At 31.7% G+C, this 54363-nt stretch overlaps 2 protein-coding genes across 2 annotated transcripts; one reads left to right on the top strand and one right to left on the bottom strand.

Annotated features, from left to right (window-relative positions):
• Positions 1 to 16268: 16268 nt before the first annotated feature.
• LOC132283769 (DNA mismatch repair protein MSH2) lies at positions 16269 to 30197 on the bottom strand. Its single transcript, XM_059785780.1, has 13 exons — positions 29934 to 30197; positions 29746 to 29795; positions 29596 to 29628; positions 26524 to 27597; positions 25680 to 26234; positions 25496 to 25606; positions 25297 to 25386; positions 25129 to 25200; positions 24632 to 24742; positions 23432 to 23558; positions 20884 to 21086; positions 17374 to 17526; positions 16269 to 16809 (listed from the first exon to the last, which is right to left on the bottom strand). The coding sequence occupies exons 1-13, from the start codon at positions 29980 to 29982 to the stop codon at positions 16609 to 16611; spliced, it is 2829 nt and encodes a 942-aa protein (XP_059641763.1). The 5' UTR covers positions 29983 to 30197; the 3' UTR covers positions 16269 to 16608.
• A 17350-nt stretch (positions 30198 to 47547) lies between these two features.
• Positions 47548 to 49943, top strand: LOC132286919 (transcription factor DICHOTOMA). The gene is made up of 2 exons (XM_059789353.1): positions 47548 to 48928; positions 49082 to 49943. Exons 1-2 carry the CDS (start codon positions 47840 to 47842, stop codon positions 49148 to 49150), a joined length of 1158 nt encoding a protein of 385 aa, XP_059645336.1. The 5' UTR covers positions 47548 to 47839; the 3' UTR covers positions 49151 to 49943.
• Positions 49944 to 54363: the final 4420 nt, after the last annotated feature.

Here is a 54363-nt window from a genome sequence, read left to right as displayed (position 1 = left end):
TAGATATGCATATATAATTAATCAAAATTTATGAATCAGACAATTCACTTTAAATAACAAGTCTAAGAATATCATTTTTTCAATTAAAATTACTTGCAAAAGAGCACGTGCACGTGGTGTAAATCCAAGTTATTAATAAGATTATAATAAATTTTTAAAAAAATTATTTGATCAGTGATTATTGAGCCAAAGGGTCCTATTAAGCTAGTTTCTTGATATGAACGAACTTTAAAAAAATAAATACAATAGAAAAAGAAAAAATAAATAAATAGCAATCCAAAACTCACATTAACAAGTTCATATACAAACACCATCTAAATTTTTTCGAGAAACCGGACCAAAGAATATTAAGCAAATATGTTTTAAAAATTGAATTAATAAATACAAATCAAATGAAAACCAAAATAATTGAAGGCTTTGGATAACATAAACAATCAAACCCAAGTCCTCATTAAAAAAAAAAAAAAAAAAAAATGTACATGTAATCCAAAGCAAGAATAAAACAAAATACTCCTATTCAAATAAGTACTTTAACATAAGTACAAGAAAACTCAATAATTGTTAATTTGTTGAACGAAACCTAATAATTATTTTATCATCACTACGCCTAATATTAAAACAGTTTAATATAAATTCATCACTATGAATTAAACTGAGTAGAGGATTCAAAACGAACAAATAACTTAACCGAGCTAATTGATGCTCCTAATTTATCGCACATGAATTCTCATACTCGCTACCAAAGCTAATTGATGAAATACGCTCATTGATACTTCTTCTTTTTGTGATCCCTACTTGCAATGCTCTTGTTGACATCTAATCTTGCTGCTCCCTCAATATTGGGGCTTGATCTTGTAATTTTTACCTCTATTTATATAATAGACTTTTATGTTAGTGTTCAAAATTTTAAGAGACATCAAATGCTATTAAAGTTTGGAAATTTCAAGAATTACAAAAGTTTTACATTAAACATAAAAATAATAAACTTTTAATGAAATTTAAGGTTAAAAATTCCAAGAGGTTGTACACGTTTTGTAGTCTACTTTTAATGACATTTTTTTAGGTTGAAAATTCCAAAGGTTATCGACCATTAAAAACATGAAATGAAATTCAAGTAATTAATGTCCACTTAATGAAATTGTATTTAATTTAAAGTGAAAAAAAAAAAAAAAAAAAAGAGTTAAGAAATACTTGGTTGGAGATTTTAAGTATCAAAATAAAAATAATACATTTTTAATAAAATTTAAGGTTGAAAATTCCAAGGGTACCATTTCACTTTTAATCGGATTAAAAACATGTTTTTTTGGTTTTCCTCAACTTTTTTCATAAAATATTAGGTCGTATATAATATATACATTTATAATCTATATTATTAATTAGGCATGTTTCATTATGCTTTAATCAACTTTTTTTGTTTTAACCTTTCTGGAGGCATTTAAAACCATTATATATAGTTGATATATACGTTAATCAAATTTTTTAATTTAAAATATTTGGAAATAGAGAAAATGTCTAAAGTTGGGTAGACGTGTGTTTTAAAAACTGAAAATGGTACATTTTTTCCTTTCCCTTTTACGTTTTATTTTTTTTGTTTGTTGTGCGTTTTTTTTTTATTTTTTTTAAACAAAGTTTTTTTGGGAGGAAATTTTTGAAAAGGAACGGGTTTGCTTTTAAATACGATTAATCTCTGAATTCCAATAGTCACATATGATTAATGATTGTATATATATTTTTATTATTTCTTATCATTTTTAACGAGTATTTATTTAATGGTTAAAATAAATAGTTAATAAAAGTACTTTTTATAACTAAATACACATATACCGAAATCAATATTCAGAAAAAAGGAAAAAAAAAAAACATTTTTCATCCCACTTCTTTAAAAGCAACCAATTTTCCTTCCCCAAAAATTCCATGCCCTAATCCACAATATTTAAAAAAAAAAAAAAGAAGAAAAAATTACTAAAAGTGTAAAGAATTTCTTAACATTTTTTAATTTCAAATTTTTATGTGTAAAGCACTTTCTCTATTTCTTAATATTTTTTAATTTGTTTTTCATAAAAATGTCTCATTAAATTACTTAATTATTCATACCATAATGATACATTTTTTTGGTTGTTGCAATTCTTGAACTTCTAACACAATAAGTATGAAGATATTCAGGTTCTCATTAAATCATGTGATAATTCATACCATAATAAGACTTTTTTTTTTTTTTTTTGTTGAAATGTATTTTTTGGTTACATATATTTATACCTAAAATAATTTATTTTTATTCTAAAAATATAAAGAATTTTTTGAATTTCTAAACTTTTTTCATATTTGTTAAATAAAATAATTTTGTTAAATGTATCTTTTTGGTTATATATCTATACCTAGAATAATATATTTTTAATTCTAAAGGTGTAATGAATTTTTGAATTTTAAAACTTTTTTCACATCTTTTTGTTGGAATAATTTTTTTTTCCCTTTTAAGTTTTTTTCCTTTTTTATATTTGAAAATATGAAAAATAAAAAGTATAATTAATTTGATTTAAAAATACTTTTAATATAAAAATTATGGTTTAAATATATACATATATAAAAAGAGTTAAAGAATATGAACAATCAAATAATTTTGGCCTTCCTCAACTTTTTTCATAAAATATTAGGTCATATATAATATACACATTTATAATCTATACTATTAATGAAGCATAAATTATTATACAATCATTAATCATATGTGGACTATTGGAATTCAGAGATGACTCATTTAATCAAATGTGGCTATTGAAATTCTAAATAGTATATAAGTATATATTAGAATGTAAAGTATTTAATGAGAACTATTTTGTATTTTTATAAAGTCTAAAAATGTTAAGAAATTCTATACACTTTTATAATAGTATATAGATATAGATATAGAAATAGTATATATATATATAGAGATTCCTAAAAACTTATACAACATCAATTGTAATTATTATGGGATTTTCTCAGGAGTTTACACATCATAAATCAAATGTCAAATTTAATTCCTATAATTTTTTAATCTTTTACAAAAATTCTAGATATGAAATGACTTTGTTTAAGATTTTAAATCTTTCAAGTTGAGGAGGACAATTTAGATCCCATGTATGTATTAAATTCATAATCATTCCATTAACAGGTTCTATGGCTTTCACGCAAGCCATAATTCATGCAAAACCATAAAAAGGGACTAAGAAAAAGAAAATAAATAAATAGTCAAGTGCAAACAAGAGATTAGTTAAAAGATTTACATGGAAAAAAAGCTTAAAATGCTAATATTTGATTATAAATTTATCATGATTAAAAAGCATGCACTACCCGTTAATACTCATTATCCACTTTCCTTCCAAAATTCCAATAAAAACCTTGAGGGTTGGTCAACGAGGACTATATTCATTTGGTGAAGCAATGTCTCCTGAAAGTTAAAGGCAGAAATGTTATAATATATTGTTACCATGTATAAGAAAGAATATGCAAGTCTCACAACAATAAAGAATTGGTAATGAACAATTGGATAAAAACATCATAGCTATAAAACATCAAAGAGTGAAGCAAATAAAATTTATTTTTGGCCAATCAAAAGATATAGATAATTCTCCATTAATGCTACCCCAGAGAATCTCTCAAATTCAGAAACAATTTTGTGCCATTCAAGCTAGCAGACTATTTATAACTTCTTTGGTTCAGTGTAGGAAATGAAGCAAGAAATGAAAATGATATACTACCACTTTTCGGTTAAAGCAGTGAAAAAAATATCAAAATGCACAAATGTTAAATCGTTATTAAAAACAATTGAATTGAAATTATTATGATTAAAATCTATAGTTAATCAAATAATAAATTGTATTAGAAAATATTTTGTACATTTTGAATCAAACCAAACAACCTTATTTTTTAATTTTAAAAAATATGAAAAAAGTTTAGAAATTCAAAAAATTCTTTACATTTTTAGAATAAAAAATTTATTATTTTATGTATAGATATATAACCAAAAAGATACATTTAACAAAATTATTTTATTTAACAAATATGAAAAACATTTAGAAATTCAAAAAATTCTTTACCTTTTTAGAATAAAAAATAAATTATTTTAGGTGTAAATATATGTAACAAAAAAATACATTTAAAAAAAAAAAAAAAAAGTCTCAGTATGGTATGAATTATTACATGATTTAATGAGAACTTGAATATCTTCATACTATTGTGTTATGATACAACTATGTATCATTATGGTATGAACTTGAATATCTCCACAGGATACAACTATGTATCATTATGGTATGAATAATTACATAATTTAATGAGACATTTTTTATGAAAAAAAAATTAAGAAGTAAAGAAAGTGCTTTACACATTAAAATTTGAAATTAAAAAATGTTAAGAAATTCTTTACACTTTTTTTTTTTTTTGAATATGTGGATTAGGGCATGGAATTTTTGGGGAAGGAAAATGGGTTGCTTTTTAAGAAGTGGGATGAAAAATGTTTTTCTTTTCTTTTTTTTCCCTTTTTTTTGAATATTGATTTCGGTATGTGTGTATTTAGTTACAAAAAGTACTTTTATTACTCTTTATTTTAACCATTAAATAAATACTCTAATTCAAAATTGTTTAAAATGTATAGAAATAATAAAAATATATATACACTCATTAATCATATTTGACTATTGGAATTCAGAAATGAGTCATATTGAAATTATAAATAGTATATAAGTATATATTATAATGTAAGTATTTAATGAAAATTATTTTGTATTTTTACAAAATCTAAAAATGTTAAGAAATTCTATACACTTTTATAATCCTATAAATAGATAGATTTTTGCTAGACAAAGAGTCAATTTATTACCATACCCAAAAAGATAAACTGAACTTATAATAGTTGTATCCTTATTAAAATAATAATAATAATAATAATAAAAATAATGCTTAGTTACTTACCGGTGAGTAGTTTCACCCTATTCACCCCTTGTGTGTTTCAATAACAAAATACCACATCAGTTTTGATAATCAAATAACCCACATTCTCTTATATTTTCTTAGATTAATCATTGAATAAATGCAGAGAACTTTTTTATTAAAGTTAATGTAGTATTTTGTTATTGGAACATATGAGGGGTGAGTAAGGTGAAACTACTCACCGGTAAATAACTTAGCAGTACCCAAAAAAAATAAATAAATAAATAAAACCTTAGAATAGTTAAATTAGGTAGGTAATTTGATACCATAAAAATTGCAGTGGTTTAAAATATGAATAAAAACACTTGGAATGTTTAAAAATTAGGTAGGTGATTTGATACCTTAATTTGCAGTTGTTTAAAATAGCTCCGCCCAATGCAGGGTAGATAGCTTGTCATTGGGATTTTTGAGTCTTGAGTCTTGACTGGATTCTAAAAAAGTTGGGATTTTTTAAATCAATCTTATATACAAAATTAAAAATAAATGAGAACACAATTTTCAAATAAGTGAGGTTTAGAAGACCAATTTATTAACTAATATTTTGTTTTCTAAAATAATAATAACATTGGTAAAGTATGCAAATTATTCAATATATAAAATTTAAACAATATTTCTTGTTAATTACCCTGAGTTTTTGAAATTAAAGTGACCAAAAAATTAAGTTCCAAATTCATCAACAATTTTAATTACATAAAATCTTGTGCCTACTGCCTACACGAGGAATGGGATTTCCTTGATATGAAGTTACTTTGAAATTTAGATAAACATTATAGTTATTTCTTAATGTTCAGTTTGGCAGGTGAAATGGAAAAATGAGTGAATAGGAGAGAGGGATGAGACATTTTTAGAGTTTGTCTTTGGTTGGTGGAATGGAGTAATACAAAGTTTTGTTTGTTTGAGCGTAAAATATTTTCTAGTGGAATGGTGTAATACAAAGTTTTGTTTGTTTGAACGTAAAATATTTATTGATATTTAGTTATCGTAAAGAAGAAAAAAAAAATTAAAATATAATAAAAATAACTTATTAATCAATTTTCGACAAGTTATTTTACACCCTACTCGATGGGCTAGACCTCAACCTAGATCTAGACATTTGTCAAATATTGAAAAATAAAAATAAAATAAAATAAAATATTTTACCTATAAAAAGATAATATTTTCTAAAAAACATATTTTACGTTGAAACAAATGGTCTTACTCTTTCTTTCTTTTTTCTTTTTTGGTTAGAAGAAAGGGAATTAATTTTTTTAACCATATATATTTAATATTTTTAACCTAAAGGCAAGTATGAAGAATAGTATTGTCAAATTATCATTTACTCCATACATAATAGTTTTACTTCTTTTCCTTTTTCGCTTCTGTCCCCTTTTGGAGGGATTAAATTTTTTGGGTTAGGAAGGATGATTAGTCCATCATCTCTTTCAATATTTCCTCCACTCTATCAAACGAAAAAAAGTATCTTCACCCAGGGCGGAGCTAGAGGGGGAAGCAAGGCATGGGTCCCCCAAAATTTTCAAAATCTTTTTTATACAACACATAAATTGTTATTTTATATAAATACTTCTACTTTTGAACCCAAAAAATCAAAAAAAATATTCATTGGCCCTCCAAAATTTTTCCAAAGCACTTATTTATTTGCCCCAATAATTATGAATTTACAAATAAAAATAATTTGTGTCATCTCAAAACTCATTCAAAATTTTAATTTGAACTCAAATCTTGTCCAGCAAAAATACAAATTAATTGTTTTTAATTTTTTCTACAATATCATTGTTTTATTTACATTTACACTTACATATACACAACTATAAAGTCCATTATATGAATTCAAGATATAGAGAAAAAAATCCATTAATGTCTTCTCATGTTTAATAAAAATACATAAATCTTCCTCATCAGTTATTTTCGTGTGAAGTAGTAAAAATTAAAATATTGTCCTACCAATGTAACAATAATGCCCATAAAGATAATATTATTATATATACTAATATTTTTAGTTGTCACTTGTTTGATGACATATTTTATAACTATTTATTGTATAAGTAATTAAAGCACTTCTATATTTTGTTCTTGCTAGCTAATTATGTTTTTCTTAGCTAAAATATTATATTTTCTCTTAGCACTTCTCTATTTAGTTCATACGAATTGTGTTTTATTTAGTTAAAAAATTATATATTTTTCTTAGTATTTATTTAATTTATTCATACTAATTGTGTTTTGTTTTGTTAAAATGTTACATTTTTCTCTTAATATGTCATTAAGGTAACGATGACATATTTTCACAAAGTGAATCAAAGTAATTAATTAATTTTTTTTATTTTCAAAAAGTCAAATAATTATTAAATGAAATTTAATCTTGAGCAATGTTTTTTCTTTACAACTTCTTCTTTTATATGTTACTTGTCATTCCGTCTTCTCTATTATTATTATTATTATTATTATTATTATTTTCATTTCATTTTTCATTACTAACTATTTAGGTAGGTTATTAATTTTATCATTTGTTGAATTGTATTTTGCTCAATATATTAACTAATAAGAATAATTTTGTTACAAAAAATTATATTGTGTTTGATTAATAAATTTCTAATTTTTAATTACATAGTACTACTTTACCTCAATTCTGTCATATTTGAAGTTACAAATGGCATTATTTGTGTTCTATTGAAAATCTAGTTTTCTTCTATAAATATCATGATGATTGAGAATCAATATCTTGCAAAATATTGTGCAATGAAAAAATTGATATACTTTTGACGTTGAACATGTATTTTTTTTTATTTATTTATTTTTTCACAGTTTTGACAAATCTATTTCGACTCGCGGAGTACCATTCTTGATAGCTATAAGATTTATTTGTGACCGTGTCATTTTTTTGGTCAAATTTTATGCCTTTTTCAATGCTTGTTAAAAAAACTGTTGAATATTTTGGATATATATATATATATATATCCGTAATTTCCACATTAAAAACTCGAAGTTTATTAATGGGAAAAAAGTTCACCAACTTAAGGATTTTATCTAATTCAAAATAACTTCTCAAATTGTTTTTATGAGAGATTTATCTATTGTAATTTATCTATAGTAATTTTTCTAATTTGTCCATATTTATATATATATATATTATTTTTAACGCACTACAAATAATATGATGAGAATAAGAAGAAAGTGGGTATTAGACAGGGAAATGACATCTGATAGAAAATGTGCTAAAGTTATTTAAAACTTTTAAAAAACATTTGAGATATATTTTCTGGATTTTCTGATTGTGAGTGGCTGTGATTGAATGGTCATTTTTGAATCATATGATGAGACAATACAGTAGAATGTTACCATAATTATTAGTTCATACACGTGCTGCACACGATGCGTTTATAATATTTTTGTTTTGCTTTTTACATCATTATCTCAAACACAACACAAGTGTGTTTGTGTGTGACAGTTTATTTATTTACGGAGTATTTATTAACACATGTTTAGATATTTATTTGTTTGTTAGTATTGTTTGGTGATTATTTACGTGTGTGTGGGATATACGTATATTATCTAGCAATATGATGTTTTTGAAATTTTAATTATTTAAATGACAAACTATTCTCCCTGAAAAATGAAGTGTATTAATAACTTTTGGATTAACATTGAAGCATATGTGTTTTGTAAAGCTAAATATGTCATTTCTGTTGTGTTCGGTAGGAAGGAAGATGTGGAGAGAAAATAAGAAGAAATGAACAAACTTCCTTTATTCGGTAGAGATGATACAAGTAAGGAGAATAGAAAGGATGAACCATATTTTGTTATTTACAAATTTTTATCCGTCCAAAATAAATTGAAGAAAAGAGAGAAGACAAGTAAATTATTATAGAAGTTTTAAATTAAATATTATCATAAATTATAAGTTTTAAATTCTAGTACTATAAATCACAATATAATAAATATAATTGGATATGGTAAAAACAATTAAAACTTACTTTATCTTTATTTTTCTCTTAACGAAAAGAGTAAATTATGAGTTTATTTTCTTATTTTCTATCTAACCAAATAAAATGAAGAAAATATACAATCTTTTTCCGATGAGTGTCTCATACATTCCTTCTTCTCTCTTTTCCATCCAAATTTTTTTCTTTCCTATCGAACAAGAGCATTCATGTTGTAAAGGGTAAGTGTAGAAAATACTCCCAAAACATGCTAACAGTGTATATTACACCTTCCACGTACCAAAAACACCCATAAAATTTTAAATTGGTGCAAAATAAGTTCATTTGACAAATTTAAACCATAAGTTGACTAAATTACTCTTACTGAATCATTTTATAAAATATATACAAATAATAATAATTTTGTAAAATGACCTAAAAGGACACTATTGGAGAACGCCCCTCATGTGCAAAAAAACACTCATAAAGTTTCAATTTGGTACAAATAGGTCCCTCTAACAAATTTAAACCCTAAGTTGACTAAATTACCTTTACTGGACCATTTTATAAAATATATAAAAATAAATAATTTTATAAAATAACTAAAAAGGACACTGTTGGAGGACGCCGGCAATGGACAAATAAAGATAAATATAGAAATAAATAAATAAAAATAAAAGTATAAATGAAAAGTAAAAAAAAAAAATGAAAATAAAGTGCAAACTAAATTAAAAAATTTGCTCCAAACTCCGAAAACCAGTGACACTGATATTAGAATTTTTATTTATTTTTTATTTAACAGTGTTGGTACCAAAAAAAATAAATAAAGAAAAAAAATTAGTAGAAAACAGTAAACTAAAATCTCAAAAAATTCAAATCCTTGTTGTACAAATTCTCAAAGTTTTTTTTTTTATTTAAAAAAATAGATATATATATAGAGAAAAAAGTTTTTTTTTTTTAAAAGGTAATGTGCACATAACACCCCTATACTATGAGATTAGTTGCATATATATCCCTTAGACATTTTCGGAAGAGTAAAAAGACAAAACTGGTATTCCAATATTAATTTATGTCAGATTTATGATTGAGGGGTATTTTTGCACAATATGAAAAGATTAAGGGTTTTTTTTTGCCCACTTTTTCAAATATGGAGAAAAATGTTACGTGGAGTATATTTTATGAGTATTTTCTGCACTTATCACTTAATAAAAAAATTATATATTTGTAAATGTAGTTAGTTTTAATAACGAACTCCATTCAAGAGTCTTAATAACAAACTATTTTGTGACACTAAAATACTTTGAAGTGGGAGTTGTGTTAAAATCTTGATCTTTATCAAGTAATTTTAACAATTCTACACACAAAATTATTATTCATGTTAAATTCGGCATGGATTTGGCGGCTTGTATTTGAGATTGAAAAAAATTGAGTATAAATTTTTAATTAAATTTTTTTCAATTCAAAATTCAATTTTGATGCTCCGAACATAACATGATAATCAATATTAATCATCTCATACTCTAGTATTGATTAAACTTGTTTGCTTTAAGAAAGTGCCCCTTGTTTCAAAGAAAGGAGGACAGATTATTCATATTTCATTTGATGGTTAGCGACGTATTAAAAGTTAGATATCTTCTATATTAGGCATGATATGTGGAAGTATCAACTAATTTTACAGTCATTTGGTGTGAATGCTGCAAGAAGAACACAAGACCGGATAACCAAAGGAAAAAACATATATATATTTTATAATTTTTATATAACAATTAATGTCTATCAATGGGAGCCTCCGTAAATGTATGTACCGAAAAAATAGCAAATTTATAGGAATCTTCGACATTTCACATCAGATTAATTTAATAGCCTAGCCCATTACGTCAGTTTTATTTATTTTCATAGTTTTCGATTTCGTTGCACACCAGTATATAAGAACCGACCGATTTGATACGAATCATCCGGTTTGCTGCCGATTTAGCCCCTTTTTTGAGAACGGGTCGGGTCGTGATAATCAATTGATTTTTTTTGGTGAAGGGCAGGTTCAATTTATTGGGGGAAATTTATCGCAGAGGGGAAGAAGAGGCAACTAAAAAGGAATTTATGACAAAGGGATTTCTTAGAGAGAGAAACTGAATTGAAAAAAGAAATAAATAGAAGAAATTAGGACTTCTTAGAGAGAGAAGAAGAGGAAGAATGAAAGAAAAAAACTGAGAAAAAAAAAAGAAAATGACAAAAAAAATCAAACATACCTCATTTCATCTCTGCTAATGATTTAAAGCCTGAAAAATCTCATTGAAATAGTCGGCCATGGCGCTGGGTATTGGAAACCACAGCGTCTTTCCCTTTTCCCAAATCTGACTTGAGTTGGGATTCTCTCTCTTTCATTAAACATCGTCCAAATTAATTAAAAATTTATTTTTATTGAATTATGTTATAAAAATCTCCCATGATCCATTTTAATTGTCCACAACTAATACTACCACTACAAACTATGATATATATATATATATTTAATCCCATCAAATCAAACTTCTTTTATAATAATATATATATACAAACACATACACACACGCAAGAGAGATTGGATTCCCGTCACTCTTTGTACAGTGTACACTTATAAATAATTATGTATATGTATATGTATATCTAATGTATAAAATATCTGTGCACCAATAATATTGGACACACGATCACTATCATCGTGATTTTTTTCTGTAATGAACAGATAAAAATCAATAAATATCACAAGGTATACTTGAACAATTATAAAATCTGGCTAGATTTTGGTTGAGTAGCTTTCATAATCTTGTATCTTCTCTCTCTATAATTGATTATTCCATGGCCATTACTTCACCTATGCATATTATATATATATATATATCACTCAAAATTTGTCGGTGCCTTTGGTTCCTTTCTTGCCAACCAAAAAGTAATTTAAAATTTGGGTGAAGATCTAAAAAAAAAATTAAAAAAATAAAAAATAAAAACTTGGAGTTCAGAGCACATTAAAGTCAGTGTAAAATTGAGTGAAAGGTATGTTTTGATGCGACCAAGTATATATATTTGCTGGGGTTGAATTGACCTAGTATAAATTTGCTTGGGTCACATCTACAGATGCTACCAGGAACAAAAATGATTGGATATTGCAATCACCCAGATTGTACCAAGTTATGTCAAAATTTGACATAACAAAGCTAGGTTATTTGGACAAAAATCTGGTTGAGATGAAATTACTTCCGTTTCGTTTGTCACATTATTATTTAATTAGCTTCAACTTAGCGTTCAATCAGCAACTTAGTTAATAAAGTTATTGATGTATTCCTATTTTTATTACATGTACAAATATTCCATACAACATATACTTATACATTATATATATACAAAAATATACCAGTTCAATATCTAAATATACGTATAACAATATATTATATATAAAAATATTTTATTTAATTCTTTTTTTTTTAGTAAAATTACAAATTTTCATACAACATACACTTATACATTATATATATACAAAAATATATATACAAATCTAATATACAAAAATATATCGGTATAGTAGACTTATACATTATATATATACAAATCTCTGTCTGACTCTCTCTCTCTCTCCGTCTCTCTCTGCAACTGCAAACTACAAAATCTACAAGAATCAAAAGTTCAAAACCCATATATTTTAGATTTGTCTGCAAGAAGTTCAAAAAATCAAAACCCATATTTTTCAATTTCCATTGCCTGCTGTTCCAACAGCCGCCTTTTGCAAGCTTCAGCTGTTGTCTCTCAACTCTCGAGCTTGCCCCCCTCTCTCTCTGAGACTGCTAACTTGTATGTATGGGTTTTGTTTTATTTTATTTTTCTAAATCAACTAATCAAGGTCTGTAATTCTTGATTTTGTGTATTCTTGTTTTGTATATCAAGGTCTGTAATTATTATGGCCAGAGATTTGCGAAGTTGATACAGTCAACAGTTCCTTGGAATCGAACCGTGAATGCTGGTTCGGTCCGGTTCTAGATCTCAACGGTTCGGTTCCGGTTCCATTTTAAAAGAACCGTTAAGATCGGTTCCGGTTCCGTCAGGAACCGTACCGAACTGTGTGCACCCCTAGTACAGTTCAATATTCAAATATACGTATAATAATATATTATATACAAAAATATTTGGTATATATCAGTATCCAAATATAAAATTATTTGAGATTTAGCGTTTTGAAATAATTGCCTAATTATATAGATTTTAGGGTTGGGAATTGTGAAATTAAGTTGTGGAAGTTAATTTTTTTAACGTGTTAGGAAAATATATTGATGCTATATGCAATTCATACATGATACATGTTTTAAAAAGTTGTGATAATAATAATTTGATCTCTTCAATTTTTGTATTGTATGCTATTACAAAAAGTAGGTGATGGAATATACAAATCTTCCTACATATATGTTGAAAGTATTTGTGGTTTTTATTATTAATTACGGAATTGTGAAATTGAGTTGTGGAAATTAATTTTTTTTAACGTGCTAGGAAAATATATTAATGTTATATGCAATTCATACATGATACATGTTTAAAAAAGTTGTGATAATAATAATTTGATCTTTCCAACTTTTGTATTGTAAGCTGTTAAAAAAAGTAGGTGATGAAATATGCAAATCTTCCAACATATATGTTGAAAGTATTTGTAATTCTTATTATTAATTTAGGAATTGTGAAATTGAATTGTGGAAGTTAATTTTTTTAATGTGTTAGGAAAATATGTTGATACTATATGTAATTCATACATGGTACATGTTTAAAAAAATTGTGATCATAATAATTTGATCTCTCCAACTTTTGTATTGTATGCTGTTACAAAAAGTAGGTGATGGAATATGCAAATCTTCCTACATATATATTGAAAGTATTTGTGATTCTTATTGTTAATTTAGAAATTGTGAAATTGAGCAGTGGAAGTTAATTTTTTAAATATGTTGATGCAATATGCAATTCATACAAAATACATGTTTAAATAAGTCGTGAACATAATAAATTGATCTATCTAACTTTTGAAGTAGGTGATGAACCCAGCCTTCAAATTTTTTGATTACCAATAATCACCACCGGATTGCCGCCATATAAGATAAACTTTGATATATCATTATGAATAAAGTTACAAGAAATTCAAAATAACAACCTAATATTTATAATGATTAGAGCTTTAGCTTCTCGCCGGACAAATCTCTCCTTCTCAGAAATTTTATCTTCTCGTCGGAATGTATGGTAATTTTTCCAACTAGATCTTCTTTTGTATGTTTTAGAACGGACCTTCTTTGAACAGGGAGATCCTTTTGCTTATTTGTACGTCCTCAGTTCAGCTTCTTATCTTGGATGAGGTTGAGTTTGGATATTTCAAATTTCAGAGAAGGATTTCCTATTTGATATTTCAGTATATATGAGAGAGTTTTTTTGGGGAAAAATTGAAAATTGAAATTCAAATACAATTTTGAAAAGATATAATAATATGGTGTATAAAGAAGATGTATAAATTATATGTATTAAACACAATAGTAAATACTCCTTCAACCCATTTGCCAACTTAGCAATTTACCCCCTCACTAGACAGTTTCCTGGAAGAGGTGCAAAGAAGAGGATTTTTGTCCAGGTAATTCATTTGATGGTATTGAAAATCAATATGAAAGCTTAATGCAAATAACAAAATTAAATTAAACATTTCCCATCGAAACATGTCCAGTTACGCAATCATCATGGATCTACGTTGACACTCATCGACAAGTAAGATATCATTTTTGTATTATATACACACACACACACACACAGAGGAAGGCTCTCATGCGATCTAAAACAACTTTTTAGGGACTAAAACTCAATTAGTCAATTTCACTTTATTACCTTATCAAACTTAACCATAGTTAATAATGTTAATTTTAATAGTTAATTTACCATAATTAACCAATACCTTTATTCAATGTCTCTCCTCTTTAATCTCTTCCAACACAACAACCATATTCATTCTCCAACATATGAGAATTAAAAAACAAAAAATATATAAATTTGAAAATTAATATAAATTAAGAATATTATTTTTTGTACATATAAAATAAATACTTGATTTTAAGATGTCTAAAGGTCTTCTTGATGTTATATTGTAATTATAAAATTAATGGGAGGGTAAAGTAAAGCTTTTGATTGTTAAAAAAAAAAAAAAAAAAACAGCAAATTTGAACAGGTTCATACTATTTGAGTCTTGTGATTATGTTTTCCGTGTGCAGCCTTGCTGTTGGAAAAACAAAAGAAATGGGATGAAGAAGGGCTCTTATTAAATATATATTCAAATCCATAATACATTGTTGCCTCTACTCTATATATTTGTCTTTTATGGCAGATGCCGTAAAAATCAATGTTAAGTCTAATAAGGTAATAAAGTAAAATTGACTAATTGAGTTTTGTCCTGTTGAAAAGTCCGTTATTTTGAACCGCATGAGAGCCTTTCTGTATATATACATACATATATATATTTGCTGAGTGGTAGATTAGAAAAAGATTTGATTTTCACGGTATATAAGGACTCTATTACCTTTTATCACAGAAATGCTTATATGAATACTCCACATAATTTGATAAAGAACAATGCTATTCTATCTCATAATTTAAACATAAAACACTACTGGGAGGGTTTTTATCCCTTAGGCACTAGCATGGCTCCACATGACAAATATTCCTTTGGCGCTCAAGTATAATTTTTCTTTGATAAATGCACTTCATTTTAAATAAAAATGACAATATTGTCTAATTTGTCAACTTCACAATAAGAGAATAAACATCAGGGACAATTTTGTTTTTTGGTGTAAGAAAAATACAAAACATGACTTGCATTTATGAGCAAAGAGAGTGATCCTTTACCATTGTGTCAAGTAATTAATGAAAAATATACTCCAAGGCCAACAGATGAAATGCCCAAGGCATGGTAAGGGCAGAAGTAGGCCAAGGAATGTAAGTGGTTAGGTCCCCCAATCTTGTATGGGTAATATAGCATTGTATGGAGTTGCTTGTGACCATATGAGCTGTGATACTCTCATGCCGCATGGCATCTGCTTGGGAATGGATAAAGGATATATATATATATATATTCTAATTGGAGTACTGGATCCTACAACATAATGTTCATTGTCCAACTCTGCAAAATATCAGCCATCCAAACAAGACAAGACAGGAACTTGGTTCAACCCAGAGGCTTTCAGCTTTGCCCATTCCATTTGATAGAGACCTCAACATTACTTACCTTTGCCTTTCATTTGATAGAGACCTCAATATTACTTACCTTTGCCTTTCATTTGATAGAGACCTCCATTCATCAATATAGCTAATTTCTATCAACTTAATAGCAAATTTCATATTCAATGACAAAAGTTTCAAGCCGTGACAAACCACATTAGCACTGATTGTTAAGACAAAAGACAATGTTATTATAAACAGAAGCCATGCATACAAGAATAGCCCATGCTTTCCGTTGAATCTCCCACCACGGTCACCAGGTCTGCCAGCTGAAAGAGAAAACTGGCGACAGCTGAAGTTGAGGTGGACAGTTGCATTTGATACTTCCACATTGAAGATGCAAGATGGGGCAGACGAGGAGCATTAGGCAAGGGCTTTACCTCACCCACTGTCCCTTTGGAAGAGAACATTGACACTCATTTAATTTACAAAATTTGGAAAAGGGCAGCTTCCATCTTGAAGACGACTAAAAGAACTGCTGGAGCCAGTGGCAGTTCACAGCATCATCCTCCAAGCCATCCTTCAACTTTCGCACTTGTTGCAAAGCCTGCTTCAAGTCCATCTTCTCTAGTGGCAAATCAGAGAAATCTTTCAAGAACTGGTGAGCCCGGGCAGCACCTCTGGACATATCATCTGTGTCACATTCTCTCTTCCTTTTCAATCCCACCTGTAAATCATAGCTAATTAACAATAAACATCTGATAACACATACCAGCCAAATACATGAGAAGTAACAAATCTGGTTGCTAATTGAAATGCTAGAGGTCCAAAAGTTCTTATGACTGCCACGAACAATGGCATTCGAAGTAGCACAACAAAGAAAGAAATAAAAAGGAGACAACAAGTCTTCTACAGAAAAAACTAAATAATTAAAATGTCCTGCAGTATCCGTTCCAGCGAAATTAATTTATAAATAATTAAAATGTCCTGCAGGATCCACTCCAGTGAAATTAATCTACCACTTTCTCCTAAAACTGTACAAATACATATTTACTCTCTTAATACACTTGATCCTCTGTGTGTGTGTGTGTGTGTTTTCTTTTCCGGAAATTAATCCTGTGTTTGTAGTCTAAATGCGTCGCTCCAATAAATCCTAATTACTAATGCATGCATTTAGGACTCACCACCATCCACTTTTTTTTTATTTGTTGCGAGATTAAGAGGTAGATTATATGCAATACGGTTAACTAATGCCTTGTCAAGTGCGTTTTAAGATAACAAGAGACCAGACCTCTTCTTTAGCATCATTTGAAATGATAGCAATTGGTGAAAAGTCTTCCAATTCAGCAGCCTTTTCTCTAGCAAGGGCGACGACACTTTCAGGAAAGTTTGCAAATTCTGCAACATGAATGCCAAAACTTTGGTCACAAGCCCCTGGCTCTACCTGGAAAATAAAATTACACACAAGATTAAGTGAAAGCACGAGTTTCTCAATGAATTTGCATAATTCAACATGATGAGTGGCTAGGTGAAGACATAAGAAACATCTTATAGTATCTTGATTGTTGAAGCACCGATTATTTACTCCTAATTTTGCTAAATAGGCTTCACCATCAATAAACACAGATTTGCCATATCTCATCTGCTAAGCAATTGATTTCAAACAAAGACTTTGCCGCCATTATCTGGTCAGCTACAGAAATCCTGTTCTACTATTCTTCTACTAAATCCAGGGCCATAAATCTAACAACAAGCATGTTGACTGATTTGCAATCCTTAATATAAGGACCAGACTAGGACTTCATATATTTAAATAAGGGAATATCAATCTGGGTATGGTAAATCATTATATGCCCATTTCATCAAATTGAAAAACTAAGCAAGAGAGCAGTTCAAATCTATCTTCATTTGTGTGCCAAATTCTGCAAGATGCATTATTTGACTAATTCACTACAACTCAAATTTATTTTAGTTCGATATTCTGTCATGACAAATTCGTGATTTTGTGAGTAGGGTTTTAAAGGTTATGTGTGAAATCAAGATCTCTAGGCAAATCACCTAATATTGAAGAATTAAGCAACAAAAGTTAAGCTATGGATGGAACATAAGTAGGTACAACTTACTAAAAGTAAGTAAAGCAAACTTCTTATAAAGAAAGCCTAGCTATGCTTACTGGAAAAAAAAACAAAAAATACTATGGTTATTTTACGCTTTTGATGTTAGCCTCTTCATGTAAGCCAACACAAGGATGGTTATATAACCCATGCGTAGTGGGTACTTTGTTTCTTCCTCTTCTTTTTATTTTTTATTTTTTTATTTTATTTTTGTAAAAAATCCATATTCATTCTATAGTCGATTAAGTATTTTTTTGTCATAATTACTCAAAAATGAAGGAATCATGAAGTAATATAGTAATTTGCGTGCATAGCAAATCCTAGCAGCTCAGCCAATAGTTGCAAATGAATGAAGAGAAACAACTTGGACAATGTCACCCCCTTAGTTTAGTGATGAAATATGAGAGTTATTTATTATCAAAGCAAGTATTTTGATTGGGCAGCCAACTAAACATCTATAGTCTTGGTGCTTATGCCATACCCCAGAGCTTCAAATCTCCACAATTTCCTTATGGACTATAAACCCCGTCATTCTGAACATTAGACTACTCTACCACATCCCTTCATGTAGGGGTGGCAATTGGGTGGGTTTTGAATGGGTTGGGTATGAATGGGTCAGTAACCCATTCCCATAAATGGGTAAGGGCTCAAATGGGCGGGTCAACTGGTTCCAACACACCCCACCCCCCCCCCCCCCCCCCCCTCTTTTTTTTCCCACTTTTGCAAACCGGATCTTTTGTGACGGCAAACTTCTGATATTCACTTCAACTGTCAACAAATTTAAAATGAAAACAAAGTTTCATTTCATTTTATTTTATTTATCCTCAAACAAGGTTTCTTTGACTATCATATTAAATTGAAAAAGACAAAGATTAACTTTTATAAAAACTGAACTATATACACACACACATATAATTAATTCTTAGAAAAACCCCCGATAATAGATTATAACTGGTCACCATTAATTCTTCAAACTTAATTAACAGAAAAAATAAAGGCAGGTTCTCATGAACATAACCCAAAATGGGTTTTTATTTTTAGGTATATATATTATATGTATATATTAATGTATAAGTGATTTGCTGTATAGAGAAGAGATAGATGTGGTATGGTGGCGGCCATGAGTGGAGGGTGACAGTGGTGGTCCATTGATGACGCAGTTGGACTATATTGTTCCCTTCAAGTCCCTCACTAACATATATCTTTGGGATAGCATGCTAGATAAGTACCCCTTATTCATGCTTCAACATCTCCCTAATCTTGTCTACCTCTCACTGTGCAAGGACGGCTTATCAGGTGTGATCTAGAGGGGAGAGAGAATAATTAAATTTTTAAATTTTCAGATATAATATGTATAATAAAAATATATTACATATAAGGGTATAATGGATTTTTTTCTATTGGAAAATAACCTTCATTACAATATCAATAAAATAAAATAAAATAAAATAATAATAAAATCTTTGTCCAAGGTCCCACCAGCTTCAGCTTTTGTGAATCAACCAAAGTACTCATTACAAAATAGACAAACAGAAGTTGCAATTAAGTTCTTTTTTACCATATTCTTGCCGTGTCTGTGTCTTATTTTTTTTTTAATAAATTTATATATACAGGAAGCTGAAGAATGAGGCAGAGAGAGAGAGAGTTAACACTGAAAAAAAAAGGAGGGTTTTCTTTGAGTGGCTTAAGTTGGGTACCCACTCTTAACCCACCATTGACCATTGAATTGTAAGGGTACCCACTTTTTACCCATTACTGACCCACTTACTTAAACTTGGGTGCCCAAATGATTTAATTTTAGTGGGCGGGTTTGGCTGGTTTAATGGGTTTGATTCTTCCCTGCAGACCCTTGCCTTCCCTAGGTTGTGGCCCAAGCAGTAGCAAAAGTACAATCTTTTGAAATCCGTTTTGTAACTAATAATCCAAACAAGTCATGTTGATTTAGACTTCTGATCTCAAATCCACCTGGTCCAAATCCATAAATCCAAACGTAGAACTAATATTAATGTTTTATGTTCTGCTGAGTTGTTACCCAGATTAAAAAGAAAAAGAAAGAACAGCATGCCCCGGAAGTTCTGGACAAAGCTAGCTGATTGCCTCTCCACTAGGGCTGCAAATGAACTGAGCGTGAGTCTGTTCTGGCTCAGCTCTGGATCTTGATAAGCTTGAAAAGTTGAGCTTGGACTCGGCTCGTCATTATTTTGAAAAAACTTGAACTCAGCTCATTAGATAACAAAAGTCGTTTGTGCTCAATTTGAGCTCATGTTCAAGATTGCTTTGCCTCGTTCATGAACTTATATGAGCCTAGACAAGCCTATGTTCATGAACCTATTCAAGTTTGTTTATGAGCATCATGAGGCTATGTTCATGAACATGTGCGAGCTTATACTAGCTGAGCTTAACAATGTTTGGGGATTGGCTTGTTTACTAAACGAGCTCGAGCTTGGCTCATTTTCTTAATGAAAGAGCCAATCCTGCCGTACTCTCCACCATGCAGGTACTATAGAGCCAACTATGCAAAGGTCAGTTAGGTTAAATTTAGACACACTGGAAGATCTAAAACTACTTAACTTCATCACCACTAACTCCGCATAAGGTAAGTGGAATTTCATTGCCTTGTATGTATACATAATAATCACAAATACATACAACAAGAAATATAAAAAATTTCAGGAGAATGTACCTACCTTGTAAAGCATCGTCAGCTTGCGGTTTGAAGAATCGATGTGTGCACTGACATGATAATTTGCCACGCCAATGATTTTCTCTGCAGAAGCTTCATGATTGGCATTTTCATGAGCTAATGCAGTTAATTCATGAAAGTGGGTTGCAAACAAAGTAGGCGCTTTAATCACTTCAACAAGGTGCTCACAAATGGCCCAAGCTAAACCTGAAAATCAGAGTAAAACTAAATAATAAGAAGGTCATGCATGAGTTAAAAGAAAACCTGTAGTTTAACAGACATTCAAAAATAGATATTGAGTAATTCAGATAGATGCAACCTAAGGATGGTCTATAGTAAATTTGCAATATCGGAGTAAAATAGTAAACCGGGCAATCCATGCATCAAAAAACAAACCCAATGGCATTGGAATCACTAGTTCAAAATAATGAGTTTATCCTGCAAAGAATTCCAATGAACTTATGGCATTTACGATGACCATACAATACTAAGTTAGTCCCTTTTCCTTCTATATCACAGAGCACCATGAATTTCATTCTTAACTTGTGTATCCATTTTAAAGTAGATACTTTAAGAATTTCCAAAGGACAAAAATATTCCTAGGCTACTATGGAATATAAAATTTTAGTTTTATGCAATTTAAAATTTCTAAAAAAGAAAAAAACTCGCTATTACAAGGTATCTCCTCTTTTTCCCGTCTTTTTTATTTTTATTTTTATTTTATTTGACTGAACCTCATAAGATGGGGTGGATAATGGACAATGCTATCAAATTTGAACCATATCATAGAAACTTTATGATATCTATAACCCCAAAATATACGAGCATAATGAGATTGGCAATGATTACCACATTGATAGTTGTAATATACGATTCATCACTACATCAATGTTATCGTTTTATGGATTATATCAGATTTAAATTATAATATAAGCAATGTAATTGTTTCATAAGTAAAATGATAAAACTACTACATTCTAGACTGGGCTGCTGTAACAACCTTCACCCTACCCAGACACAATATTGTCCGTTTAACTTCCGGATGGGCTCCGCCTCTGATACCATCTTTGTTGTTACCCTCACCCTACCCAGACACAATATTGTCTGCTTTTGGCTCTCCCGGACCAGAGACTTCCCATGAGGTCACTCATCCGGTACTACTCCAGAGTAAGCACACTTAATTGCAGAGTTTCGATGGGTTCACGACCATCACAGCTTTAAAACGTGTTGCATCATAGAAGGGTGTTGAACCTTACATATAGCACTTCACCTCGTCCAGTGTCCCGCACACATCACACCCTCCCACAGAGGTCGTCACAATCCACCCCTTGTGGGGGCCCAATGTCCTCGTTGGCCACACTTCCGGCTAGGCTCCGGCTCTGATACCATTTGTATAGCAAGATATCATAAAACCTGGCAGCAAACATGCCATACAAGACATCCACAACCCATAGCATACATTTATACATGAATTAGCCAAAAAGACCATAAATGGACCCAAGGGATGACCAAGCATTCGATGCTGTACCAGGACCTGGAATGATATCCCAAAGACAAATCGCATGACCTTGACCCATTGAAATGACCTTATTACCCCCCGGGTTGGTTTAAGGGTTTGGGTAAGAGCCCGGTTTGAATTCGTACCCATTCATGACTCGGATCCTATGGATTTGGATCATGACAGCTGCCAACCAATATGGTAGATTCAGACTTTAAAAAGAAAAAAAATTGGCCATGAAAATTAAACACTGCAAATATTCAACAAGTTGTCCATGAGATTCAGGCCATGTTTAATAATACAAGATGGCACTTGACTGAAATGTAATTATGACGAAAATGATTTATATTTCATTTTATAGACAGATAAACACACACATACAGAGTTCTCTTATGGTTTCGGGTAAAGCAATATTGCATCGAGGGGTATTGCAAATTCTAATTTAAGAAAAAAGTTAAATTCAGCAAGATTGTAAGAACAACACATTAGTATGCCTGAGAATGTAATAAGGATACACATGCTAGAGAACCTAGTCTTCTTCCCGAGCCATAAAGAAGTTAGCCTTTGATAAGTGTACCACATTTCAGTAGACATGCTGTATCATGGACTGCAGAGGCACTAGGGAATTGCAAAAACATTGATTCAAACCCATGTCTCTTGTAACTCGATGAGGTGATATTCTTATCAAGAACCTCATGTTTCGATTCTTATTGTCAAGTGTTTGCACGTGGAAAACAGGTATAGAATGATGAACTCAAGCCAGGGTCCAATCCCCAACCAGTATCAGGTTAATTTGGATTTTCCATGAGCTCAGGACTGGCTTCCTAGGTTTATCCTATAGGCGTGTACCCCACTTACTGCTTCTTGCACTCTACAGTATACAATTGTAAACATCCACATCACTGACAAAGTGAAGTGCAACAAAGCAAAAGTTTGGGCAGAAATAGGACTGGACAATCTTCTTATTCTCAAAACAATAATTCAGATGCGCGTGCAAGAGATAGAGAGAGAGAGAGAGAGAGAGAGAGAATAAGATATTCAATATGAAACTAACCAAATCCATCATACGTTGATGTTCCACGGCCCAACTCGTCAATGATTATCAGTGATTTATCAGTAGCTCCTTTCAAGATTGATGCGGTCTCCAGCATTTCTTGCATAAATGTAGAAACTCCACGCAGCTATTCAAAGAAGAAGACAGATAGCCAAGACATATTAGAAGGAAATACCACATTAGTTATTTCCATCCTACCCACGAAACATCTGTACCGTATGAAGGAAACCATAAGTTGATCTCTAGACTAATAAATAAATAAATAAATTTTAAAAAGAGCACCCTCTGAAATCCATAGGGATGAATCTAAATGGTTGATTTTATAAGTTAAAATGAACAACTTCAATGACCAAAAAGATAGCTGAGACTAACATTCAAAAAAATCTGATAAACTATCATTTTGCATCCATAATTTCATAGAATGTCATGCTGGAATGATTTGTTAATGAAAAAAAAGAGACTTAAATTACCCTCATCTTCCCTGAGGTATCGAATTACAAGGGGCTTCTGCTGATTAAAAAACTATGCTAAACTCCCTTGTTGGACTTTTCTTATGGACGTCATTTTACCCTTTTGCCCTCAATAGTTGTTATCTTACTTTAGTTGCATATGGAGTTATTTAAAAAGACGAGCGCAAATTCCTGATTTACTTTTGCTGACGTAAGTAAATTTAGTCTTTTGACTTGTGTTGACTGTATATGTAGAGAGAGTCTATTGCAAAGTACTAACCTAAAGGGAAGTTGGTGTAATTTTTTAATAAAAAAATGGCCATGTAATTACTTATAAAAATAAAAAATAAAAAAAAACACCCATGTAATTAAGACATACATCAAGGGAGATGAGTAAAACTTTAAAAGTTACCCCCTTTTTTTTTGTATATTTTGTTTTGCTCTTGTTTCTATAGCGACCTCCTTTAATTTGACGTTTTTTTTTTTTTTTTTTTTTTTCTTAAGATATATTTTAATGGTCTCTCTTTCTCCTGCAGTTAATATACGACATCAAGCTGCTCTTAAAGTACCTATTGATCCCTTTGCTACAAAATCAATAAGATGATTGTGGCAGGTTGCTATTAGTGACAGGTTGAAGTCTAAGTGATAGAAACAAAATAACAAATGATCTCCATTGAATCAACTATTGTACCAAGTTAATTTGCATAGTTCAATGTTCCAAATTCCAACAAGAACATGCAATGGAACTTACCTGACAGTCACCAGCACCCACTCGAGCAAAAATACAATCACGAACCGAAATGCTAGCTTTGTCACAAGGAACAAAAGAACCAACTTGTCCCATCAGGATGTTAACTCCGACCTACATTTGCAGAGAAATATTAGATATCAAACAGGTAAAAAGAACATAAAAGTTAGATGACACAAAGTTGGTTAAAAAAAATAAAATAAAAATCTTAACTTCGTAACTTTATTGAAAGAGTCCTAGTTTTCTATTTAACAAGAACCAGATAATTGCTTGTTTGCCATGGGATGAGCTCTCCAATATGGTGAGCTCAAACAAAAGAAATAGCAACACAGGTGTCAGTGCCTGAATGGTACTCGACTTGACTATTGCTGAAGTCCAACACACAAACACACAAAAAAAAAAAAAAAAAAACAAACAAGCAAACAAAAATAGGAACATTCCAGTTACCAAATACATTCACCTTGAAAGAGAAAAAGAGTTGCTGCAAAAACTCAGCATACCTGTCGTATAAATGTGGATTTCCCACCCATGTTAGGGCCTGTGATGATTTGAAACCAACTCTTCTCTCTGACCTGGGTTGTGAGAAAGACCAAAAAATCAAGCAATGAGCAACTTCAATAAAAACAGGCCAGAGGAAGCATCATGCCCAACATTGCACAGAAACTCACTAGTTTACAATCATTTGGTATAAAATTCACCCAGTCTTGAGCTTCCACGCAAGGATGCCTACTGGCTTCTAATATAATATCTCCCACATCCTGCCATATCCAACACATTTAAATAAGCATATCTATAGCAAGTTTGAAGAAAGAGAATAATTATTGTTCCCAGAAACCAAAAAGGATCAAATAACAGGTAAATCACTACCGACGGAGTGATTTCTGGTCTTGTGTAAGGAGTGGGACAACTAGCAGCCAGATCAGCAAAACTAAGTAAGACATCCAACTCCGAGAGCAACACAGCTAAACCCTCGAAGACCTGCACAACTAAAACGTCAATTAATTCAGAACAATAGCAAGATAAAAAACAAGATAAAATAAATTATAAATACCTCAGAGAAAGTTGAGGCAGTTTGAACAACTCGAACAACCAGCTCTTTCTGACACTTCTTATACTCCTCAAGTATCTTTTGGTACTGGTCCCCTAATTTCTTGAGCTTTGTGCTTGTAAATTTCACTCCATCCTTGCGGGTTTCAAGAACAACAAAATGGCTATTAAGCTTCTTCCTTACTTTTGGCTCTTCTTTTTTTGTGATTCGAAATACGTGTCCAAATTGTGTACCCTTATCTAGCTTTAAAGCCTTGTCGAGAGCCAGATCAAGATCATTAGCAGTTTGTTTATGCAAATTGTGTATCTGTCTTTCCAGTGACTCTTGCTCATTTTTCAGTTCAGATAATTTAGGGTCATAATCAGATGAAATCATGTATTCCCCATTCTCAAGTTGATCAAGGTCAACAGAAGCTTCCACAAGGCCAATGAACTTATTCAAGTGATTATCATCAGTCCAGAGCTCTAGGGGATCCAAATACCTCTCTGTGATCAGTGGTGAAAATTGCCCATCATATCGTCCCAAGGCACTTTTAATGTATGGAAGTCTAATACTTGACTGCATTCAATATATATATATATATATTAAATATATACATTGTCAATTTTCACAAAACATTGAAAAAATGGAGGAACCTTAAGGTGTACGACAGTTGTATGATGCATAAACATCTAGCAGGTATGCAGTTTCAATGGTACTGCAAGCATTTCATTCCTAATCACATTGTAACTAAGTGACAAAAATATCACATAGGTATTGTGACTAAGTGACAAAAAAATCAGATAGGTACTGTGAAGAGTACAGCCATACCATATAAGAATGAAGATAGAGAAAAAGTAGAAACTACCTGATAAAGCTTTACAATATGCTGCAAACTAGCTCTCCTCTTCAAAAGATTGTGCATCAATCGCTCAATATCTGGAATTCTCTTCAAATGTTGCCTCAGTTCTTGGCAAAGTGCAGTGTCCTCCACAAATGCTTGTACCAAATCTAGCCTGGAGTTGATTTCATCCACATCTAATAAAGGCTGTTTTAGCCACATGTGCAGTAATCTTTTTCCCATCCCAGCAGTACATGTTCTATTCATGAGACCAAACAAACTAAAATTTTTGTTAGCATCAGTTTTGCTCTCCATGACATTCAGCGCCCTCATAGCAGCAGAATCTAGCCTCATATAGCTGTCAAGATTGTACTGTCGGATATTATAATTTCCATAATTGCTCTCATCAGCAAGTAATTCTGCATAAGACAGTAATGACCCCAAAGCTGCAGGCGCAAATTCAAACCCAGATACCAAATCTCGAACTGGCTCTATAGAACCTTTGACAAGCCTTCCGAGATCTTGTACCAAATCCCTTCCTTTGAACTCAGTTTTTTTCCTCTCAGTTACCATCACAGCACACCTTGATAATGCATCATGCAAAGGTCTATATTCACTGGATTTTGCAGTGTCCACAGGCAAAAGGCATTCTTTGCAACCAAGAGCAACCAAAGCTGACTCCACATTTGTAAAGTGGCTATCATCAAGAAATTCAGCCAAACCAAGAACTCTCTTAGTAAGATCAACATAGCCCATGCCAACAGTGCACCTGTTTTCACGAAAGTTTGGCACTAGGGCAACAACCACTGGAGAATCCTGCATCTCATTGTTGGCAAACAAAATATCTTCAAAACTGCCTAGGTTTCCAGGGCTTCCACTTTTCACTAGTCTCCAGTTTGAGCCACTACCCTCATACAGATCAAGGGTATGGTCTGTTCTCTCCAAGAGAAGATCACGGGCAATTGTCTCAAACATGTTTCTACTTACACTAACAGAAGAGATGGCATCTGACCCACCACCCAATTGTCGTAAAGCAGTAGTAGTATGGTAATATGTCTTTGCAATGAAACTTGCATTCTCACCATGAGCAGTATAATAGTCCTGATTATAAGGCAATTCTTTTAGCAATATAAAAGGAACCAAGTAATGTATATTAATAAAAGCAAGCAAATGAGTCTTGAATTCATTATCAGGAGGAGCCAGTTACCAAGAAAGAGACCTTGCAATCACAATTTAAAAGTACAAAATACTGGCCAATGGATGAATTTCATATTTACCGAAGTTTTAAAATAATTTTTTTTTTTTTTTTTTTTATAAAAAGAAGAAGAAAAAAGCATATAGAGATATAGAGAGCAGAAATGTTTGTGGTACAAGACATCAAGAAAAAGCAAACGTGGTGCACTCGCACTGTAAATATTGCATAACAATTCCGAGTTTATTAAATAAAAAAGATTAAAAAAAACTGCCAGTGTTGACTCCCATGATATACAGGCCTAACTTTTGATAGTCAGTATAAAATAACAATTTAAATCATATCATGTTTGTCAAAGGGACGTATAGACCCCAGAAAGGCCCCAGACTCGTCAAGGCTCATCTAGAATGCATCAACCTACAACGGGTTATGCCCCTTCTATAAAGCTCTTAGACTCGCACTTTTAAGTAGGCTCCAAGCCCAAGAAAAGCAAGTCTTTTATTATTTAATAATTCATTCATATCAAAAAAAATTTTTTTTTCCTTTTAGAGATCATTAATTAACATGTTCTGTATCATTATCACAATCATATTCCATAGATCATATTGTTCAAAATTATCAAATATTTCATGGAATTCATAAGATTATGCTTGACTACTTATATTAATTTCATCTAGTGCTCAAACATTTATGATTGAACAATATATTTTTGAAATCTACGTGATTATAGTTTTTATTGTTTCACATTTGCAACGGCATTTGAATGAGTTAATACATATGCATATTGAAAGGAACTGTGCACATCAATTCAGTTGATCCTCTTAGTTGATATGCCGAAAATCCAATTTCCTTGCAAAAATATATCAATTGCTTTGCATATCTTGAATCATTATGGTTTTATATTGATTTAATTGAGTATATGTTCGAATTAAAAAGATAATCCTTTTTGTTATCTCTTCAATTTCCCTAGCCTCTTGAGGTGGGAAAGTGCCCCTTCTGTTGCTAGGCTTTTCTCTTTTCGGCTTTGGAGATCCTATAACCGTTAGTTTATTTTGAACCTTAGTGTACATCCCCCCCTTTTTTTTTTTGGAAATAAAAATTTACTTATCCAAAAAATTGAAAAGATATTTATATATTGATATAACTAATTTATTGAATCAATAAGCTAAAAAATCCGTTTATTTTGATCTTGAATACTTTGTTTTCCATACTTTTTTTTATACTAAGATATATTATGCATTTCAATCACGCACATGCCTTAGTTCGGTTAGGCACATGCCTTAGGGTCTTGCATTTAGGCTCTAGGAAACCTTTACTGCCTTAGTGCACCTTGAGCCTCTAACAACTATGAATTATAACGTAACTTGAAATTCAAAAAATAACATGAGAGAGATGATAAATGAATGCAAGGGAAGTGATAATCTCCTTTCCAAAAAAAATCTGCAAAGTACATAACAACCACCTACACAGACAACTTTAACATAATAACAACTAGCATTCGACACCACAATTCTTCTATTTGAGATAAGAATAAAGCATTTATAATCTCTTATAGAGTAAGTTGAATGTAGGAGTTGGAATATGCCTAATAGATCGAATTGACAGTATGGAGCACCCATACCAATCTTCTTCTTCTTTTTCTTTTTCTTTTTACACAACTTTAGCTTCTGACCAATAAAAACCCAAAAGCATAAAAAAATCGATAAAAAGTAAAATCCACAAAAAAAAACCATATCTCAGAATAGATACACTAATACAAAATTTTGAAATAAGATATCAGCTATGTTTGGAGAAAAATGCAAACTAACCTTAACATATTTATTACTTTCAGATGCATATGAGTTTATATTCAATCAAAACAAAAGGCTAAACAATAAACACATACACAAGGTGGAATGTAAACTAACCCGGCGATCGAAGAACCGAACAGCCCTGTAGTCCTGAAACAGAAAAATTTAAAAACTTTAAAAAATTAGGGTTTTGAACAGATTTTTCTTCTACATTTCCAATCAAATCAGAGGGCGACTCAACCTATTGAGATAAAAGGGTATGCTTACATGCGGTAGAGTTTTGAAGAATGAGAGAAACCCTTGAGCTTGCTTAGCATCTAACAACCAATAAAAATAAAAGAAGAAACGAAATGGTCAAATAATCAACATTCGAAATACATAAAACCACATCAAATCAGAAATTGAATTTGAGGAAATTTAAGTAAATGCGAAGAAACTAGGGTTTTCGTTTATACCGAGTTTGAGCTCCGGGAGCTTGTTCTGTTCCTGCAAATTGTTATCCATTTTATGGCGATTCTTTGCGAGACAGATAGAGGGTTTCTGGGAGGGAGTACCGTCTGCCTTAGCCCTTTATGTGTATAATAGTGTGTATATATATTATTCTGTATATGTAATTGTGTAGTGGCGATTGGCGGGAAAAGAGTGGCGGGTTTTCTGGAAGGAAGAGTCGCGTGTACACGCTCAGAAAGATTTCTGACACCCCACAATTGCAAATGTAGAAGGGTAAAAATAATACACTGTGCCAAAGTTTTTGGACGGTCAAATTTTTGGACGTTTGTAATGTGATAAATAAGGGTTGAATTAAAATAGATTGGGTTAATCCGTCACTCACCAATCTATTTTAAGAAAAAAATATTATTATTTTAGATAATTTCATTATTATAGTTTTTTTGTTTTTAAATGGATAAAAGTCTGTAAAAATATATATCCATAATTGTAAATCCTCTAATTTATTTTAAAAATTCTTTAAATTTATATTATATTATTTTATGACTAGACATGCATGAAGGTAATATATATATATATATATATATGAAATCATCTATTGAGCTTTTTTATAGAATAAATAATTAAATGAATAAATCGGGTATTCCTATATATATATATATATAACACAAATACATTGTATGTGTGTCATGGATATAACAGAGTAATATTATAGTACTACAAAAATTTTAGAGAGAGAGAGAGAGGATGATGAGAGATAATCTTAAAGAAATAATCTTAGAGAGAGAGAATTTGGGATCGTGTGAGATAATTTTAGAAAGGAAGAAGGGGTGAATTTGAGTCAAATAGATGATGCAAAACTGTATTTGGGTGAAATATGGATCAAAATGTGTGACCCATATTCAACCCATTTAACCCTCTATAAAAATGGATTGAATATGGGTCACCTATTTTGACCCATATTTTTAAATAGTTTACCTATTTTCATTTTTAAACAGGAGTACGTGGATTAGTTGGTGGGTCATGACCCATTTTGCCACTCCTAAGTGCATTACAAATTTTTCATGTTTAAAGTCACTTCTCAATATCGAAAAACATATTTAGGAAGGGCAAATATTATGAGTAAGGCTTTTTCAAAAGAGACATTTATTTTGGGAAATAGCGAATAAACATTGAACTCTACCCATATGTATTTTACACTCCATCTTTAGGAATGGCAATTTCTAATGCCTCATCGGATAATGTAACATGGGGAACTTGTCCCATATTGAATTCGAATGGGAGAGTGATTTGAGTATATATAGGTTAGATGTTAGCCCCACCTTATAACTTAGGCTTTTGGGTCGGATCATGAATTATCCACTCGTTACAAACCGTTTATGTACCTTAGGGGGGATAAAAAGGCTAACTTGGCAATTAATCATATATATCAAACTTCCAATTTATAAATACAAGCATTATTTAATGAATTTAACTTTTACCTTATGAGTCCTAAAAAGAAATAACAAAACCCTTCCCCAAAAAGTTAGAGTTTTCCATCAAAATGAAATGAAAATTCTCTCATCAAAATTAAGTACGAAAGAAGCAATACCAGACAAAACGTAAAGTAAATCCAAAACACATTGCATAAGTAATGTTTTGTGATTAACGGGCTCTCTTTTCAAATAAACAAAATCAGATCTATTTCGGAAGAAGAACAAACGATTTACCAAACAGAGGGAAGAACAGAACAACAAAAACGATTTTTTTTTATGAACTAGAGGCGAACGATTTTTTCCCCCAATATAGAAGAGAATAAGTAAAAAATATATTTTAATTTAAATAAAAAAGTAAAGTTAAATTGTATAATAATGTACTATTATAAGTATAAAGTATAAAGTATAATGTATAGAGTGTTATTTGTTTAATAATATACTTTGTATAATATATTGTATAAATTATAATGTATAAAGTGGCATTCGTGTATATATGGTAAAACAAAAGTAAATTTATTTCTTAACTTGCTGACTTAATGATGACAAGACTGTGTTGGAGAGGTGGTGTTAATCACCATCAGATGCTTGCTGGATGTCGTCCAGTGAGAAAATAACTGAAGAGAATTTTTTTTTATCCCAGGTTATGGGACGGGAATAGGGTGGTTTCGATAATAACTCACTTGGCCTCATTATATATATAAATGTTAACTTTTTACTAAAGTAACCCAACTAATTAATCACCAATGGACTTTTACTATTTTTTGGTTGCTTTTCAGGATTCCAATTTTTTTTTGTTCATATTTATTTGTTATCCAAATAGTTATTATTTTTAGGTCCACAATAATAATATTAAAAAAAAAAATGCATAAACAGAGCAAGCGGGGTAGACATAAGTTCACTTATCCTCCAATGAGGCGTTGGACTTTGAGAAATCAACTCGTCCCAAATATGGGGCGGATATGAGATTCTCATTAATTAAATAGGCGGTATGAGTTTAGGTAAACCTGTGCTATACCCATCCCGTTGCCATCTCTATTCATCGTGAAAAGATAATTGAGTTATTTAATTTATTAAAATAGTGAAAAATGTGCAAGAGTACAAAACGGGTATGTGAAAATGCATTTCTACAATATAATTTTGGGCAAAGTACAATATATCCCCCCCTTGACTATGGGCCTTTTCTAGTGAACCCCCATTGTCTAATTTTTTTACCAAAGAACCATCTCCAACCATTTGAGGGGGGTAAAAGAGTGAATGTTTGGACCAAAAAGTCTTTATTGCTATTTTATTTTAATCATAATTTATCCGAACTTCAAAAATTCATTTATCACAATCCGTACATAAAAAAATTGCAAATAATATATGCACGGAAAACTTATGAAACAAGAATTAAAAAAATATAAAACTTGTGCAATATGCCACAATAACCAGAGAGAAATAGACAATCTATGAATCTACTTCAGCAATCTTATTTTATTTTTAGAAAATGAAATACTCAGGATATTTGCAAAAAAAATTCCAAAATCATTCATTTACATATGGATCATAACATATAAAATATTTAGCCATAACAGAGACTGATTATTCATTTTGATTTTTTTTTTAAATGGCGAGTCTATTGGAAAATAAAAATACCTTGACGCACAATATGATATCATATGAAATCAGTCTCTATTGGGGCTAAATTTTTTATATGTTACGCTCCATGTGCAAATGAATAATTCTAAAAATTTTCTCACAAATATTATAAGTTTTTTTTATTTTTTATTTTTTATTTTTATTTTTTTTAAATAAAATAAAATAAGATTGCTGGAGTAGATTTTTAGATTGCCTCTTTTTTTATTTTTATTTATTTTTTATCACGATTTGTTGCACAAATCTTATATTTCTAGAATCCTTATTTTATAAAATTTCTGTGCATATATTATTTGTAATTTTTTTATGTACGGTTTGTGAGATACGAATTTTTGAAGTTCGGATGAATTATGATTTAAATAAAACAGCAATAAGAGTATTTTAGTCCAAACATTACTCTTTTACTCCTTTCGGATAGTTGAAGAGGGTTCTTTGGTAATAAATTAGATAGGGGATTTACTCGAAAAGGCCCACGGGGTTTATTGTATTTTGCCTTGTAAGTTTTGGCATTTAAAACAACTACAAGTCATACGGTTCTATATTTCAGGAAATAATGTTTTCTAAATGGGAAAGTTTTTGTAATTGAGTTTTTATTTTTAGACAAAAGTGTAAAAAAACCCCTGAAGTTTCACTAAGTGAGCACAATACTCCTGCGGTATAAAAGTGAGCAAGTCCGTCCCTGTAATTTTAAAAATGAACAATTTGCCCCCTTACATTTTACATCCAGCCATTTTCTTTTCATATTAAGATGCACATGATTGATGTTTTTTTATTAATCCCAAAAGTAACCTCCAATATGACCGTTATACCCCATCTTCCTAAAAAAAGGCTTTTATATTCATTTGTTCTAATCAAACATATTTTTGCTCGATCTCATTTGCATTTGCATCTGCTTTCTATGCTCTTCGTCCAAGGTATGTTCATTTAAACATATATATATATATGTGTGTGTGTGTGTGTGTGTGTGTACTTTATTATAGTAAGTTGTAATAGGTAAAAATTATTGTAGTAAGTTGTAATAGATAAAAATTATTGTTGGACCCCCTCCCCACATGTATGTTCACGTGTATTTTTTTCACTTATGTCTTTTCTAGCTAGCTACTAGATGAGTTTTGGGAAATAGATTATATCAAATGGTCTGTACTACAATACAATATAGCTGAGGATATAATACAATCATGAAAAGTACGTAGTCAAAATCCCTCTTGTATATGATTTGAAATGTGGGATTGTAAATTCTTTTTGGCCTCAAAGTCTTTCTCATTCCTCATCTTAAAATAGCTTTCAAGGATTTTATTTGCTTGAAACGTACTTTAATAAGTTGCTAGTTAGTTTTGTACTCTGAATGATTTTTCATCTTTTCGCTCTTTACTGTATCAGGCCATGGATACAAACGAAGAAGCATTACAAAAATATAAAAATACAGATGAGAAAAAGTTAATGGACACGTATTCTCCAATTATTCGTGTAAAAAAACAAAGAGTAAGAAACCCATTCAGCCCGAATTCACATAAATTAGACAAAAGCTCACACGAGGAGTTACAACACTTAAGTCAATTTAGGGCATGCAATACCTCATTATATTGTAGAGGGGATTTAAGATATCCTACCTTTAATTTTTTTATTAAAAAAAGTTAGTTATAGGTAGTAGTATGGTAAATACACAATGACATCAAGTGAAAAATGATCAGAGTTGGGTGAAATGCAAGGGGACAAATTTTTTACTTTTGAAACTACATGGATTAACTTGTTTTCAGGAAATTTTTTACAATTCTACCTTATTTTTATATATATATTTTATTATTATCCTAGTAAGGATCTCATCCACGAAGAGTGAACCTTCAACCTTGTTATATTATATCAAACATATAACAATGTAATTTATTTATTAAGAAAGAGAAGAAGGAAAAAAAGGAAGGGGAGGGATCAAATGAATGAATATTTAAAACAAATTTTAATTGTAAAATACCCTATTTTGCCCACTTTTTTTTCAATCAAATTCTATATTATAGCAACAATCTCTTTCCAGAATTAACGTTTATCTTCCTAGATTGCATAAAATTTGATAGTCAATACAATCAAGAAGGCTCAAACACTTCCACATGGGTTTAGTAGAGTTGATAAGGTAATGACCTGCGAATCACGACATTCCAAAGTTCAAATTCATCTATCTCTATTATTCTCCCTTCAATATGAAGGAGGTAACAGCCAGTGTTCCCACGTAAAAAAAAAAAAAAAAAATACATATAAAAAATTGTAACTGTAATTACTCTTCATACCTTTCAGGTCATGATCACTGGTCGATCATAAAATTTGATTTAAAATCGAATATTAATCTGAATTCTAGTACAACCAATTGTAGTCCTAATCAGTACCGAAACCCCCTAATCACGTCCCGAGCTCAACCAATTGAAAAGTCTAGGAACATGATTTGACATCATATTTGTGCTAATTACAACCTTTGATCATCAGCGGGCCCACTCAGCGGCCTAAATTAAGTCAAATTTACAATTTAGGGTTTTCGAATCCAGACCGATTCCTGATTATTGCACAGATCATCATCAATCTTCATTAAAATATCTCAATAAAATAAACATTTCCACACTTAAATTCAGTCTTTTCATTCGCTGATAAATCACTCGCTTCATTAAAATATCTCAACAGGCCCCATGAAGGAAAACAACTGGCGGGAATTTAGAAAACTAGAAAGTCAACAAAAGGCCAACCCAAAGAAGCAAGACAAACTCAACAAAGCAACCAAGGGCATGTTTGCAACCGCCTCGTATTTTTTGCTGTTATGATTTGAATATATTAAAGAGTTTTTTAAAAAGAGGTGAAAATCGAAAGTATCAAATTGATGCTTCCAGTTGCTTATGCACTCTAGCAAAAATAAAAAACTTTAAAATGACTTTTTAATTAATCATTTAATTTTTCAAACTTAAAATATTTTTTTTACTAACCATGTTTCATGTTTTTTTTACATGTATCGGAATAATATTAAACACACCGACTTTTGCTTCGGTTTCAAAGCAAAAACACAAAACAATTGTGATTACCAACTGGACTCTAAGACAACTACTTCAAAAAAAAAAGTGGGAAGACCAACAAGCCTGTAGCCTAGCGATACAATGCTCCTACTTTTAAAAGTGAGGTTAGGGGTTCGAACCGAATTCCTGTTTGGTTCACTTATATCATACCTCCCCTCAATGAATATTGAATTTATATTGTTCAGTTAATCCAAATATTAACTATTAGGAGTCATAATGTGAACAAGAATTTTTGTGGTATCCGTTTACGACGTGTAATTAAATAAAAAAGAGTGTGTGTGAGTCTCAACTAAGAAGGAAAAAAAAAAAAAAAAGTGGAAAGTTCTGAGGTAGCCTGCTACACTATAGGCAGCAGGGCAATTATTCATTTGTTGAGATACCAATTTCAAGTATTGACAAGTACATTGTGGGAGTTAATTGCCCAAAATAAAAGTAAAAAAATAATAATAAATAAAAATACCAACGGACTTGGCCACAACGGAGAGTTTAATAGGCTTAGACATGAAGAATATTCTGTTGTTTCTTTCATTCTATATGCCATGAACAGAGACTGCTAGAGCCATTTTGAAAGAAAAAATGCTTGATGGTTTTGGAATTAGAGGACCAATTAACTAAATACCAATGACGGCCTGTCAGTGATAGAAGTGTAAAAGCTTCAAACATTCCGGAAAAAAAATTCTAAATTTGAAAGGAGAAAAAGAATTGGAAAAATAAGCGATTGTGGTTTTCCTTCATCAAGAGAGAGAGAGAGCAAAGAACAAAAGTTTGGAATGTGAAAATCAACTAAGCATTTGTAAATCTTTAGGCTACTCGTAACACACTCCCTGGAATTATTAAATATCTCAAATTCTAAAGTCCACAACATCTTACTTTTTCAGGTTGTGAAACCATTTTTAGGAGAAAATTACCATTAAGGAGCCCCTAACTATTGCTTCGATCTAAAGACCACCAAAGTCCTATTGATTTTCAATAAGTTTACATAACTCAATCTTCCACACAAGTTTACATAACTCAATCTTCCATTTATACCCTTCTTAAATTATAATTTTGTACAAATATTGGCTTATTTTCTAAACTATAATTTTAAACTATTAAAACATGTTTAATATTTCCTTAACGCTTAACTTCTTTATTTTTTTATTTTTGCTCAAGTTATAATTTAACTAAAAAATATTTGTCTTTGTACAAATATAAGAAAATTTACCAAAAAAAAATATAAGAAAATTATTACTAGGATATTTACTGTAAAAAAAAAAAAAAAAAAATTATTCAGAGGAATAAGTTCTTTATATATATATATATATTTTTTTCAGCAAATAAGTGAGAAGGAATAAGTGAAATTTTCTTAAACAATTTAAAATTGAAAGCAACTCTTATATAAATTGAAAATATATAATTAGAAATTATAAATGGTAAAGTTAGAAGTTTGAGACATTTAGAAATTAGAACTAGTTAATACTAAAATATATACCAAAATGTATGACTTTGTGATATAACTAACATTAATTCATGTTTTTGGTCATTAAAAAGAAAAAAAAAAATAGGACTTATTATTACTTTTTCCATTTGCAATAGTCTAGTGGGTTAGTACCTCCAGTGAATTTTGGAATATCAGGTTTCGACTCTCTGCATGTACTAATCTAACTATTAACCCTTCTTGTAAAACAAAAAAAATACTCATCCGTCTCATATAAGTAGTTCATTATTTTATTTTTACATGTCCCAAATTAGTTATTCTCTTCGAAAAATCAAAACATCTTTTCTACATATTTCCATCATTGTCCGTTATCTTTTTAAAAAATTTCAAACTTTATAACTATATATATTTAAATTAGAAAGGACAATTTAATAATTTTAAATAGGGACAATACATTAATTATATGTCCCTTAAAAACTCTAATTTTTATAAATGGACCTCTTTTGTGGGATGGAGATAGTATTACCTTTTCTAATTTTTTCTGATTAGCGAGGTTTGACTTTCTTCTCGGACTATGAGAAGACTTGTGCACCTGTAAGATGTTCTAATTTGTAGTGTTTTTTTCCCTGGAAACTCAAGTTACAAATTTGTTTCAGTTTGTTGGCCTTGAAAGTGCACTTTTCTTCTCCATGGTAATTTTCTTGTGCTCGTTTATTTAAATTAAATTTTATTTTTTTGGTATTAGTAAACTCATCATCCTACCTAAAAACGAAGGGGAAAAAAAACAAAGAACAAAGAAAAAAGAAACTGTTTTAGGGCAAAATATTGATCCATAGAGTAATCCTTTAACCCCCCCCCCCCTCCCTCTTGGGTCCAAAAGAATAAAATACAAGGGTATGTTCCCTTAGAAAAGCATCACTACTCCAATTTGGAACAGAGAAGAGACATGACGATCTGCAGTCAGTCGATAAACCCCCCTCTTCGGTGTCTTAATTCAACTCCTGATATGAGCCATTTAAGTAAACAAGCGGCATAAAATTTGAATTGACACCTATAGAAGGAGAGACTATCTCACATCAATTGATTCACATACATACATATATATATATATACACGTACTTAATTATATAACTGTATGACACACCACAAAGAATTACTGGATGTTATAGAACCTTTCTGACAAAATTACCTGGGTTGGAAGTTGGAACCAATAAGTTTTTCACTATTAAAGCTGCTAATTGGGATTCTTTCAGATCAAGAGGGGGATAAAGTTTCACGGTATATATATATATATATATTCTGCTATTTTGTTCAAAGGATTCATTCCCAGGCAGATTATATATTATGGCCTGCAACAGACTTCCAACTCAAGACAGATCGATATAAAAATATGGGCCTTATACAAAAAGCAACCACATGCCTTAATCTGCAAAAAGGTTGTTGGAGTTGGTGGGCTAGTGAACACAAATGGGATACACTCACTTATATTCAAGTGAATTAGTAAACACACAATTCAGAAACACTCACATCTATAAAGCTGAATTCTTTATCTTGTATTGCTCAATTGTTTGTTGTGTTCAAATACACTTACATGACTCACCTATTTATACTACTCATTGGATACTTCTAGTACATGAATTTAATACATGCAATGAGCCACACAACGAACCAAAATATTTCATATACACCAAAATGTTTCATATACTAGCAATTATTATGAGATTCTTTGCACCTTCTCAAGTATCACTTGGTCTTTATAGATGAATTTAGACAAGTCTAGATTAATCTTCCAACATCCCTCCTTAAGCTAGACTTGTGCAACTCCAAGTTTCTCCTTCAATTTGATAAAACTTTTTAACTTCAATGCTTTTGTAAAAATGTCTGCAATCTGATATTCGGTTTTGCAGTGTTTGATGACAATTTCTCCATCTTTAACCAAATCTCTAATGAAGTGATACTTGATTCTAATATGCTTGCTTCTGCCATGAAAAACTGGATTATTGCTAAGTGCAATTGCTGAATTATTATTACAAAACAGAATAGTGTCTTTCATCTGAAAATACTTCAAATCTTCTAATACCCATTTCAACCATAGTGCTTGGCAACCAACCGTGGACAGAGAAATATATTCAGCTTCTGTCGTTGAAAGTGCTGCTCCAGGTTGCTTCTTTGATGCCCAAGATACTGCACCTGAACCAATGTTAAAGACATAACCAGAAGTACTTTTGTGATCATCTCCACTACCTCCCCAATCACTATCACTATATCCGACCAGAGTTGAATTTTGAACCCTCTTGTAATGAATTCCATGATCAATTGTACCTTGAACATATCTCAGAATTCTCTTTCCAGCATCCCAATGACTTTGCTTTGGTGCTGCCATGAACCTACTTAGTATGCTAACTGAAAACATTAAATTTGATCTTGTTGCAGTTAAGTACATAAGAATTCCCACAAGACTTCTATAGATAGTAGCATCAAAATCTTCACTCACAAAATTTTTGCTCAACTTCAAATCTACTTCCATGGGTGTTATACTTGGCGAGGCTTCCTCCATTTTGAACTTTGCAAGTAAATCTTTTGCATATTTCTTTTGTGAAATTATGATCTCATTATTTTCTTGCTTAACTTCGATTCCAAGGAAATAATGAAGAAGACCCATATCTGTCATTTCGAACTCATTCATCATCGACATCTTGAACTCATTACACATCTTCTTATAACTGCTGGTGAAAATTAAGTCATCGACATATAAGCAAACTATTAAAATATTTCCACTTTTGTCTTCTTTGGTGTAGAGAACATGTTCATAAGGACATCTCCTGAACCCATTCTTTATGAAGAAACTATCAATGCGACTGTACCAAGCCATTGGAGCTTGCTTTAAACCATATAAGGCATTCTTTAATGACATACCTTGCCTTCTTCACATTTCTTCATATAACCTGGTGGTTACTCAACATAAACTTCTTCTTTGATGTAGCCATTTAAAAATGCTAATTTTACATCCATTTGATATATTTTCCATCATTTTTGAGCTGCTATTGCAAGAATTAATTGAACTGTCTCCAATTGAGTCACCGGATCAAAAATTTCTTCATAATCTATGCTATGCTTTTGTTTGTAGCCTTTCACAACAAGTCTTGCCTTGTACTTATCTACTTCTCCTTTCTCATTTAACTTTGTTTTGTAAACCCACATCACACCAAGTGGTTTCTTGTCTTTAGGAAGCTCGGTCAATTCCCATGTCTTATTCATTTTGATTGCATCAATTTCTTGGTCTATAGCTTTCTTCCATTTTTTTTCTTTTGCGGCTTCTTCAAAATTAATTGCATCAGCAAACATCACAAAATTTATCAAGTCATCCTCATCAATTCTTCTTGCTGCTTCATAAATTTGCTGGATACTTCTTGTTTTTGGAGAAGGCGATTCTTCATCACTTGATGATGATGAACTTGAGTTTGGAGAATCTGGTGTGTTTTCAACATGCTGAACATCTTAATCTTCTTCTTTGCTTTCCATATCCACAATAGTTGAATTCTTTTCATGAATAGTATTTTCTCATTTCCATGCTTCTTTTTCATTGAACTTCACATCACATCTCGGCTGATGATTATCTTCTTTGAGATAAGATTGTACAACCTATATGCCTTTGAGCTTTCACTGTAGCCAACAAAAACACACTTTTCAGATTTATCATCTAATTTACCTCTCTTCTCTCTCTTCTCGTCTGGAATATGGGAGTAAGCAATACTGCCAAAAATTCTTAGATGATTAACACTAGGCTTTAAACCGCTCCAAGCTTTATGAGGAGTCATTCCTTAAACAACTTTATTGTAACTCGATTTAGTAAATATACCCATCTGATACTGCTTTACCCCAAAAAACTTTGGCATCCCCTTTGCTGTCAACATACTTCGAGCCAACTCCATGATGGTTCTATTTTTCCTTTCAGCAACTCCATTTTGTTGTGGAGTCCCTCGAACAGTTTTTTGATGTCGAATACCATGCTTGATCAAAAATTTCTTATAATTGATGTACTCACCACCTCGATCAGATCGTATGGTTTTGATCTTGTAGCCACTGTCATTTTCGACAAGGGCTTTGAATGTTTTAAATCTTTCAAATGTTTCACTATTTTCTTTCAGCAAATAAATCCATATTTTCCTGCTATAATCATCTATAAATGTTAGAAAGTAACGATTACCTCCCATTGACATGGTTCGCATTGGTCCACACAAATCTGTATGTACTAACTCAAGTGGCTTTGAAGCTCTTCACGCCTTTCCAATGGGAAAAGGCTCTCGATGATGCTTTCCCATAAAGCAGGCTTCACAAACTCCATCTTCTCTATTGATTCTTGGCAAACCTTTCACCATATTCTTTTGATACATGTAGGATAATGAGTTGAAATTCACGTGCCCATATCTGTGATGCCATAGCCACGATTCTTCATTCATCACGACACTAAAACTGACCATCTTCTCATACATAAGCTTCAATGGAAACATTCTATTTTGTGTCATTTGTACCTTTGTAATCAACCCACCATTTTTGTCTTTGACCACACAAACATCATTGTTGAAGCGTACATCATTTCCCTTTTGTAGAATCTGTCTAACACTCAAAAGATTATATTTAAGACTTGAAGCATAATATACATCAGTAATCTTCTGCACTCTCTTCTTATTTTTTACAAGAATGTCGCCTTTTCCTCTGATAAAATGCCTTTTATTATCACCAGTTTTGACTTCACTTTGGATAGATTCATCCAAGTTTGCAAAGGCGTTCTTATCTCCAGTAACGTGATTGCTGCAACCACTGTCGATATACTATATATTTTCTGAAACTTCTTATGTATTGCAAGCCAACATGAAAACTCCTTTTTCCTTTTCTTCCTCCTTGTGTATGAATGTCGAACTGTTACTTGCTTCGTTATCATTCTTTTTGAACCAGCAATCTGCATGAAAATGCTCCAGTTTTCCATAATTGAAACACTGGAAATGATATGAGTCACCACAACCTCTACCTTGTCCTCTGCTTCGACCTTGGCCTCGACCTCTATTCATTCCTTTTCCTCTTCCTTTATTAGGAGGAAATTAGCATTTTCCTTAGACTCAAAAGTTCTTCTTTCACTATTTCTTCCTCTTCCTCGGCCACCTCGATCACTTCTTGTTCCTCTCGAACCTTCTCTAAAAGAAGTTTGAGCATGAAAAGCTTGTTCTAGAGACGTTGAATCAAAATTCTTTAATCGAAGCTCATGAGATTGGAGTGATCCCATCAAGCTATTCATTGACAAAGTCGACAAATCTTTCGACTCTTTAATTGCTACAATGATGTGTTCGAATTTTCTGGGCATACTTCGGAGGATTTTTTCAACAATTCTTTGATCTTGAATATCTTCTCCATTCACCTTCAATTGGTTAGTGATCGAAAGAATACGAATAAAGTATTATTCTACACTTTAAGAATCTTTCATCTTAATCGTATCGAATTCAGCTCGAAAAGCTTGCAATCTTACCACTTTAACTTTATCTTCACCTTTATAAGTGGCCTGTAACGTATCCCACGCTTGCTTTGTTGAAATGGCTGTCGAGATTCTTTCAAAAATTACTTCATCAACTGCTTGATATATGAAAAACAGTGCCTTCCTGTCTTTCTTTCGATTCTCCTTCAACTCATTGAGTTGTGCTTGACTTAGCCCCGCTTGATTCACCGGTTCTTCAAAACCGTTTTCAATAATTTCCCATAAATCTTGGGATCCACACAATGAACCAAAATATTTCATATACACCAAAATGTTCCATGTACTAGCAATTATTATGAGATTCTTTGCACCTTCTCAAGTATCACTTGGTCTTCATAGATGAATCTAGACAAGTCTAGATTAATCTTCCAACAAGGGTGCCTGAAACTATCCGGAACTTGTTTTTTTGAAAGCTCTCATATATACTGATTGATGCTATGTTTTAGAGGACCTAATCCGCGGTTTGGATTTGGGATTGAAGAAAATTTAGTTCATATAGGGATATGTAAGTCTATTATTGCTAATTACTCAAATTTTAAAGACACGGTATGTAGAAAACATGAATTAGTTTTCAGCTTCTATGGCATTTTATTTATTTATTTATTTATTTTTGAGGTAATTAAGGGCTTCTATGGCAATTTCCTGATTCTGTTTATGTGAAGCAATAATTATTGGATAGCTTGTTTTCTGTAGCTGGTTTGCCTTGCTTTTAATGGATTGTTTCTGATTATACTGAGGGGGATACGCCCTCCTTTATTCTCTATACCATCTTCATATTTATATAAATTAATTACTTACCCAACAAAAAAATAAAAAAAATAAAACAAATAAAAAAAAAGACATGCATTATCTGTTTTCTTTTTCTCTCTTTCTTTGTTCAATTGAATTATTATACTCCAGCGCCTCTGTAGCTAGCTTTTCATTGATAGATGTATCAAAGATGAAAAGTGGGCTAGCTTAGAACATACTGTCACTCTATCTATCAGTCTAAATCATAAAAGAAAAATAGTATTATACGACGTATGTATCTGTTTTGTTCTCATTCATATGAAAGGAGAGACATCTTTTTAGACATGGCCCAACTTGGGCCTTTCAGTTCAATCACATTAACTCATCTTAATTCAATAATAGAAACACATTATAGAAAAGATTAGCTTTGCAGACCAACCAAACAACTACCTTGTCGCCACAACCTTTGGGAGATTGATATTAAGTGCACATTAATTAATTTCTTGTCACGCCTAAAGCTTTACTAGTTACTGTTTGGTAGGAGGGAAGTCTGGGAGAAAAAGCAAAGGGATGGAAGGGAATCTGGAGGGGGGGGATAGAGACTGGAAAGAGAAGTCCTATCAGTTGTTTGGTACAAGTACATCAGAAGCAAAAGAAGAAGCTAGTGAAGAGGGAGTAAATTAATATCCCTCCAACTCAACCATATAAAGTGGACAAAATGAGGAAGGGAAAAGGGGGATCTTTTAGTACTTATGTGAATGCATTAGGGCTTTATATTTTTATTTTTGTGGGGATTTTTGATTTCCTTAATTCAACTAACCATTTTCAATCAATATTTAAGTTGTAATATTGTTGTTGCCCTAACAATAATATTACTAGGTCAGCCATAGACTTGCAGTACTGTGGGATGGGATGGTCCTCCAATTAGTTCTCAAATACAGAAATTAAAAACCACCAAGATATTTTCCATTGCACAAAGATGAAAAGCATTATTATTATATATGTAGTACAATTGTGTGTGTTGATGAATTCTTGGAATTTAAAAAACTGTAGTTCCCAAAGAAGAAGTTAAGTCCCAAAAGTCTCAATGGGTTGAACTCAAACATTGCATGCTTGCCATATAAAGCTACTGAACAAGTTATAATTGTCCCACAAGTCACCAATAGTCTGATGCTGACCATAGAAAATGGTTCATCTCCCCTATCCATCATATATATACTCATCTAGCTAGCCCAAATGGAATATAATGGGTAACATTGAAAATCAAAGAATTACTCCATAATACAGTAGAATCATAAATATATAAATATATATATTGATCATCACACTACCAATGGACATGTTGACACAATCAGAGCACACATTGAAGTAGCAAATAATAGAGGCTAGCTACTCTCTAAGGAAATGAAAGCACTTGGTTAGGGTTCATATATATATATATATGTATATATATGCTCTCACTGTCACCCACACTTGTATGGTACATTATCACCTGTTTTAGTCATAGTTATCTCATCCTTGAAAGCAACCAAAGAACAACCCAGCTACCATTTCATGTGGTCCTCGTAATAATGCCAGTCTAAAGACGACAGGGCTCAGCTAGGGCACCAGAGATGAGAGGGATAGAGAGAGAGAGAGTGTTAGAGAGAGAGAGAGAGATAAGTGGGCAGGGCGGCATGTATATATGGAAATTAAAGGAAATAGTACAATGCAAATTATATATGGGCTTTTGATTGTAAATTGACTATTACCATAAACAATAGCGAGATGAGATTGAAATAGTGGTTATATATGGCAAGATGTGATTGGCTAGGGTATCAATTAGGTCTTTGTAGTACTGAATATCAGTGGCTATCTGAAGCACAAGCAACTCTTTCCTCACATTTTGTCATGTGAGATATATAGCTAGAGAGAGAGAGAGAGAGAGAGAGAGAGAGAGAGTTCACATTGTGTGTGTGACTGTGTGAGAGAGAGAGAGCTTTTTGGCTCTCAAAAAAAGCAGAGAAAAGGTAAACAGATAAGCACGCGTCAGAGAGAACCAAACAACATTCTCATCTCACAACTCACACAGACCTGGGATATAGATAAACATGTATGTAGAGAGAGAGAGAGAGAGAGAGAGAGATGGGTTTCTCTTTTTAGTGAAAGCGACATGGAGTCATTCAGTCAAAGGAGCATTTACTGGGCAGGCCTCAATGTATTTGCCTTCTGAGTGAAATAATTGTCCTTGTCTAGGGTTAGACATGGCCACGTGGAGCCCCAATAACTATTTCTCATCTCACATAAGGTGGTCAAATATCTCCCCCAAAAAGGCTTTTTTATTTAAAAAAAATCTGAATGAGAATTAATTTGAATTTAAGATTTTTTTTTTTGAAAAATAAGTGTGGTAGCATAATTTTTCCATGACCTCATCATTAAAGTTAAAAGTTGATTTTGATTTTGGAAGTTCTTTTTTTATATAATCTTTATAAATTATTTTTATGTTGCACGCTTGTACGACTCGTGATACAATTGTCTCACAAATCAATTATCTCACAAATGAGAACTAATAGATTTGAATTCATTATCTTTTCACACCAGCTCTCGTTAATAAGAAAAAAGGCAACGCACTAATGTTAAAAAAGAGAAAGCATATATATAAAAAATTAAGCAATAATAACATAAAACAATATAGAGAGTGGCATAAAAAAAAAAAAAAAAGAAGAAAGAAAGCAACCTAGTACTTCAAAATCTCTCCTTTGAATTGTCTCTATGAAATAATGATCTAAAAAGAAAATTTAATGTAAACAAACTTCTTCGAAATTGTTTCTCATATTGAAAGTAGATTTGAATCCATTATCTTTTCGTATCACTTTATGCGAATGAGAAAAGGCAACGCACTAATTGTCTCTCATAAATAAAAAATAAAAATAAAGAAAAAAGCAACCTAGTACAGTAGTACTCCAAAATCTCCCCCACCTTCGTTTTTATTGAATAATGATCTAAGAAATAAATTTTAATAGGTATAAACTTCTCTTAAATACTCTGTCTCTCATCATTTTTATCTCGAAACATCTTCAATTCATGTGTAATGATTGAAAACAAAAGTACATCACTTACCCTAACTATATATTATGATAATTTAATACACACCTTAATCCAAACAACTTAGTATAAACAAAAATAGTGGGGAGTAATGTGTATTTTAATCCAAAAACAAAAATAGTAATGCATTTTGTAACCGTTAGATTTAGGATTGGAGGTAATTGATGTGACCAAAAGAGAGGCCGACTTTTCAAAAGAAACCACCACGACAACCCCCCCCCCCTCACTCTCTCATGCGAATGCTCTCTCCCACGTGAAGTGGCATAAGCAGATCGAAGTGTTTTCTTTTCCATCCACTCACTTCCCACAACATCGCTACAGCTACTGCTCCTCCTCCTCCTCCACCTCATATCTTCTTAGTTTCTCCTTCTTTCCCTTTCATGCTTCAAGCGCCAACTTTTGCATAAAAGCAAGCAAAGACTTCTTTCCTCTTTGTCTCCAGATAAACACTCCCTTCCCTTTCTCATCTTCTTTACACTCCCCCCATCATCATCATAGCCCCTGTTGCTCTCAAAGCTCTACTCCTTGCTTGAGGAAGGTAAATGTACATTCTCTCTCTGTCTCTGTCTCTGTCTCTCTCTCTCACACACACACAATACATAAAAACACAAACACATATATATAAAAACACACACAACAAACACACAAAACCCAAACATTTATATCCCTATTAGGTTGTCTTTCTCAAGCAGCTGGCACTTTGTAAACCAGAATCTATTCTCTCTAGCTCTCACTCCCTGTACCATATACACCTACCCACCCAACCCACACACACTCACTCACAAGGAGTAAAAACAAATATATGGTGAATCTGTTGATTTTTTCTAATCTAATGTTGGTTTCTTGCAGAGAAAAAAGATGGAGTATTGGAACTGTTGGAGCTCTTCCAACTAATATATGGTGTGCCTCATCTCTTTCCCTAGCTGATCTAGTTCCCTTTAAAACCTAGCTAGGGTCATATTGAGTGCAATTACAAAGACACCTACATATATCTAGCTAGATGTATCCCTATCCCTCCAACACCAATGGCAACAACCCATTATCTTACGTTCATGATCACCAAGCAAACAGGCCTTTTCTCAATGACATCAACCCCAATAATTGCAATAAACAAGATGATGATACTACCTCTTCCTTGTTCTACTTCCCTTCTCCATACAATCACTACGAAGACGACACCATTTTTCTCGAACACCTCCATGACCTTTTACTCCAACAGCAGCAGCAACCCTTAACAACAGCTGTTGATTCTGTCGCAGTGGATGTGATTAACATGGCTGCAGATTTGGATAAAAACGTGGCCGATCTGAAAAAAGACAGCACGAATGAGCAGAAGATCCCAAGAAAGAGATCTTCCAAGAAAGATCGCCACAGCAAGATTGATACCAAGCATGGCCCAAGAGACAGGAGAATGAGATTGTCCCTCAAAGTGGCTCGCAAGTTCTTCGACCTGCAAGACATGCTTGGCTTCGACAAAGCTAGTAAAACCGTCGAATGGTTGCTGACAATGTCAAAATCTGCCATCAAAGAACTCGCTAGCAGCCTCTCCCCCATGAAACAAAATTGCAGTGCTGGCGGAGACACTACATCTTCTATTTCTGAGTGTGAAGTGGTTTCTGGGATGGATGAGTCCTCAATTAGCAAAAACCAGCATGGAAGCATCGCCAAGGGGAAACTTGCAACGTGTATTAATGCTAAAGAGAAGAAGGTTAGAGGATCGCGAAAAAGTGCATTTCACCCTCTTGCAAGAGAAATGAGGGAAAAGGCAAGAGAGAGGGCGAGGGAGAGGACAAGAGGAATAAAGAAGATGCGCGATGAATCAAAACTACATTCGGGAGAAATGAAGGATGGTTTAAATCAATTAGGGTCGTGGAGTCCCTTTGAAAATGGCGAAGATTCGGGTACCCAAAGTCGCAACAACATCAATCCTTCCTTTGAAGTGCTGGTTGAGGCTGAAGAACGTATCTCTCGCGAGCAGAATCATCTAGGCACACAAGATGACATGGTGGGTGATTCTTGGGTGATTACAGGCAATTGGAGTCCATCTGTCGTCTTCAACTATCAGCAAACTACTGGAATACCCCAAGAGGTAATTAGTTCTAACAAATTTCCTGAAAGAAAAATCAATGAACTTAGTTATATGTTGTGCTATATATATATAGATATATGACATATATGAACTAATAAGTAAGTCCCAAAACTCAATTGAGATTTACTGACCACCACACAAAATTGTGTGCAGCATCAGTACACAGACTTCCAATTCTGTGGCAAACCATGGGAAGTCTACAACAACATAAATCTACCGTAACATGTGCATCAACTGGCCGGATATATACCTCTACAAGAAGGGTATATAGGTTTTCGTTTTCCTTTCCCTTTGAAGTGTAATTTAGGTGTCTATATCTCTGGGTTTGCATTTTCTCTTGTGAAAAACTTTGTCCATGATTGTTATGTGTCTTTCATTAATGAAAATTTCTATCTTCTTGTGGAATATCTATCATGTCCTTGTGAAGGCGCTTTATGGTTTCAAAGGACGAGGAAGATAAATTAACCTGATCCACCCAAAATTGGATAATATATATTATCATATAGTTCTGCACCTCATAACAATTCCCATGCCTGTCCCCTAATTATTTTTACTTTGGAATAGTACTGCTAAAGTTCATTAATAACCTAAAGAAAAAAAAAAAAAGTAACCTAATGAAAAAATGAGCAGCAAAGTCAAACTAAAATGACAAGGGTAGGGATCTTCATTGTGAAAAAAATTCTTCTAATTTCTTTATACATATACAAATATCTTCTTGGAAATGATATGCATGCGAGTCCTATTTTATTTTAAAAAAATTGTAGCCAAGATGGCATGATCTCTCGTCTCCAAAGGGAAGGTTTAGTGTTCCTCCCCTGCTAGGGTCACTATTGTAGGAGTCTTTTTTTTGTTTTGTTTTGTTTTGTTTTGTTTTTGCTTTGGTCCTTTTCTAGCAATGAATCTTAATTAAGTACATGTGCATGCATCTTAATTCTGGTTGATAATCAGATTCACAATCTTCAGTACTCCATGCATCCAGCTATGGAGATAGCACCCAATCCTGAATAGATGAGTAGGGAACATACCGAACTTTATATGGTCAGTAGATCAACTAAAACTTCTTCCCTAATTCTGGACTGTGGAGACTTTTGCAGTCACTTTCTCAAGTGTCTTCCAGTGAATGGGTTCAGTTAACCAAATTTAATGAAATGACTGAAGTGACTCATGACATGTAGATCCACTACTATGGTTACTTCAGTTCATGCTTTCAAAGTGAATTGTGACACCTAGGGTGATAGATATTTCAACCTCCATTTAGTTGTCTCATACATTTAAGAATAAAATAAGGCTTGGAAGGAGCCAATTAATATATGTAGTAAAGATTATTCTTAGGATTGACTAGAGTTTTTATTTTGTTTTCAGCTCAGGAAGTCAATAAAAGATATTACGTTTGAAACCTTGATTATTGATGATAATCATAGTAATCAATTTATAATGTGTATATATGTTGTAAAACAAGTATTTTCTTACCAAAAAAACAACAATAAATATTAAGCAGGATATATATAGTTAAAAATCGGCAGTGCAATAGGCTTTGTTCCAATTCATTAACATTTTTTATTGGGTTACTTTTTTATCTTCTTTTTCCGGCCTTTATCAACTGAGGGAAGCAATATATTTGTCTATGCTTTTTTAATTTTCATTTTACACTGTTTAAAAAACTCAGTTTACTAAAATGATATAGTTTATATCATAGCTGATTCTTTTGGCACTTGCATTAGTTGGATAATGGAGAGTGCATACCATCCCCAATCCTTCTGTCATTGAAACCACCAAAATAAGTTAGCTAGCTATTGTCTGGATATATACTAGATTTGACATTCCATATATAGATTCTGTATGACTTTCCTGAAATCTGTTCTTGTCTTTTGCAGAGATTTATCGATAATTATCCACTTATATCAACAATATTAGTAATTTGATATTAGTTGTAAGTGAATAACAATGCATCATAAGCTCATAAGGCCTTTTTATTTCTTCCACACTGCAAATATCATTATAAAGCTAGGCATACTATATTGACATCGATCTTTGAATAATATTTTTGTTGTAAACAATAGATTAGGAACATTATAAGTCTCTGCTTATTTTCATTGCTCAACTAGGATAGAGAGGGTTCGATACATAAGCCAAGAGTTCGGAGTCATCATAAGAAACATTTCAGGATGGAATATATGTAATACCTCTTCTTGTTCTGGATATCTTATATCATATGTGTTAGGCTGATGTATTGTTCCAGAGTTTGTGCACCATGTGACGGAAAAAGCCGTACTGTAAACTACTAGATTTAATTTAAGGTCTATCACCTATGCCAAGGTTTGAATCTTTGATCTCTTATCCACCAAGGTCCTCCATGATAAATCTTCCTCTTGAAGCATTTTGGAGGGTTGATGAGTTAGTTGTTTCTTAAGGTCAAGTAACGTGAGCAGTAGACACTAGATGTAATGCATTTGCATCAAATCTGAATCTAGTGATTTATAAACACCCTCCTGGGCTTTTGTCCTTTTTTCTGTGGCCTTTTATTTTGGGGCTTGATTGTAGATTCTCCTTCTTCTAATCTATATAGAAGATATGAATACCTCATGGTTATCCTCTCCAAACTAAAGCTATTCATATGGCATTCTCATGCCAATGATGGGGTTGAAGTATTTCAAGAGACTACATCATGGAACCAAATTAAAAACATTGAAAACTCCATGAATAAAATTCCACTTGAAGAAATGATTATGCTCACAACTTATGAGCTTCGAATTTGTTGTAGAAAAAAGTAATCAATAACAAATAGTTAGATGCATGCATTGAGACTAATGGAAACCATAATGATTATGATTGAGTGATTAGAGGGTAGACAGCACCTTTGCAATTGCCCTTTGTGTGTGTGTGTGTGAGAGAGAGAGAGAGCTAGATATGCAAATATAATGACATGGATGAGTAGGGCATGCTTGGTTTAGTTATGAAAAAATAGTTCTCAAGACCTTAGAAAATATAATAGAGGTTGATTGGTTCACTTTTATGAGAACTGAAAATTTTACCCCGAAAAAAAAAAAATGCTACTGTTTTTTGAAAACTTAGCTAGAAAAAGACTTGTTTTTACATAACTTGTCTTTTATAGTAAAAATAGTTCTCTATTTTATGAGTTCTTGATAACTGTTTTTTAAGTGGCAAACCAAATAGGCACTAAAATTGTTTTCATAGAACTATAAAAGACAGTCCTTAAAAATAAATTGTTTCAAAAACTAAACCAACCAAAAAAACTCAACCAAACAATTTTTTTTTACAGTTTCCTTATTTTAGGCTTTGTTTGGATTGAGTGATTTGGAAAGAAACGAGATGATAATAAACTGTCCCCTTTGCCCCAACCCCCCGGCCCACTATTTTTTTTTTTACTTCTATGCCCCCCAAACTGTCCCCTTTGCCCCTAGTCCCATGTGAGTTCACAAAATTTTATTTTATTCTATGCATATAATTTGTAAATATTTATAAAATGCCCCCTAAAAATTATAAATTGCCCACCATAAATTATCTATTTATAAAAATCTCCTTAATTCCTTATTTCTTTTTCTTCTTATTCTTATTCTTCAAAATTTCTTTTTGTTCTGTTCAAAAACTTTTGCATTCTCTTTTTACAATTAAAACCTATTTTTTTCCTTCAAAATTGTTTCATATTTTTTTCTTTTTATTTATTTTTCTTAAAAATTTCCTTTTTCTTCTTATATTTTTTTCTTGCACTCATGCATAATTTATGTGCAATAACCTTCTTTTTTCTCTCCTTATTCATTTTTATTCACTTATTCTAAGGCATTATTGTTACACTATTATATTTTCAGCCTGATGTCTTGCTATAGTTAGCTGGAATTTTTTTTTTGGTTAGGCTTAACATGCCCCCCCGAACCAAATTCCTGGCTCTGCCCCTGGATAACTATCCCTCCAAATCCCTCATATGCTATCATCCAAAAAATGAGAAGATTTGGAAGGAAAGGAAAGTGAGTAAGTAGTATTTTCATAATCCCAAAACTACCCTTTTATAACATTCGACTCTTATTTTATAACATTTTACAAAAATTTTATAACATTTTACAAAAGGGTTATGATAATAATTTAATTGTTATCATTTCATTTCTTTTCTCTTATCTATCTTTTCCAAATAAGAATACAATCATTTCCTTTATTTTCTCTCATAATTTATCCAAACATGAATAAAGGTTATTGCTATCATTTATTTTATTTTATTTTCTTTTATAACTAATGATATTATTTCTTTTCTTCTCTCTTGTTTATCCAAACGAAGCCTTAATTAGTTATCAAAAAATAGAAAATTGTTCTAAAAAACTGAAGTAATAAGATTTCTAAAACCTTTTATTGAGTTTTCAAAAAATAGTTTTCAGAATCTATTAACTAAACAAGTTTTTGTACATTTTTTAAATTTTCATTTCTCAAAAAAATGAACCAAGCAGTCTTTTAGGGTCTTTTTGGTTCAAATATCTAAAAATAAATAATTATTTTCAGAGAACTTCAATAGACAGTTCTATGAAAATAGTCCCTTTTAATTGAGTTTTCAAAAACTATCAACCATTTTGTATAGTTTTCTGATTTACAATTTTCAAAAAACATAAAACTGTTCTAGGAAAATAAAAATAAGTTCATGAACGTAGAGAGCCTAAAAGAGGCTCGGCGTTAATGTTAATAAGGCATCAACGGAACTGTTATCAGAATGAACTAAGTAAGCATTCATTATATAAATTTTGCATTCATATACCTTGTATGGGTTTAATTATTTCTGTACAGATAAACCACAAGAAAGGGGCATTTGATGTCGTTTAGCATGCACCTTACCTCACATCCATAAATTAAGTGGTCGTTGTGTGCTTCTAGAAACATCATCAATCACACAATCATATATAGAGATACAATCAAACATTAATGAAGCATGACACATAATTTAACGTGGTTCACTCAACCTCTAAAGCTATGTCAACGGAAAGAAAACTTTCACTATTATGAATCAATTAAAAAGAGATATTACAACTGTAGAAAATGCACTCAACCTATCACATAAGAAGTCTATCTACTAATCAAGGGCTGGTTAAGAGCTAAAATCCATTATTGATTATCTGGTTAAGAGCAAACCCACTTCTTATGAGGCTACATCCTTTTACGCTCACCCACTATCTTCTCTTTTCACCCATTCAAACCATTTTTCTTATCTTTAATTACATTCTCTAGCTGACTCCACCTCTATTTATAGAGTTTTCAACACATTCCTTATTGAACAAAGATTTTATACGTTATCTAACAAGAAGTTACCACATCAGTCTTTAACTTTAAAATGGATGTATCCCAATGAGAAACAACTAACTCTAGAAGTCTAGGCCTTTTAGAAAGTTTAAAATAGAAACGGAAACTAATTCCTGCATGTGCAACCGGTTCTCTTTTTT

This window comes from Cornus florida, unplaced genomic scaffold, assembly GCF_030987335.1.
Source record: "Cornus florida cultivar Cherokee Brave unplaced genomic scaffold, ASM3098733v1 CherokeeBrave_3.0.0_Hap2_Chr11, whole genome shotgun sequence".
Taxonomy (NCBI): Eukaryota; Viridiplantae; Streptophyta; class Magnoliopsida; order Cornales; family Cornaceae; genus Cornus; species Cornus florida.
The sequence above is the reverse complement of the archived record's forward strand: the minus strand, read 5'-3'. Positions and strand labels throughout refer to the sequence as shown.

What these genes read in the sequence shown, in the direction of transcription:
- LOC132283769 (XM_059785780.1), bottom strand. Translation starts at nt 29,982, where the DNA reads ATGGATAACAATTTGCAGGAACAGAACAAGCTCCCGGAGCTCAAACTC. An exon ending in TACCAAATGATTGTAAACTA is followed by an intron (nt 25,201 to 25,296) that starts GTGAGTTTCTGT and finishes CTCACAACCCAG; the next exon opens with GTCAGAGAGAAGAGTTGGTT. An exon ending in TGGGTGCTGGTGACTGTCAG is followed by an intron (nt 23,559 to 24,631) that starts GTAAGTTCCATT and finishes TTCTTTGAATAG; the next exon opens with CTGCGTGGAGTTTCTACATT.
- LOC132286919 (XM_059789353.1), top strand. Translation starts at nt 47,840, where the DNA reads ATGTATCCCTATCCCTCCAACACCAATGGCAACAACCCATTATCTTAC. An exon ending in CTACTGGAATACCCCAAGAG is followed by an intron (nt 48,929 to 49,081) that starts GTAATTAGTTCT and finishes AATTGTGTGCAG; the next exon opens with CATCAGTACACAGACTTCCA.